The sequence below is a fragment of the Coregonus lavaretus genome (assembly GCF_964263955.1).
Source record: "Coregonus lavaretus genome assembly, chromosome: 8".
NCBI lineage: Eukaryota > Metazoa > Chordata > Actinopteri > Salmoniformes > Salmonidae > Coregonus > Coregonus lavaretus.
The window spans coordinates 60,478,739-60,539,821 of NC_139995.1; the positions used below are offsets into that span (position 1 = coordinate 60,478,739).

A 61,083-nucleotide genomic window follows, 5' to 3' on the forward strand; every position below is an offset into this window, starting at 1 on the left:
GCAGCTGTAATTGCTGCAAAAGGTGGCTCTACAAAGTATTGACTTGGGGGGGGTAGTTACGCACGCTCAAGTTTTCAGTTTTTTTGTCTTATTTCTTGTTTGTTTCACAATATAATATATTTTGCATCTTCAAAGTGGTAGGCATGTCGTGTAAATCAAATTATACAAACCCCCCCAAAAATCCATTTTAATTCCAGGTTGTAAGGCAACAAAATAGGAAAAATGCCAAGGGGGGTGAATACTTTCGCAAGCCACTGTAGCGCAGAATCATCCTTGCTTCTAATTGACAGAGAGACCTAAGGTTAACTACAAAGGCCAGGGTAATAAAAACAATTTGAGGCATAAAAAAATGTTTTATCAGCTAGGTAATTTGAAAAATGCTAAACAAGAATACACACGAGAAATACACAATATCAATTATTTAAACGAGAAACTAAAAAGGCTATAATATCTATTCGCTAGGTTACTTGCTACTTGTCGAGTTTGCATGGAAAAAGTTGTTGGTTTTTCCCACCCTGGGCCTTGAGTGATCCATCAAAGCTTGCGACAGAATGTGTAGTTCTGTATGATAACCACATTTTTGGGGTGAATATATTGATAAAAGTTACGTTGTCCGAGAGAGATTTGCGCAGTTATCAAAATGTCATGCCAGTGTAAGCCTACACGAAACAAAGACCTTATATGAAGTAGTTCTAAAATCTCCTATGGAAAAATGAATGGTGGAAAAATGATTGGAACCATTTCCGGGTTTTACCACTAGGTTTTATTGGTATTATGACTCATTGCCGTGTTCACAACAACTGGGAACTCGGAAATCTCTGAAATCATACTTTAGTCCATTCAAGACAACCGGGAACTCAGGAAAAAAACAACATTGTTTTGAAAGGTAAGACCACTATTCAAGATTCTGTTTTAGGACCACTATTGTTTTCACTATATATTCTACCTCTTGGTGATGTCATTCAGAAACACAATGTCAACTTTCACTGCTATGCGGACGACACACAGCTGGACATTTAGATGAAACTTGGTGAAGCCCCAAAATTGCCCTGGAAGCCTGTGTTTCAGACATAAGGAAGAGGAGGGCGGCAAATGTTTGACTTTTAAACACGGACAAAACAGAGATGCTAGTTCTATGTCCCAAGAAACAAAGAGATCTGCTGTTTGACCTGACCATTAATCTTGATGGTTGTACAATCGTCTCAAATAAAACTGTGAAGGACCTCGGCGTTACTCTGGACCCTGATCTCTCTTTTGACGAACATATCAAGAATATTTCAAGGGCAGCTTTTTTCCCGTCTTCGTAACATTGCAAAAATCTGAAACTATTTGTCCCAAAATTAAGCAGAAAGCTAATCCATGCTTTTGTCACTTTTAGATTAGACTACTGCAATGCACTACTCTCCGGCTACCCTGATAAAGCACTAAATAAAATTCAGTTAGTGCTAAACACGGCTTCTAGAATCTGGACTAGAACCCCCCAAAATTGATAATATTACTCCACGCTTCCTGTTAAGGGTAGGGCTGATTTCAAGGTTTTACTGCTAACCTACAAAGCAGTACATGGACTTGCTCCTACCTATCTCTACGATTTGGTCCTGCCGTACATACCTACACGTACGCTACGGTCACAAGACGCAGGCCTCCTTATTGTCCCTGGAATTTCTAAGCAAACAGTTGGAGGCAGGGCTTTCTCCTATAGAGCTCAATTTTTATGGAATGGTCTGCCTATCCATGTGAGAGACGCAGACTCCGTCTCAACCTTTAAGTCTTTACTAAAGACTCCTCTCTTCAGTAGGTCCTACGATTGAGTGTAGTCTGGCCGAGGGGTGCGAAGGTGTTGAATGTCAGGGCACTGGAGTGATGAACCGCCCTTGCTGTCTCTGCCTGGCCAGCTCCCCTCTCTCCACTGGGATTCTCTGTCTCTGACCCTATTACGGGAGCTGAGTCACTGGCTTACTAGTGCTCTTCCAGGCCGTCCCCTAGGAAAGGTACATCACGTCGTGCCAGGCTTTTTCCGCTATACCCGACTTGAGTGGGTCACTGATCTTCCTGTCCGGTTTGTCGCCCCCTCGGGCTCGTGCGGTGGAGGAGATCTTCATGGGCTATACTCAGCCTTGTCCCAGGGTAGTAGGTTGGTGGTCTGTTGATATCCCTCTAGTGGTGTGGAGGCTGTGCTTTGGCAAAGTGGGTGGGGTTATATCCTGCCTGGTTGGCCCTGTCCGGGGGTATCGTCGGACGGGGCCACAGTGTCCCCAACCCACCCTGTCTCAGCCTCCAGTATCTATGCTGCAATAGTCTATGTGCCGGAGGGCTAGGGTCAGTCTGTCCTATCTGGTGAAATTCTTCTGTCTTATCTGGTGTCCTTTGTGAACTTAAGTATGCTCCCTCTAATTCTCTCTCTCTCTCTGTCTCTGTCTCTGTCTCTGTCTCTCTCTCTGTCTCTGTCTCTCCCTGTCTCTCTGTCTCTGTCTCACACTCTCTGTCTCTGTCTCTCTTAGAGGACCTGAGCCCTAGGACCATGTCTCAGGACTACCTGGCCTGATGACTCCTTGCTGTCCCCAGTCCACCTGGTCGTGCTGCTGCTCCAGTTTCAACTCTCCTGCCTGTGGCTATGGAACCCTGACCTGTTCACTGGACATGCTACCTTATCCCAGACCTGCTGTTTTCGACTCTCTCTCTCTCTACCGCACCTGCTGTCTCGACCTCTGAATGCTCGGCAATGAAAAGCCAACTGACATTTACCCCTGAGGTGCTGGCCTGTTGCACCCTCTACAACCACTGCAATTATTATTTGACCCTGCTGGTCATGTATGAACGTTTGAACATCTTCAAGAACGATCTGTCCTTAATGGCCATGTACTGTTATAATCTCCACCCAGTACAGCCAGAAGAGGACTGGCCACCCCTCAGAGCCTGGTTCCTCTCCACCCCTGCACAGCCAGAAGAGGACTGGCCACCCCTCAGAGCCTGGTTCCTCTCCACCCCTGCACAGCCAGAAGAGGACTGGCCACCCCTCAGAGCCTGGTTCCTCTCCACCCCTGCACAGCCAGAAGAGGACTGGCCACCCCTCAGAACCTGGTTCCTCTCCACCCCTGCACAGCCAGAAGAGGACTGGCCACTCCTCAGAGCCTGGTTCCTCTCCACCCAGCACAGCCAGAAGAGGACTGGCCACCCCTCAGAGCCTGGTTCCTCTCCACCCAGCACAGCCAGAAGAGGACTGGCCACCCCTCAGAGCCTGGTTCCTCTCTAGGTTACTTCCTAGGATCCTGCCATTCTAGGGCCGTAAGAGCGTTCATGCAAAACCCCATGCAATACAAGAAGTGTAAAACGTTTAGCCATGTGTCAAGTGTTTGCAGATGGAAGGAATATGTTATTGAAGAGTCTGTGAATGTAAAATGTTGCAACTGTGGTGGGGATCATATTTCCCAATTCCCTGAGTGCCCTGTCAGGGTGAAAGAGGTTGAGGTGTTAAGGATCAGGGCTGAGCAGCGGATCTCCAATGTGGAGGCGGTGAAGAGAGACGAAGGGGCAAGAAGCTACTGTTCTGAAGATGATATGGCGGTGGATGCACCACAACCAGTTGCCAACGTTATACGTCAATCAAGTGATCTGGATACACTTAGTGTGAAGAAGCCCTCCTGTAGCTCAGTTGGTAGAGCATGGCGCTTTCAACTCCAGGGTTGTGGGTTCGATTCCCATGGGGGGCCAGTATGAAAAATGTATGCACTCACTAACTGTAAGTCGCTCTGGATAAGAGCGTCTGCGAAATGACTCAAATGTAAGGTGGATTCTTTTGTTGTTGTTGCATTTGTTCCTTTTTGGATCGTTATTATCCACCTGTACAGTAGGTGGCAGAATGCACATATAATTGTTCCGAACGCCATTATACCAAAGAAGAAGAAGAGGATGATAAGCGCGTCTGCGAAATGACTCAAATGTAAATGTAAGGTGGATTTTTTTTGGTTATTGCATTTTTTCCTTTTTGGATCGTTATTATCCACCTGTACAGTAGGTGGCGGAATGCACATAGAATTGTTCCGAACGCCATTATACCAAAGAAGAAGAGGAGGGAACTATTCAGTGGCGGCTGGCCGATAGAGGGCGCTAGGGCGCCGCCCCCTTAAATAAAATTATTTAAAAAAATAAAACAAAAAATAAATAAAAATAATAATAATAATAATAAAAACATCAGTATGTCAATATTTGTGTGTTTGAAATATGGAATGCACACAGTAATATGTGTAAGATATGATAGAAAATCATATTCGCAACCTTTCCTCTGCCTGTCAAACGCCTCGTCAGCTCTGGGCGATACAGAAAGTGCCCCGAGGAGGCGGGTCTACGTAGCAGTTAAGCCAATTGCTAATTTAAGATATGAATGTATGACATAAAATGTAGCCAATCAGCGATCTTAAATCGAATCCAAGGAGGGCGATTATTTTATCGCCCCAAGCTCGCCCCTGATAAAATAAGGACCGGGCTCCAGTGGCGCCATTTTTACTAGACGACAATGGCGAGCGCAAACGTTACTCCTCCAAGACCCAACCCTAACTCGGTGAAATCTCTCCTCCAAGATCCGTTTGAGAGGAGAACTTTGTCAGAGAAAGTTCGGGTGAAAGAGCTGGGCCCAGATCAACCTGACCTCTCAATCAGACAGCAGGCTAGCGAGAAAGGGAAGCAGTATATGCGCGGCTTCTCCCGTAGCTGGTACACCAGGAAGGCTTGGCTAGCTGGGTGCACTGATGCTAATGCTTTATTTTGCTTTCCGTGCTTGCTTTTTAAAACGACGGGGTCAGATTCAGCATGGACAGGTACCGGAGTGAGGGATATGAAGCACCTGTCAGAGAAGGTAAAGAAACATGAGAACACCAGGGCACACATGGACAACTCTGTAAAGCTAGCTGTATTAGGAAGGGTGAACATTGCTACGCAGCTGGATGACGGCCACAGGATTGCGGTGAGGAAACACAATGAGGAGGTGGATAAAAACAGGCACATTCTATCCAAAATTATCGATTGTGTGAAGTTCTGTGGGGCTTTTGAGTTGGCCTTGCGTGGGCACGAGGAGACTGACTCCTCGGACAACCCCGGCATTTTCCGGGGCTTAGTGGATTTTGTTGCCTCCCTCGACAGTGTGCTGGAGGAGCACCTGAAGACAGCTACCGTTTTTAAGGGCACGTCAAAGACGATACAGAACGAGCTGTTGGACTGTATGCTGTCAGTGCTTAAGGATTACATCCTGGAGGAAGTAAAGAGTGCTGATTTTATCGCCATTCAAGCTGACGAGACGACTGACGTTTCCACCCACTGCCAGTTGGTGCTTGTGATACGCTACATCGATGCTAAAAGTAACGTCCAAGAGCGTTTTTTCGAGTTCATTTTGATCGAGAACGCAACCGCCGACACCATCGCTACAGCGCTGCTGGAGAGGCTCAGCACCATACTCTCACATGGACAAAAGGCCAAACTTATTGCCCAGGCTTACGACGGAGCAAGTGTGATGAGGGGAGCCACCGGCGGAGTGCAGCGTAAAATAGTGGATGTGTACGAAAATGCGCACTACGTCCACTGCTATGCACATCAGCTGAACCTCATCATGCAGCAGGCTACTTCACGCATCCCCAGGATCGGCACTTTCTTTTCCGACCTTGCAGGATTTTCTGCTTTCTTCTCCAGGTCTCCCAAGCGAACCACCGTGCTTGACGAAGTGGTTGCGCATAGACTCCCCAGAGCCTCTACAACACGGTGGAACTTCCACAGTCGCGCTGTAAACACTGTGTACGAGTACAGGGATGACCTCCTAACGTGTTTCCAGACCATCAGAGACTCTGGGAACTTTGATGCCCCGACTGTCAGAGAGGCGGGGGGCTTTGTGAGGATGCTCGAAGACGAGGCTTTCTGTTTTTTCCTGGCACTGTTCCACAAGATCATGCCAAATGTGGACATGCTTTTCAGCCAGCTGCAGAAGAGGAACATCGACCCTGTCTTCATTAAAGCACTTGTCCAGAGGTTCACAGACAGCATGCTAACAATCAGGTAAATAACTATATTTACTATTGGCTGATAAAGATGTTGTTAGAAAGATGAATAGTTCACTTACAACAGTTTAAAAGCCTAAATGTGTCTGGTCATCAAAGTGAGTGATTATCATAGAGCCGTCACAATTATATTTGTTTTAGTATTTTAAAAGGAAAGAGAAGACACAATCAGACGTTGATAATAATGCAGGAAAGTACTACACAGTTTGTAATAATTATTCAGGTGTCCACCAGGTCAATTTCTAGAAGAGGCCTAGTTGTTATTGAAGATTAACTTTATTGCTAAGTGCACAGCAGAACAAAATGATGTTGCATCCCTCTCACAAATGTAATAGAAAAAGGCTTTAAAACGTAATAACATCAGTTAATTATGTACATCACAGGTTAAAAGCAGTTACTAGACATAGTTTGTGTGTATATACACACTATCTGTCTGTCTGTCTGTCTGTCTGTCTGTCTATATATATATATATATATATATATATATATATATATATATATATATATATATAAAAGTCACTGGTTGTGTGTTGAGGGGGAATTACAGTGAGTTAAGAAGTCTGATTGCAAGTTATCAAATTAAACTTTATTTTTTGGACCCAGGGCCTCAATTCCCTCTTTGTGTGGGGACAGCGCATCTGACGAGCAGCAACAGCCCATCAAGCGACGGAGGATGCTGGGACCAGGAGAACAACAGAGGTTGGCTATAGAGGTAAGTTGTGATGTAATTGTCAGTGTTTCCCCCTAGAACTTTTTTCAGGCCTGGTAGTATGTAGCCAAAACCCTGAACAATCAGCACCTTGGTAATCATATACTTGAGTTGGACATAGGCATGTGTCAGTCAGGATCACTTGCATCAAAATAGCTTAATTGCAAATTAAAGCTGATGATGTATCTTTTACAGGTATGTGATACCATCCTGAGTCATGCCAAAGAGAGGTTCTCCTTCACCCAGCACCTCATCAGCGCAACACTATTGCACGGAGAGTTGTTCCCACAACACAGTGTGAAGTTCCCCGATACAGCGCTTGAAACAACCGTGGAGGCGTACCCCATGTTGAACAAGGCCAAGCTCAAAACCGAACTGTCCCTCATCTATGAGAACAGTGAGTTCAAGGCTTGTAGTGGTGCAGTGCCCCTGTACCAGTTCTTCATGGAGAACAACCTTCAGAGCACTTTCACAGAGACTGCCAGCCTCCTCAAGATCCTCATCACCACACCCATGACAACTGCTGAGTCAGAAAGGTGCTTCTCTACACTGAAAAGGATCAAGACCTTCCTGAGAAACAGCATGACACAGGATCGCCTGAACGCTCTGGCCATGCTCTCCATGGAGAAGAAACTTGTCAGGGACATTCCTGACTTTAATCAAAGGGTCATTGAGAGGTTTGCCACTCAGAAGGACAGACGGGCAAAATTCCTGTACAAATAAGATGACAGACACACACACACAGAGCAGCTCTGGCCGCATGTTTCTTTGTATATAGTTGACCTTAGCATAAAAAATCCAGTTATATATGGTACTCTAGAAAGTCTTAATAGTGTCTTTGCTAATATTACTGTATATATGTTGTTTTGTATCAATTAATTGTTGCAGTTCTGGAGCACATTAACAATTAGTCACATTTAGTATGATCATAAAATACTGTATGCTATTCTTCCAGTCAAAGGTTTGAGTTCATCCACTTGATATCCATTTCTATATTATACATCCTTTTATACAGTGTAAGATTTCCTATAAACTTTATAATAATTTCATGTTATTGTCCACTTTCCACTCTGTTCTGACAGCATGCCTGTTGCGTTGCCTGTTTACTACCAATGGTGAAAAGTTCACTTTAAATGCAAATGAAAGGCTTGGGTTTGTGTAATATGTTTTTGTGTAAGAATGCCTCAACTTTTTTATATTGGCATTAAATAATTACTGAATGTTTCACTGAGCACTGCTGTCCTGCAGTTTGTGTTAAAATATATCGCGATGGTTACAGGAAAAAAAAAGTATGGCACAGCCCCACCGAGAATATTTTTCACCAGCCGCCACTGGAACTATTGAACATTCAGGGTCCTGAGTGTACGAGTAGAATCCAGTTGAAGGCACACTATTTTGAAAATGGTTTTATGTGAAAGCACACATTCTGCATTGTTGTTCTAATAATTAGTTTTTGAAGAATAGTCAAACAGGGTAGGAAGGTATAAAATTCGAACCTGGTATTCCAACTGATTATGGACTATTAAAGCCACAGTTTCCCGCTGCGCCACGGACTTTTTATGAAAATTATGGGAGGAAACATGAATCTTACAAGCTCGTATTGCTGACCAGGAGATGTCACTAATACGCATTGTGAACCGCTAATGAAGGTCCGAGTAATGAACCGTTATCCGGCACAATTTGGTGAAAGCTCCGAAGCCTTCAGAAAGCCTCGGATTCCCATCACTACGTACACGCATCGTTATCCGTCTTCTTGTTTGATGTAGCCAGGATATCTGTTGGCCACGACATGTGGGCACCACTGGATCGGAACAACAATGGACCGTTGGGAAACACCCTGTCACTTTGAGCCAAGATGGCGCTGCTTTAACCCCGCCTGTTTTATGACGCTACGGCGAAGACGCCCTTAGAAACAAAACCAGACAATCACATCGAAATAGGACCTCCTGCAGCTGGCAAGACGGGTTAAAAACATTCTCGTTTTTTAACGGCTCTAACGCACTGAGGACCTATAATATCCTCCCGAAAGAGATGCCAGCGCCTTTGAATTCTGCGCGAACGGGGCTTTGCCCAGAGTTGAGGTAGCTAGCTAGCTAACCGACGATAACCCAGAGTTGAGGTAGCTAGCTAACCGACGATAACCCAGAGTTGAGGTAGCTAGCTAGCTAACCGACGATAACCCAGAGTTGAGGTAGCTAGCTAACCGACGGTAACCCAGAGTTGAGGTAGCTAGCTAACCGACGGTAACCCAGAGTTGAGGTAGCTAGCTAACCGACGGTAACCCAGAGTTGAGGTAGCTAGCTAGCTAACTAGCCGACGATAACCCAGAGTTGAGGTAGCTAGCTGGCTAACCGACGATAACCCCTCTCAAGCGAAAACAGCTTCCCAAGCATTCCGGAAGGAGGACGAATCGTGGGCTGATCGAAGCAGAAGCTCACTAGTCCACATTAGCCAACTAGTCAGTCCACCTCAAGTACACTCGAGTTTTATTCCTTTGGGGATGGTTCTCTGGGTGGATATAATAATCAACCGACAGAGAGAGGCGAGGGCCACACGGGTCATACAGCCAAGCTGTAATTTTGGGACTCGAACTATTTTGTGACAGCGGGAGTAATTTAGCGGACGTGTGTTTTTGTGGCTGTGCTAACGTTAGCTGACGGAAACGAGAAACGACCCCCATCGCTGGAACTTTTCCAGACTGCAGGGCAAAGCCATGGTTTTAGGACGAGAGCAGGGTCAGATTGTGTAGGTAGGTAGAGAGTCCTAGCTAGAATATTAAGTTGAGAAAGTGAGGAAAGCTATATTAAACCAACTTATGTAGCTAAATTTCATCCAACGAAGTTGGCTAGCAGGGGATATCTTGGATCCCTTTAGCTAGCTACACGAGCACGAATTGCAAATGTTACAAGCTGCCCTCTTGTACAGTATTTTATTATAACTAGCCTTGGCTAGTTTCTTTTTTACATTTGGAGTTGTTTTTACTAAAGCTTTTTTACTTCCACCTCGGATGCTGGCATCAACTTTAAACTGCAATCATGATGATATTACAGAGAAAACCAGAAGGTCCCATAACAGCAGGTAATTAACTGATTATAACTGGCTTCGTACTATATTGTACTATACTATATTGTACTATATTCTAATATACTTACTGTAACGTTACATTAATGACCTCAAAGCAAATTGTATTTGTCACATGCGCCGATTACAACTGGTGTAGACTTTACCGTGAAATGCTCGCTTACCAGCCCTTCCCAACGATGCAGAGTTTACAAATAAAAATAAAATAGTAATACAATAACATACACAAGAATGGAGCTATATACTGGCAGTACCAGATCAATGTGCAGAGGTACGAGGTATTTGAGGTAGATATGTACATGAATCCAGGGTAAAGTGACTAGGCATCAGGATAGATAATAATAAGGTATTTGAGGTAGATATATACATGAATCCAGGGTAAAGTGACTAGGAATCAGGATAGATAATAACTAACTCTGCTGATGTGATTTCGCACAGTGGCATAATTTGTTAGCTAGCCATTTTGTTGAATGCAAATGTATCATTTGTCCCTGAATTATTTGGTTTCTATGGTTCGAGACGACAGTTGATCATCTCAAATAGCCTGGGAGTCAAGGACTGTTGCTTACTTGAAAATACACTACATGACCAAAAGTATGTGGACACCTGCTCAACGAACATCTCATTCTAAAATCATGGTCATTAATATGGAGTTGGTCCCCCCTTTGCTGCTATAACAGCCTCCACTCTTCTGAGAAGGATTTCCACTAGAGGTTGGAACATTGCTGCGGGGACTTGCTTCCATTAAGCCACAAGAGCATTAGTGAGATCGGGTAATGATGTTGGGCGATTAGGCCTGGCTCGCAGTCGGCGTTCCAATTCATCCCAAAGGTGTTTGATGGGGTTGAGGTCAGAGCTATGTGCAGCCCAGTCAAGTTCTTCCACACCAATCTCGACAAACCAGTTCTGTATGGACCTCGCTTTGTGCTGAAAAAGGAAACGGCCTTCCCTAAACTGTTGCCACAAAGTTGGGAGCACAGAATCGTCTAGAATGTCATTGTATGCTGTAGCATTAAGATTTCCCTTCACTGGAACTAAAGGGCGTAGCCCGAACCATGAAAAACAGCCCCAGACCATTATTCCTCCTCTACCAAACTTTACAGTTGGCACTATGCATTGGGGCAGGTAGTGTTCTCTTGGCATCCGCCAAACCCAGATTCGTCCGTCGGACTGCCAGACGGTGAAGCTTGATTCATTACTCCAGAGAACGCGTTTCCACTGCTCCAGAGTCCAATGGCGGCGAGCTTTACACCACTCCAGCCGACGCTTGGCATTGCGCATGGTGATCTTAGGCTTGTGTGCGCCTGCGCGGCCATGGAAACCCATTTCATGAAGCTCCCGACGAACAGTTCTTGTGCTGACGTTGCTTCCAGAGGCAGTTTGGAACTCCGTAGTAAGTGTTGCAACCGAGGACAGAAGATTTTTACGCACTTCTGCACTCGGCGGTCCCGTTCTGTGAGCTTGTGTGGCCTACCACTTCACGGCTGAGCCGTTGTTGCTCCTAGACGTTTCCACTTCACAATAACAGCACTTACAGTTGACTGGGACAGCTCTAGCAGGGCAGACATTTGACGAACTGACTTGTTGGAAAGGTGGCATCCTATGACGGTGCCACGCTGAAAGTCACTGAACTCTTTAGTAAGGCCATTGTACTGCCAATGTTTGTCTATGGAGATTGCATTGCTGTGTGCTCAATTGTATACACCTGCCAGCAACAGGTGTGACTGAAATAGCCTAAACTACTAGGTGTCCACATACCTTTGTGTATATAGTGTATCCCCCCCCCCCATCACTCACAGGCAGACAGACGGGTAGCCTGAAGACCCAACAGTTTAATTATTTAGTCTAAGACGTTGGGCGAGGGAGGTTCTAAGCTGACATATTACATTGTTTTAAGATGGTCATATTATGGTTCATTTGGCTATTTTAATTTTAGGACCCCTTTAGGTATCCCCCAAAAATATAAAACAATTATTTGATAAATATTGATGTTTGCCTTTACTACTAAAGCCTGTAGAAACACATTGAATAACATTCAGAAATGGCAAAAAGGAAAGTCAAAAAATGAATCATTAGAAACAAGGTTTTGAAGTGTCTGCCCTAACTCTAGGAGATATAAAAACAACTCAGAAAATATATATACAGTGCATTCGGAAAGTATTCAGACACCCTGACATTTTCCACATTTTGTTACAGCCTTATTCTAAAATTGATTTATTAAATGTTTTCCCTCATCAATCTACACACAATACCCCATAATGACAAAGCAAAACAGGTTTTTAGAAATGTTTGCAAATTTATTAAAAATAATAATAAATGAAATCACATTTACATAAGTATTCAAACCCTTTACTCAGTACTTTGTTGAAGCACCTTTAGCAGCGATTACAGCCTCGAGTCTTCTTGAGTATGACGCTACAAGCTTGGCACACCTGTATTTGGGGAGTTTCTCCCATTCCTCTCTGCAGATCCTCTCAAGCTCTATTAGGTTGGATGGGGAGCGTCGCTGCACAGCTATTTTCAGGTCTCTCCAGAGATGTTTGATCGGGTTCAAGTCCGGGCTCTGGCTGGGCCACTCAAGGACATTCAGAGACTTGTCCCTGACTAGTCTCCCAGTCCCTGCCGCTGAAAAACATCCCCACAGCATGATGCTGCCACCACCATGCTTCACCGTAGGGATTGTGCTAGGTTTCCTCGAGACGTGACGTTTTGCATTCAGGCCGAAGAGTTCAATCTTGGTTTCATCAGGCCAGAGAATCTTATTTATCATGGTCTGAGAGTCCTTTAGGTGCCTTTTGTCAAACTCAAAGGTGGCTGTCATATGCCTTTTACTGAGGAGTGGCTTCCGTCTGGCCACTCTACCATAAAAGCCTGATTGGTGGAGTGCTGCAGAGATGGTTATCCTTCTGGAAGTTTCTCCCAGCTCCATAGAGGAACTCTGGAGCTCTGCCAGAGTGACCATCGGGTTCTTGGTCACCTCCCTGACCAAGGTCCTTCTCCCCCGATTGCTCAGTTTGGCCGGGCGGCCAGCTCTAGGAAGAGTCTTGGTGGTTCCAAACTTCCATTTAAGAATGATGGGGCCACTGTGTTCTTTGAGACTTTCAATGCTGCAGACATTTTTTGGTACCTTTCCCCAGATCTGTGCCTCGACACAATCCTGTCTCAGAGCTCTACGGACAATTCCTTCGACCTCATGGATTGGTTTTTGCTCTGACATGCACTGTCAACTGTGGGACCTTATATAGACAGGTGTGTGCTTTTCCAAATCATGTCAAATCAATTGAATTTATCAAGTTGTAGGAACATCTGAAGGATGATCAATGGAAACAGGATGCACCTGAGCTCAATTTCGAGTCTCCTAGCAAAGGGTCTGAATACTTATATAAATACATGTTTTAATACATTTGCAAACATTTCTAAAAACCTGTTTTCACTGTCATTATGGGGTATTGTGGGTAGACTTATAAAAAAAATAAAAAAAATATTTTCATTAATTTTAGAATAAGGCCGTAACGTAACAAAATGTGGAAAAAGTCAAGGGGTCTGAATACTGTCTGAATACACTGTATATTCTTATTTGTATTTTATTTTTCCAATTTCCCCTTTTCCCATTTTATTGTATCACAAAGTGTAATGGATTTCTACTATGGTTCAGTTGGGAGCGGTAATGCAACATATTGGATGCCCACCGCCGTTAAACTCCACCGAAGAGGAATGGGATAGAATTCTTCGTCAGGCAGAAATTAGTGTTTGGATCAGGAAAGTTAATAATTTGATTAACATTCTGTCTTTAGAGCTTGTGAGATGAAATTTTCCAAACAAATGTAAGGCATTAATCTTAGACTGTGAATCAGAGGTATCGCAGTCTTATTGCCAGGCAGACCAGGGCTCGAAGGTGACCTTTTTTCTCTAGGGGCACTGGTGCTCCCAAATTACAATTTTAGGTAGCACAGCAAAAATATTTAGGAGCATATGCCCTCAAATGGTAGCACTGTAGAGCCCTTCAGACTATGATGTCATAATAGATTTGATCAGTTCCATTCAGTCGAGGGTAAACAAGTTGTTTTCTGACAGCTGCAACTTTTGTGTCCATCGATCAGACAGACACGAGACTCCCGCCTGTCTGTAAGTACACTACTCCAGAGCCCGTCAACACTGGAACAAGTGCTGAACTTATGTTTGTTTGCAGGTCTTCGCATAGTATATTTTTAATTGGATTTTATTTTTATTTGCCATTTTTATTTAGCTAACTAGGCCAGTCAATAGTATCTCAGTAGTTCTGTAGGAACAGACAGGCAGTCTAGCCAGTTCTAGTTTAGATACCCGAGATGTATTACTGTGGAGTTGAGTCAGCTACAGTCTAGCCAGCTGTTAGTCGGGGTTATAACACATGATCTGACACGTTTGTAGAGTGTTTCCCTTCCCTCTACACTCTCTGTGGCGTGTCCCTCCTGGACCACCACCTCCTTACACAGACACGGGGTGTGTGTTTGCTAACTAGCTAGGTTTTTCCATAACAGTGCCATTCACGTGAAATTGACGTCAACCCTGTTGGTTTGAGTGGTGTTATGGGGTGGTTTCAGTAGTAATGTTTGGGGCCAGAGTGAATGTGAATACTGTGGGTAAAGTGCTGAACCCAAAGATTTTAACTCCGCTCTCATGCAGGCTGTGTGTGTGTGTACTTTACCCCCCCCCCCACCCCCCACCCCCCACCCAGAGCCCGTCTGTTGACACTGCAAGACAGAGGACAGGAGCCTGGCGACACAGCTCTGTGGGCTAACGCTAACTAACCCTACAGCTCTCTATGGGCTAACACTAGCTAACATAGATCTCTGTGGGCTAACGCTAACTAACCCTACAGCTCTCTATGGGCTAACACTAGCTAACATAGATCTCTGTGGGCTAACGCTAACTAACCCTACAGCTCTCTATGGGCTAACACTAGCTAACATAGATCTCTGTGGGCTAACGCTAACTAACCCTACAGCTCTCTATGGGCTAACACTAGCTAACATAGATCTCTTAGGGCTAACGCTAACTAAACTGATAGCAACACACTGATGTCCGTTTCACTAACGCTAACTTAGCGACACAGCTATCTATGGAGCTAACGCTAACTAGATACACAGCTCTCTATGAGGCTGATGCTAGCTAGATACACAGCTCTCTATGGGGCTGATGCTAGCTAGCTGCACAGCTCTCTATGGGGCTGATGCTAGCTAGATACACAGCTCTCTATGGGGCTGACGCTAGCTAGATACACAGCTCTCTATGGAGCTGACGCTAGCTAACACAGCTTTCTATGGGGCTGACGCTAGCTAGATACACAGCTCTCTATGGGGCTGATGCTAATTAAGATTGCTCTCTTAGGGCTAACACTAACTAACCTGTTCAAACCAAATTCAATTTTATTTTTATTGGTTTGGGATTTTTATAATTTTACTCTCAATATTACAATTATTCAGAGGAAACAACGAAAAGGGATGTTCTGATGTCAAGACTTAAATCACCTCAGAACGTTTTTTGACTTCTGGGAGAGAGAAAAACAAATATTTTAGATTTTTTAGTGTAGTTCCCCTTTAATTGTGCATCTAGGAAGAGAGGAACGTGTCGGTCTAGTGACCTTTCTGCTGTTAGGCCTACTGCTGCAGCACATGTCATGGCAAGAGTTTGCAAAACAATGGCCACCCAATTGAAACAAATAATCATGATATAGTTCTGTCAGGTAAGCCTACTTTGCAGTTAACATTTAATTGAGAAGGTTTTCGGGGAAAATCATTAGCATCGCTAACTGGCTACATACGGAGTGATAGGCAAACACGTGCACCATACAGACAGACAGGCAATATTGCTAAAAATTAATTGAAAGATATTGTGTTATGTTAGTGGGATAATGTCAATGTGGCTTTGATTGGAAAATAGCCGGGATCTTTGAAACAGCTTGTGATGGAAAAATGCATGTACTTTCAGAATTGATTGGCGAGCTACTTCTAGGTGGGCTGCGGACTACTGGTAGCTGGGGATCTACCTGTTGGAGACCCCTGGTCTATGGGTTAATGCTAGCAGGAGAATTCCTCATCTCTCTATTAGCTAATGCTAACTAGCCCCATAGCTCTCTATGGGCTAATGCTAACTCCACAGCTCCCTATGGGCAAATGCTAACTTGCCCTACATCTCTATGGGTTGGTGATAGCAGGCTAAATCTAGCAGGCTAACCCCACAGCTCTCTATGGGTTAACGCGATTACTAGCATGAACCGGCTAACCCCATTCACAGCCCAGACTGGCTTAGCCAGGTGCTTAAGGTTGCCAGAGAGCCAGTGTTGCTGAAAGTGGTAGGCCTATTATTGGCTTATTAATGGGGCTAGCAGATGCTACTATGACGGCAGCATCTTTCCGCTTGTCTGTCTGTCCACCATTTTGTTCTGTCCATCCATGTCGAAGTGTTTCGTTCTGACACAGGTGTGAATAGAAATAGAATCATTAATACGGAAGGGATCTGATAACCGGAAAGGGTCTGATTTATGATATGCCACAGTGTGTGACCTTAGACCTGTACACAGAGGAGGTGCTATTGGAGGGGGAGCTACAGGCCTGGAATTTCGTGATTTTAGGAGTAAAGGCCATTTGGCCTTTAACCCTTAGCCTACAATTTCTGCAGCCCCCGGGGGAAATCTAATTAACGTAAGAAAAAAAATCCCCATCAAATACTGTCTGTTTAAGCTGGAGATATCTGTTGTTTTGCATGGGGCTGCGTCTCAATCCTCCGATGAGGCCCTTTTAGCATCTGTGGTGAAAGGTGACAGAGCTAGAGCGGTGTTTGTCAGACCATGAGACATCCTGAAAATGGGTCTTCTCGCGAAAACGTCTGTAGCCTCCGAACGGTTTGGCCTACGAACTGCCACTCTATGGAAAGATGAGACTCACGAACACAATGGTGTTCTCCGTTTTGCTCTACGACCCCCACAAGCGTCACAGGACTCATCTGAAGTTGGTACAGCCGATCTGCCAGCTTCTGTCTGTAGCGTCCGAACAGTTTGGGCTACACACTAATATGACCCCTCTGTGGAAAGGTGAGGCTTGTTTTGCTCTAGGACGCCCACAGGCCTCACAAAACTGAAGTCTGAAAGTCCCCGGTACCAGTAAAGAGGTGCCCGATCTGCCAGGCCCCCAAGGCCATCTGCCGGGCCCCCAAGGCCATCTGCCGGGCCCCCAAGGCCATCTGCCAGGCCCCCAAGGCCATCTGCCAGGGGGACAAGAGAAACATAAGTGTATGTAAATGTACATAAATAATGATGCTACTTATCGAAGTGCAGGTGATAGCCTAGGTGTATTGGCTACAGCCTGTCATGGTCCAGACTGATCCTGACAGGAGAGAGGCGCCTGAAAATCTAACAAAACTTTAAAGCAACTTTTAATTAATCAATGTTTGACAAATATAATGTAGGACCATTATTACTATCTAGAGGCTTGATTCTGTCGACATACTCGAGGCACTGTTCCTTCCGATAGGAGAGAAATGCCAGTGCCTGCAACATCGCCCACCTTGCAATCTGAACGGACGCAGTTAACATTTTGAAACTGTTTAACCATAAACATAATTGTTAAAACCTAAAATGTTTTTTTTGTGTCATTTTACGAGGCATGTCTTACCGTGTTCCTACCATAGGAATGTTAATGGGATTCTTTTATTAACACTTCCTCATATGTCATTGAAACCAGTATTTCTCTCAGGATCTCAGGTTCGTTCTCCAGCAGCCAAAGACACAATCCATATTAATATCCATATCATATTAATAACCCAAGCTAGGTCCTGTTGGGTTGATGTGTGTTTATCTTGAGGTGGTTAGTAGTGAAACTGGAGCTAGGGCCTGTTAGGTTGATGTGTGTTTGTCTTGAGGTGGTTAGTAGTGAAACTGGAGCTAGGGCCTGTTAGGTTGATGTGTGTTTGTCTTGAGGTGGTTAGTAGTGAAACTGGAGCTAGGGCCTGTTAGGTTGATGTGTGTTTGTCTTGAGGTGGTTAGTAGTGAAACTGGTCTGCTGTGAGGTAGAGCTTTGTGTTTATCATTCAGGATGTCAGTCAGTGTGTCAGTTAATGTCCTGATCTTCTCTCTTCCACCTAGCTGTTACTTAGGTCTTCTATTCATTAGCCTACCAGGATTGTTCAGGTCTTACCAGGATTGTTCAGGTCTTACCAGGATTGTTCTGGTCTAGGTCTTACCAGGATTGTTCTGGTCTTACCAGGACTGTTCAGGCCTTACCAGGATTGTTCTGGTCTAGGCCTTACCAGGATTGTTCTGGTCTAGGCCTTACCAGGATTGTTCTGGTCTAGGCCTTACCAGGATTGTTCTGGTCTAGGTCTTACCAGGATTGTTCTGGTCTAGGTCTTACCAGGATTGTTCTGGTCTAGGTCTTACCAGGATTGTTCTGGTCTAGGCCTTACCAGGATTGTTCTGGTCTAGGCCTTACCAGGATTGTTCTGGTCTAGGCCTACACTGAGTGTACAAACAGTAAGGACACCTGCTCTTTCTATGACAGACTGACCAGGTGAAAGCTATGATCCCTTATTGATGTCACTTGTTAAATCCACTTAAATCAGTCTAAATGAAGGGGAGGAGACGGGTTAAATAAGTATTTTTAAGCATTGAGACATGGATTGTGTATGTGTGCCATTCAGAGGGTGGATGGGCAAGACAAAAGGTTGAAGTGCCTTTGAACGGGGTATGGTAGTAGGTGCCAGGTGCACTTTTCTTTGTCAAGAACTGCAACGCTGATGGGTTTTTCAAGCTCAACAGTTTCCCGTGTGTATTAAGAATGGTCCACCACCCAAAAGACATCCAGCCAACTTGACACGACTATGGGAAGCATTGGAGTCAACATGGGCCAGCATCCCTTTGGACAGGGCTCAAAATTAAGGGCGTCCCAGGGACAATACAATAAAAAAAAATTGTTTCATCTGTGATATTTTGGTTAAAAGATTAAATTAAACAATACAATACCAAATTAGTTCTTACTAGTAATACATTTATTGTTTTAGGAACATTACAAAGCATGCTCAACTGTTTTTTTGTGTTTTGTTGGTGTAATTTTAACAACAACAAAAATATTTGGGCTGGTAAAAAAAATCTGAGTGGCTGGTAGATTTTTAAATATACCTGCCACAGTGGCTGGTGGACCAAAAAAAAAAGTAAATTTTAGGCCCTGGCTGTTAGCAAGTGGGGACTGAAGAGGGAAGGGGAAGCAGAGAAAGTGAAGGCTGGGGCACACACACAAAATGGTATATTGTTGTTTAGTGGGGCAGCTGGTGGTGGAATGGAATGTCTCTAACTGAAGTGTATTCAGTAACCAGTTCACAAAATCAAATTAAATTTGTCACGTAAACATGTTTAGCAGATGTTATTGTGGGTGTAGCGAAATGCTTGTGTCCCTAGCTCCAACAGTGCAGTATATCTAACAATTCACAACAATACACAACCTAAAAGTAAAAGAATGGAATTAAGGAATATATAAATATTATAAATATTAGGATGAGCAATGTCGGAGGTGCATAAACTAAAATACAGTAGAATACAGTATTGACGTGACTTACTTTAATGTATGACTGTTATTTATCAAATCACCTAACTATGTTTAATTGTCACTCGATTAAATTAATCATGTAACAATTAACTCATACACAAAAAATGTATGCACACATGACTGTAAGTCGCTTTGGATAAAAGCGTCTGCTAAATGGCATATTATTATTATAACTCATTAGGAATTTGGGGCACCACGGAAGAAGTTGTTTAACGAGTTACCATCTCCTGAATTAAACTCTTAGAAGATATATATATATATATATATATATATACACTACCGTTCAAAAGTTTGGGGTCACTTAGAAATGTCCTTGTTTTCGAAATAAAAATCTTCAGTTTCTTGGCAATTTCTCGCATGGCCCGATTTCTCAGAACAAGAAGAGACTGACGAGTTTCAGAACAAAGTTCTTTGTTTCTGGCCATTTTGATCCTGTAATCGAACCCACAATTGCTGATACTCCAGATACCCAACAAGTCTCATAAAGGCCAGTTTTATTGCTTCTTTAATCAGCACATTTTTCAGCTGTGCTAACATAATTGCAAAAAGGGTTTCTAATGATCAATTAGCCTTTTAAAATGATAAACTTGGATTAGCAAACACAATGTGCCATTGGAACACAGGACTGATCGTTGCTGATAATGGGCCTCTGTACGCATATGTAGATATTCAATTAAAAATCAGCCGTTTCCAGCTACAATAGCCATTTACAACAATTAACAATGTCTACACTGCATTTCTGATAAATTTGATGTTATTTTAATGGACAAAAAAATTGCTTTTCTTTAGAAAACAAGGATATTTCTAAGTGTCCTCAAGCTTTTGAACGGTAGTGTGTGTGTGTGTGTGTGTTATATACCGATAAGTCACTTATTAAATAATTACCTCTTATCAGTCTCATTCTGAACGTCACATAATCTTTGAACCTGCAAGAAACGTAACCTTATTGATGAATCAGCAATACACAAATTGGCTTAATTATTGATTTACTAACTAAATAATAACACAATACAAACACACAGGTTATTCATTACTAACGTAATAAAATGAAAACAGGTCCCCAGTGGACTGGACTAACAATAGCATGAATGCTTGGGTAGAAGGAGGGTCAGAGTGGAAGGGGGAGACAGAGATTCAAACTATCGTGGTTACTTAGGAAACTACGTTCACGGAAATACAAATGCTTAAAACCCTAATAATAATCGCTCATTCGGATTAGAAATGCAACATGTATTTACGTGTAGCTGTCCTTGATAGTTGAGTTGATGATGTAGGACTCTGGTTTACTCACCAGAGATCCCAATGTCCTTGGTAGAGTTTCTGGTCATAGTTGTGGTTAGAATTGATACTTCACATGTACCAGCGGTTGTCCTTCCCAACTCGTGTCTTTAGTGAAAGTTCTCTAGACGACTTTACATGCCAGCTGCAGACTGAGATGATGAGGTCTAGTGCATTGTCTCCTTCTTCACCTCGTGTAGAGGTTGAGAGTTTCAGAGTTTCTCCATTTGAAACGTGTGGACTAACGTCTCACGTTTTCTGGTCTTTCTGATCGAACCATTTTGTAACGTGTAGCTTCAGCTTCACGCTTCTTGGTCTTGTAGAAATTCAACCATTTGCAACGTTTAGCTCACGCTTCACGTCTGCTGGTCTTGTAGAGTGTCAACCATTTTAAGCCGTGGGCTTCCTGGTCTGAGGTGAATTTGTTTTTCAAGGCTTTTTATGCACTCCGGGTAAAAGGGGCGTTCCATCATGTTTGTGCTCATCTGGGCGTGGCCGCTGACTGAGAACAAATCAATATGGAAAACAATCATCTAATCTAAAATGCTAAAATCACATTTGTTTTTTTTCACAAAAGTATTATTATACTTAATCATTATTTTATACAACATTTAGATGCAAACCTCATAACTGGGAAGTGTACACCCCCAGAGATACAGTTATGTTGTTCCACCGTCTTTAATGACATCACAACTTAGTAATGAATTCGACATGATTGTTCTTTATGTCCCAACCACATTCTTTTAAGTAGGAATATTGTTTCATTATCCACTTTTGGATGTTGGCGTCTTGGCGGGAAGACTTCCTTTGCCTCACAGGGAAATTCCCTCTCCCAATACTGCATTGCACGGAAAAGAAAGTTTCTGCTAGGAATTTACAACCGGTCATAAAGCTGACCCCCCCCCAGGAAAGGGGGTGTTCAAACCTTTGCCTAGCCGGCATATTTGATCCTCAGCCCATGAGGGCAAGTCATGACAGTATATACATATGAGATGAGTAAAGCAAAAATATGTAAACATTATTAGAGTGACTAGTATTCCATTATTAAAGTGACCGGTGATTTCAAGTCTATGTATATGGGGCAGCAGCCTCTAAGGTGCAGGGTTACGTAACCGGGTGGAAGCCACCTAGCGATGGCTATTTAACAGTCTGATGGCCTTGAGATTGAAGCTGTTTTTCAGTCTCTCGGTCCCAGCTTTGATGCACCTGTACTGACCTCGCCTTCTGGATGATAGCGGGGTGAACAGGCAGTGGCTCGGGTGGTTGTTGTCCTTGATTATCTTTTTGGCCTTCCTGTGACATCGGGTGCTGTAGGTGTCCTAGAGGGCAGGTAGTTTGCCCCCGGTGATGCTTTGGGCGGACCGCACCACCCTCTGGAGAGCCCTGCGGTTGTGGGCGGTGCAGTTGCCGTACCAGGAAGTGATGCAGCCCGACAGGATGCTCTCAATTGTGCGTCTGTAAAAGTTTGTGAGGGTTTTAGGTGCCAAACCAAATTTCTTCAGCCTCCTGAGGTTAGAGGCGCTGTTGCGCCTTCTTCACCACACTGTCTGTGTGGGTGGGCCATTTCAGATCGTCAGTGATGTGTACGCCGAGGAACTTGAAGCTTTCCACCTGCTCCACTGCGGTCCCTTCGATGTGGATAGGGGCGTGCTCCCTCTGCTGTTTCCTGAAGTCCACGACATTGAGGGAGAGGTTATTTTCCTGGCACCACACTCCCAGGGCCCTCACCTCCTCTCTGTAGGCGGTCTTGTCATTGTTGGTAATCAGTGCTACTACTGTTGTGTCGTCTACAAACTTGATGATTTGAGTTGGAGGTGTGCTTGGCCACGCAGTCATGGGTGAACAGGGATTACAGGAGGGGGCTGAGCACACACCCTTGTACGGCCCCTATGTTGATCAGTGTAGTGGAGGTGTTGTTTCCTACCTTCACCACCTGGGGGCGGTCCGTCAGGAAGTCCAGGACCCAGTTGCACAGGGTGGGGTTCAGACCCAGGGCCCCGAGCTTAATGATGAGCTTGGAGGGTACTATGGTGTTGAATGCTGAGCTATAGTCAATGAACAGCATTCTTACAAAGGTATTCCTCTTGTCCAGATGGGATAGGGCAGTGTGAAGTGCGATGGCGATTGCATCGTCTGTGGATCTATTTGAGTGGTAAGCAAATTGAAGTGGGTCTAGGGTGTCAGGTAAGGTAGAGGTGATATGATCCTTAACTAGCCTCTCAAAGCACTTCATGATGACAGAAGTGAGTGCTACGGGGTGATAGTCATTTAGTTCAGTTACCTTTGCTTTCTTGGGTACAGGAACAATGGTGGACATATTTAAGCAAGTGGGGACAGCAGACTGGGATAGGGAGAGATTGAATATGTCCGTAAACACTCCAGCCAGCTGATCTGCACATGCTCTGAGGATGCAGCTAGGGATGCCGTCTGGGCCGGCAGCCTTGCGAGGGTTAACACGCTTAAATGTCTTACTCACGTCGGCCACGGAGAAGGAGAGGCAACAGTCCTTGGTAGCGGGCAGCGTCGGTGGCACTGTGTTATCCTCAAAGCGGGCGAAGAAGGTGTTTTAGCTTTTCCAGAAGCAGGACGTCGGTGTGCGTGACGTGGCTGGTTTTCCCTTTGTAGTCCGTGATTTGTCTGTAGACCCTGCCACATACGTCTCGTGTCAGAGCCGTTGAATTGCGACTCCACTTTGTCTCTGCACTGACGTTTTGCCTGTTTGATTGCCTTACGGAGGGAATAACTACACTGTTTGTATTCTGCCATATTCCCAGTCACCTTGCCATAGTTAAATGCGGTGGTTCGTGCTTTAAGTTTTGCGCGAATGCTGCCATCTATCCACGGTTTCTGGTTAGGGTAGGTTTTTAATAGTCACAGTGGGTACAACATTTCCTATACGCTTCCAAATAAACTCAGTCACCATATCCGTGTATTCGTAGATGTTATTCTCGGAGGCTACCCGGAACAAAACAAACTTGAAGCGTGGATTCCGATTGGTCAAGCCAGTGTTGAATAGTCCTTAGCATGGGTACTTCCTGTTTGAATTTCTGCCTATAGGAAGGGAGGAGCAAAATGGAGTCGTGATCAGATTTGCAGACGGGATGGCGGGGGAGGGCCTTGTAGGCATCCCGGAAGTTGGAGTAGCAACGGTCGAGTGTTTTAGCAGCGCGAGTACTACAGTCAGTGTTGATAGAACTTCGGTAGTGTTTTCCTCAAATTTGCTTTGTTAAAATCCCCAGCAACAATAAATGCAGCCTAAGGATATGTGGTTTCCAGTTTGTTCTCTCAGATATATTGTGTATATATGTGGTTAGCATGTTCAATTAATACATTATACTTACTAATAATGTTATGGACGTTTGTTTTCATTAAGATGCAAAAAGGTTTTATCTTAAATTACAGAAATACACCAATTAAAAGCGCTGCAAATGATCTAGACCCATGTTGGTATATCAACACGTTAAAAAAACATGTATTTTAATTTTGGGGCGGTTCAAGTTCAGTTTGGGACAGTTGAAATTGAACTTTGGGATGGTGAGGAAAAAATGTGACGCGAGTTCTGCCTGTGGAACGCTTTCGACACCTTGTAGAGTCCATGCCCCAACGATTTGAGGCTGTTCTGAGGGAAAAGGTGTACTCTGTGTATCTGTTACTGTTTCAATATGAGAGCTCTTGTAAGACCAATTTATTTATTACAAATGTGTCTGATATGTTGTCAATGAAGTTGTTCCAGAGCGTGACCTCTGACCTGTGTTTCCCCCAGCGCGTCATGGCGACGGCCTCTATGACTCCTACATGAGAGCTGACCACCCACTGAAGGAAGAAGCAGACACACACAGTCCCGCTGGCCTGCCACCGATACCCAAACACACTGTGAGTACACACACACAGACACAGACACACACACAGACACACACACACACAGACACACACACACACAGACACACACACACAGACACACACACACAGACACACACACAGACTAGTATTTGGAAATGACCGTGGGATGGTTTTTCAATACCGTTGAAATTAGTTATTTGAAGTTTTTTTAATACAATTTTTTATATTTGGAGCTACTTTTTAAGTAAATACCTGCAGTCAACGTCACGTGTGCAATACGTTAGGTGATAAAGCAGATTGCGTTCTTAATTTCACCTGTCACATAATTTGTTCATGATGAAGCTTACCGGTAGTCCACAGTCACGTGTTGTTTTGTTTACAAGCACACGATGAAGCATTTCACTGTTAGTCTCCACCTGTTGTTGGGAAGGACCCGTCAGGAAGCATTTCACTGTTAGTCTCCACCTGTTGTTGGGAAGGACCCGTCAGGAAGCATTTCACTGTTAGTCTCCACCTGTTGTTGGGAAGGACCCGTCAGGAAGCATTTCACTGTTAGTCTCCACCTGTTGTTATGAAGGACCCGTCAGGAAGCATTTCACTGTTAGTCTCCACCTGTTGTTATGAAGGACCCGTCAGTAATCATTTCACTGTTAGTCTACACCTGTTGTTATGAAGGACCCGTCAGTAATCATTTCACTGTTAGTCTACACCTGTTGTTATGAAGGACCCGTCAGTAAGCATTTCACTGTTAGTCTACACCTGTTGTTGGGAAGGACCCGTCAGGAAGCATTTCACTGTTAGTCTCCACCTGTTGTTGGGAAGGACCCGTCAGGAAGCATTTCACTGTTAGTCTCCACCTGTTGTTGGGAAGGACCCGTCAGGAAGCATTTCACTGTTAGTCTCCACCTGTTGTTATGAAGGACCCGTCAGGAAGCATTTCACTGTTAGTCTACACCTGTTGTTATGAAGGACCCGTCAGTAAGCATTTCACTGTTAGTCTACACCTGTTGTTGGGAAGGACCCGTCAGGAAGCATTTCACTGTTAGTCTCCACCTGTTGTTGGGAAGGACCCGTCAGGAAGCATTTCACTGTTAGTCTCCACCTGTTGTTGGGAAGGACCCGTCAGGAAGCATTTCACTGTTAGTCTCCACCTGTTGTTATGAAGGACCCGTCAGGAAGCATTTCACTGTTAGTCTCCACCTGTTGTTATGAAGGACCCGTCAGGAAGCATTTCACTGTTAGTCTCCACCTGTTGTTGGGAAGGACCCGTCAGGAAGCATTTCACTGTTAGTCTACACCTGTTGTTGGGAAGGACCCGTCAGTAATCATTTCACTGTTAGTCTCCACCTGTTGTTGGGAAGGACCCGTCAGGAAGCATTTCACTGTTAGTCTCCACCTGTTGTTATGAAGGACCCGTCAGGAAGCATTTCACTGTTAGTCTACACCTGTTGTTATGAAGGACCCGTCAGGAAGCATTTCGCTGTTAGTCTCCACCTGTTGTTGGGAAGGACCCGTCAGGAAGCATTTCGCTGTTAGTCTCCACCTGTTGTTGGGAAGGACCCGTCAGGAAGCATTTCACTGTTACTCTACAGCTGTTGTTGGGAAGGACCCGTCAGGAAGCATTTACAGTGAGCTCCAAAAGTATTGGGACAGTGACACATTTTTTGATGTTTTGGCTCTGTACTCCAGCACTTTGGATTTGAAATGACACAATGACTATGAGGTTAAAGTGCAGACTGTCAGCTTTAATTTGAGGGTACTTTCATCCATATCGGGTGAACCGTTGACCTCGTGTTACAGCAATTTTTGTATGTCGTCCTGTAAGAGTCTGCTGACTTCCACAGGCTTCAAGCTTCCTCATAAGATTTATGTTCAGCTACCTGCAATATGGGCATGACTGAAGAACGAAGCAGGTGTCAAACAATGGCTTTGATTACATCAGTAGGCCTATATCAATACAATTTGTTTTCTTTTATCATATTTTGGACCAGAGTGAGGCTTTCTCTCCTCCAGCCTACCTATTGTTCCTGCTGCGAGGAGGATTCTCCATCTTCATCTAATGTTTTCATAATTTATCTGCAGATCATCTCAGAAAAGCCTACCAGTATGCAAATTAGGGAGCCAAATGAACGTCTCTCTTACCGATGCGGTAGGCTACTGACGCAACGTCACTGACTGGGAAGTCCTGAGAGAGCGAGGAGAGAGAAACAGAGAGAGAAACAGAGAGAGTTGAGAGAGAAACAGAGAGAGTTGAGAGAGAAACAGAGAGATGAGAGGTGAGAGGGAAACAGAGAGAGGTGAGAGGGAAACAGAGAGAGGTGAGAGAGAAACAGAGAGTTGAGAGAGAAACAGAGAGAGTTGAGAGAGAAACAGAGAGAGTTGAGAGAGAAACAGAGAGAGTTGAGAGAGAAACAGAGAGAGTTGAGAGAGAAACAGAGAGAGTTGAGAGAGTGCAGAGAGAGTGCAGAGAGAAACAGAGAGAGTTGAGAGAGAAACAGAGAGAGTTGAGAGAGAAACCGAGAGAGGTGAGAGAGAAACCGAGAGAGTTGAGAGAGAAACCGAGAGAGTTGAGAGAGAAACCGAGAGAGTTGAGAGAGAAACCGAGAGAGTTGAGAGAGAAACAGAGAGAGTTGAGAGAGAAACAGAGAGAGTTGAGAGAGAAACAGAGAGAGTTGAGAGAGAAACAGAGAGAGTTGAGAGAGAAACAGAGAGAGTTGAGAGAGAAACAGAGAGAGTTGAGAGAGAAACTGAGAGAGAAACAGAGAGAGTTGAGAGAGAAACCGAGAGAGTTGAGAGAGAAACCGAGAGAGTTGAGAGCGAAACAGAGAGAGGTGAGAGCGAAACAGAGAGAGGTGAGAGCGAAACAGAGAGAGGTGAGAGCGAAACAGAGAGAGGTGAGAGCGAAACAGAGAGAGGTGAGAGCGAAACAGAGAGAGGAGAGAGCGAAACAGAGAGAGGAGAGAGCGAAACAGAGAGTTGAGAGCGAAACAGAGAGTTGAGAGCGAAACAGAGAGAGAAACTGAGAGAGGTGAGCGAAACAGAGAGCGAGAGGACATCCAATGATCAATCCCAGTCAGTCAATAAACAATCACAGCAGTGTGGAGCAGGAAAACACACACAGGGGTTAGCTCTCTGTCTGCCTGTCTCTGTACTATACTATACTATACTATACTCTGGAAAACACACACAGGGGTTAGCTCTCTGTCTGCCTGTCTCTGTACTATACTATACTATACTATACTCTGGAAAACACACACAGGGGTTAGCTCTCTGTCTGCCTGTCTCTGTACTATACTATACTATACTCTGGAAAAAACACACACAGGGGGTAGCTCTCTGTCTGCCTGTCTCTGTACTATACTATACTATACTATACTCTGGAAAACACACACAGGGGTTAGCTCTCTGTCTGCCTGTCTCTGTACTATACTATACTATACTCTGGAAAAAACACACACAGGGGGTAGCTCTCTGTGTCTGTCTCTGTGTCTGTCTCTGTGTCTGTCTCTGTCTCTGTGTCTGTCTCTGTACTATACTATACTCTGGAAAACACACACAGGGGGTAGCTCTGTGTCTGTCTCTGTGTCTGTCTCTGTCTCTGTCTCTGTCTCTGTCTCTGTCTCTGTCTCTCTCTCTGTCTCTCTGGCTCTGGCTCTGTCTGTCTGTGTGTGTTCAGACAGCTGATGTAGGAGGAAGGCTGCTCTGCTCCCACTGGAATGGAATGCCTTCTGCTGCACACCCATAGCTATTCAGGGCTCACGCCTGCCACACTCACTCACTCTCAGCTGGGGGGAAGGATTGCATACTTCAGGAGTGTGTTTCCATCTCATAACCATAGTTCCCTCTAAGCTGTGCTTCGTGCACGGCCCACACCTCCTCCGGGACTGCCTCTCAGAAAACATGCCAGGCCACGCAGACACGCAAGAGATTGAACTTCACTGAGTTTGCTTCATTAGTTTGCGCTATATAGATCAATGTTTTTTCTGTGATCTATTCAACATTATATCAGCCCCTTTTCAATGCAACAAAACAAATCTAACTTTGCAAGATTGAGTCTGATTTTGTTGTAGGCAGAGCCGGAGCGCCACGGAGTATCATTCTATTGGCTGGGGTAGCCCGCGAGCGGTCTCTCAATCACCCAGGAGCACTTTTCAGATCAGTTCAGGGCCGTGCGTGTGCACATTTGTTGATATCCTTTGCTTGTTAGTGGGCTATTAGCCCAGTTATAGAGAAGTATAGGTCAGCAATGGGGAGTTACGGCTACATTTCAACAGCCAGTCAGTTAAAAAGCTTATGTCTTAATTAAAGGGGCTAATTATGTGTATTGTAATAATAACTAATTGTATTTTGTAAAGTTATTTCTTACGTCATACAACACAATGACATTTACAGTCACCTATTTGGCCCCTGGTGTTACAGACCAAGTAAAAAATCCTGAATTAATGTCAAGCCCTTCATAATGTAAAAACGTTTATTAAAAGTCTTGTGCAATGTAGGCCAGAATTGAACACCACATATAAGCTACTGAAGGCTATATTATAGATATCAAAAGCTATTTCCATGTGAAAATTGTATGGGATTTGCTCCATTGGTTTTGTTGGTAGGCCTACATTATGCTCAGATAGCCACAATAACCTGTTGGCTACTGTCTAAAACTGTAAGAGTACAGCTTCAGTGTTCACTGTAAAGCAGTGCTCTAGTCTCCCTGTGCTCTGGTCTCCCTGGTGCTCTGGTCTCCCTGTGCTTTGGTCTCCCTGGTGCTTTGGTCTCCCTGGTGCTTTGGTCTCCCTGGTGCTCTGGTCTCCCTGGTGCTTTGGTCTCCCTGGTGCTTTGGTCTCCCTGGTGCTCTGGTCTCCCTGGTGCTCTGGTCTCCCTGGTGCTTTGGTCTCCCTGGTGCTTTGGTCTCCCTGGTGCTCTGGTCTCCCTGGTGCTTTAGTCTCCCTGGTGCTTTAGTCTCCCTGGTGCTCTGGTCTCCCTGGTGCTTTAGTCTCCCTGGTGCTCTGGTCTCCCTGGTGCTCTAGTCTTCCCTGTGCTCTGGTCTCCCTGGTGCTCTAGTCTTCCTAGCAACCACAGGACAGGTCTATCAGCTCTGGTCAAAAGTAGTACACTATATAGGGAATAGGGTGCCATTTTAGACGTCCATAGTGTCTAAACTAACGGATGGCACTGTGATAGACTACATCCAATTTGCTGAGTAGAGTGTTGGAGGCAATTTTGTAATTGGTAGGATAGTCAGTTTTACGAGGGCATGTTTGGCAGCATGAGTGAAGGAGGCTTTGTTGCGAAAAAAGAAGCAGATTCTAGATTTAACTTTGGATTGGAGATGCTTAATGTGAGTCTGGAAGGAGAGTTTACAGTCTAACCAGACACCTAGGTATTTGTAGTTGTCCACATATTCTAAGTCAGACCCGCCGAGAGTAGTGATTCTAGTCGGGTGGGCGGGTGCTAGCAGCGTTCGATTGAAGAGCATGCATTTAGTTTTACTAGTGTTTAAGAGCAATTGGAGGCTACGGAAGGAGTGTTGTATGGCATTGAAGCTCGTTTGGAGGTTTGTTAACACAGTGTCCAATGAAGGGCCAGATGTATACAAAATGGTGTCGTCTGCGTAGAGGTGGATCTGAGAGTCACCAGCAGCAAGAGCGACATCATTGATATACACAGAGAATAGAGTCGGCCCGAGAATTGAACCTTGTGGCACCCCCATAGACTGCCAGAGGTCCAGACAACAGGCCCTCCGATTTGACACATTGAACTCTATCTGAGAAGTAGTTGGTGAACCAGGCGAGGCAGTCATTTGAGAAACCAAGGCTATTTAGTCTGCCAATAAGAATGCGGTGATTGACAGAGTCGAAAGCCTTGGCCAGGTCAATGAAGACGGCTGCACAGTACTGTCTTTTTATCGATCGCGTTTATAATATCGTTTAGGACCTTGAGCGTGGCTGAGGTGCACCCATGGCAAAACCAGATTGCATAGCGGAGAAGGTACGTGGGATTCGATATGGTCGGTGATCTGTTTGTTAACTTGGCTTTCAAATACTTTCGAAAGGCAGGGCAGGATGGATATAGGTCTGTAACAGTTTGGATCTAGAGTGTCACCCCCTTTGAAGAGGGGGATGACCGCGGCAGCTTTCCAATCTCTGGGGATCTCAGACGATACGAAAGAGAGGTTGAACAGGCTAGTAATAGGGGTTGCGACAATTTCAGCGGCTAATTTTAGAAAGAAAGGGTCCAGATTGTCTAGCCCAGCTGATTTGTAGGGGTCCAGATTTTGCAGGTCTTTCAGAACATCAGCTATCTGAATTTGGGTGAAGGAGAAGCGGGGGGGGGTATGGGCAAGTTGCAGCGGAGGGTGCAGAGTTGGTGTCCGGGGTAGTGGTAGCCAGGTGGAAAGCATGGCCAGCTGTAGCAAAATGCTTGTTGAAATTCTCGATTATTGTAGATTTATCGGTGGTGATAGTGTTTCCTAGCCTCAGTGCAGTGGGCAGTTGGGAGGAGGTGCTGTTATTCTCCATGGACTTTACAGTGTCACAAAACATTTTGGAGTTAGTGCTACAGGATGCACATTTCTGTTTGAAAAAGCTAGCCTTTGCTTTCCTAACTGCTTGTGTATATTGTTTCCTGACTTCCCTGAAAAGTTGCATATCGCGGGGGCTGTTCGATGCTAATGCAGTACGCCGCAGGATGTTTTTGTGCTGGTCAAGGGCAGTCAAGTCTGGGGTGAACCAGGGGCTATATCTGTTCTTAGTTCTGAATTTTTTGAATGGTGCATGCTTATTTAAGATGGAGAAGAAAGCACTTTTAAAGAACAACCAGGCATCCTCTACTGACGGAATGAGGTCAATATCCATCCAGGATACCCGGGCCAGGTCGATTAAAAAGGACTGCTCGCTGAAGTGTTTTAGGCAGTGATGAGGGGTGGTCGTTTGACCGCGAACCCATTACGGACGCAGGCAATGAGGCAGTGATCGCTGAGATCCTGGTTGAAGATAGCGGAGGTGTATTTAGAAGGTAAATTAGTCAGGATGATATCTATGAGGGTGCCCATGTTTTAGGATTTAGGGTTGTACCTGGTAGGTTCCTTGATAATTTGTGTGAGATTGAGGGCATCTAGTTTAGATTGTAGGACGGCCGGGGTGTTAAGCATATCCCAGTTTAGGTCACCAAGCAGTACAAACTCTGAGGATAAATGGGGGGCAATCAATTCACATATGGTGTCCAGGGCACAGCTGGGGGCTGAGGGGGGCCTGTAGCAAGCGGCAACAGTGAGAGACTTATTTCTGGAACGGTAGTAGAAGCTCAAACTGTTTGGTTACAGACCTGGATAGTATGATAGAGCTCTGCAGGCTATCTCTACAGTAGATTGCAACTCCGCCCCCTTTGGCAGTTCTATCTAGACGGAAAATGTTGTAGTTGGGGATAGACATTTCTGAATATTTGGTGCCCTTCCTAAGCCAGGATTCAGACACTGCTAGAACATCAGGGTTGGCGGAGTGTGCTAACGCAGTGAATAACTCAAACTTAGGGAGGAGGCTTCTGATGTTAACATGCAAGAAACCAAACAAGTGAAGAAGTCAACAAATGATAGTGCTTGGGGAGTAGGAGTGATACTGGGGACTACAGGGCCTGGGTTAACCTCTAGATCCCCAGAGGAACAGAGGAGGACTAGAATAAGGATACAGCTAAAGGCTTTAAGAACTGGTCTTCTAGTGCGTTGGGTACAGAGAATAAAAGGGGCAGATTTCCGGGCGTTGTAGAATAGATTCAGGGCATTATGTACAGACAAGGATATGGAAGGATATGAGTACAGTGGAGGTAAACCTAAGCGTCGGGTAACGATGAAAGAGATCGCATCACTAGAGGCACCGATTGAGCCGGACTCCGCATGTATGGGGGGTGGGACAAAAGGAGCTATCTGAGGCAGGTTGAGCGGGACTCGGGGCTCTACCGTGAAATAGTACAATAAGAACTAACCGAAACAGCAATAGGCAAGGCATATTGACATGGGAGAGAGGCATAAAGCCATCACAGGTGTTATTTGAAACCGCTAAGACAACAGCTGATAATGGCGACGAAAGTTTGGACTGAGGCTAAACAGATAAACCGGATGGGGTACCGTATAAAGGAACAGTCCAGCAGGCATTAGCTGTGTAGCTGAGTGATCGGGGGCCGGGGCTAGCAGATGGATCCTCATGGTCGTCGCAACGGGAAGCCCGTTGAAACCACATCAGACGATTACGTCGGCAGACCAGTCGTGATGGATCGGCGGGGCTCCGTGTCAACACAAGGATGTGCCGTCTGGTTGACAGAGCGGTAGATAGCCGGGAGATGGGCCTGGCTCGAGGCTAGCGCAAGGCTAACTGGTGCTTGCTTCACTTTAAATGTGTAGCTAAAGCAGTTTTAAATTAATTATTCTGTGTTTTCGTGTTTTATGTACTGTCTTTTTAAGCACATGACCAAATGAATTTCCCCCCTGGTGGGATAACAAAGTTGATCTGAAGGTGGAAGAATGAGTATTTGACAGTCTGTCTTATGTGGTGGTCTAAGGAGAGGGTGGAGTCTAGGATGACACCAAGGTTGCGTGCATGGAGGGAGGGAGAAATAGTGGTGGTGTCATCAATGGTGAGGGTGAGGTTGCCAGCTTTGGTGAAGGTTGATTTGGTGCCTGTGTGGAGGAGTTCCGTTTTATCGCTGTTGAGCTTGAGGAAGTTTTGTTGCGTCCATGTTTTTATTGCAGAGATGCAGGATTCAATGTGGGTTGAGGAGGGATTTGGTGAGGAGGTAAATCTGGGTTTGGTGCTGAGGTAGATCTGGGTTTGGTGCTGAGGTAGATCTGGGTTTGGTGCTGAGGTAGATCTGGGTTTGGTGCTGAGGTAGATCTGGGTTTGGTGCGGAGGTAGATCTGGGTTTGGTGCTGAGGTAGATCTGGGTTTGGTGCTGAGGTAGATCTGGGTTTGGTGCTGAGGTAGATCTGGGTTTGGTGCTGAGGTAGATCTGGGTTTGGTGCGGAGGTAGATCTGGGTTTGGTGCTGAGGTAGATCTGGGTTTGGTGCTGAGGTAGATCTGGGTTTGGTGCTGAGGTAGATCTGGATTTGGTGCGGAGGTAGATCTGGGTTTGGTGCTGAGGTAGATCTGGGTGTCATCGGCATAGCAGTGGAAGTCAAGGACTTCTGGTCCCCACAAGGATCGTAAAGCCAAGTGTGAGAGAGAGAGAGAGAGCGAGAGAGAGAGAGCATTTCTTCCCTCTGAGAGTTGAGTCAGTGAAGATGCAGCTCGACTGAGTGACTGTTTGTCCATATTCAGACTCAGGGGACATATTGAAATGTAACTAGGAGATTGAAATGTAACTAGGAGATTGAAATGTAACTAGGAGATTGAAATGTAACTAGGAGATTGAAATGTAACTAGGAGATGGAAATGTAACTAGGAGATGGAAATGTAACTAGGAGATGGAAATGTAACTAGGAGATGGAAATGTAACTAGGAGATGGAAATGTAACTAGGAGATTGAAATGTAACTAGGAGATGGAAATGTAACTAGGAGATGGAAATGTAACTAGGAGATGGAAATGTAACTAGGAGATGGAAATGTAACTTGGTTTCTATGGTCCCTGCATGTGTCTTGTCTAACTGGCTCGGCCCTCCCAGTGTGTTAACAGCTAACACACAGAGTTTGTGTTTGTCCTCGTTTATCTGGATCCCCATTTGAGCTTCCTGGGGTCCACAAGCAGCACAAAACATGACAAGTAAACAAAACACTGATAGGCAAGAACAGACCAATTTTAAAATACAACAATATATAAACAATACAACAAAATAATGTTGGTGTGTTTGTGTGTCCCCTCACGGTCCGTTCCATGAGATGTTGTTGAATCTGTTTTTAAAGGTCATTTTGCTGTTTGCTGAGTAATTGGAGATGGGAGTTCCATGTGATCATGGCTCTGTATAATACTGTGCGTTGCCTTAATGAACTTGGGGACTGTGAAGAGACCCCTGGTGGCATGTCTTGTGGGGTATGTATGGGTGTCTGAGCTGTATGTTATTTGATTATGCAGAACGTCTGGAATTTTCATCACGGTAATATTTCCAATAAAAACTAGAAGAGAAGCAGTTAGTCTCTCGTCAACCCTCAACCAGGAAGACTGGCATGCATGCTGTTAATGTTTAAATTATTTATTAACTTTTATTTATTCAGGGTAGCTCAATTGAGACCAGGGTCTCATTCCCAATGAGTACAAACATTTTCTCACAAACAGGAAGAACAATTTACATTACAAATAAAACGAGTAAAAATAACCTCAACCCCCCAACCCCCCAACCTCAACCCCCCAACCTCAACCCCCCAACCCCAACACCCCAACCTCAACACCCCAACCTCAACACCCCAACCTCAACACCCCAACCCCCCAACCTCAACCCCCCAACCCCAACACCCCAACCTCAACACCACAGTTGCAACAAATAAACCACTACAATGCAGTCCTCAATTAATTAATTAAACACCAGTTCAGTATGTGCAGTTTAAGGGCAAGGTGTGCTGCTCTGTTTTGAGCCAGCTGCAGCTTTGCTAAGTCTTTCTTTTGCTGCACTTGACCATATTACCGGACAACAGCGTCTGGCAGGAACTAGGTCCTGTTCTACTGGTTCTCCCCCCTTTCTCTCTTCCTCTCTCTCTGTCTCTCTAACTCTCAGTCTCTCTCTCCTCCCTCCACCAGGTGAATAAGCCAGGTGTGATGCGGGACCAGATCGGTGTTAGCGGGGGTCAGCTGAAGGTCAAGTACCTGTACGAAGACTCCAACCGCAAGGTCAATACTGTTACCATGACAACGCACAACGGCAACAGCACCGCCGGACAGACCGCCGGTAAACCCGGCCCGGTGACTGGGCTGTCTAAAGAACGCACCGCCGGACAGACCACCGGTAAACCCGTCCCGGTGACTGGGCTGTCTAAAGAACGCAGCGCAGACAGTACGGGCTCCAGTAAGGGGTCGTCAGAGGGCACCGGGCCCTGGGGGAGCAAGCTGCTGGGACCCCTGACTCCTGAACAGGCCCTCAGACAGTACCGCTCACAACTTACGAACCTGGAGCAGACTGAGATACACTCCTACACAGAGGTACACACACTGGCACACGGATGCACACATTCACACCAGGGCTCTACAGTGTGACCATTGTACTCGTATATAAACCTAAATACAGTGCATTCAGGAACCTGGCTATATGTATACAGTATGTACAGTGCATTCAGTAACCTGGCTATATGTATACAGTATATACAGTGCATTCAGTAACCTGGCTATATGTTTACAGTATATACAGTGCATTCAGTAACCTGGCTATATGTATACAGTATATACAGTGCATTCAGTAACCTGGCTATATGTATACAGTATGTACAGTGCATTCAGTAACCTGGCTATATGTATACAGTGCATTCAGTAACCTGGCTATATGTATACAGTATGTACAGTGCATTCAGTAACCTGGCTATATGTATACAGTATATACAGTGCATTCAGTAACCTGGCTATATGTATACAGTATGTACAGTGCATTCAGTAACCTGGCTATATGTATACAGTATATACAGTGCATTCAGTAACCTGGCTATATGTATACAGTATATACAGTGCATTCAGTAACCTGGCTATATGTATACAGTATGTACAGTGCATTCAGTAACCTGGCTATATGTATACAGTATGTACAGTGCATTCAGTAACCTGGCTATATGTATACAGTATGTACAGTGCATTCAGTAACCTGGCTATATGTATACAGTATATACAGTGCATTCAGTAACCTGGCTATATGTATACAGTGCATTCAGTAACCTGGCTATATGTATACAGTATGTACAGTGCATTCAGTAACCTGGCTATATGTATACAGTATATACAGTGCATTCAGTAACCTGGCTATATGTATACAGTATGTACAGTGCATTCAGTAACCTGGCTATATGTATAAAGTATATACAGTGCATTCAGTAACCTGGCTATATGTATACAGTATGTACAGTGCATTCAGTAACCTGGCTATATGTATACAGTATATACAGTGCATTCAGTAACCTGGCTATATGTATACAGTATATACAGTGCATTCAGTAACCTGGCTATATGTATACAGTGCATTCAGTAACCTGGCTATATGTATACAGTGCATTCAGTAACCTGGCTATATGTATACAGTATATATAGTGCATTCAGTAACCTGGCTATATGTATACAGTGCATTCAGTAACCTGGCTATATGTATACAGTGCATTCAGTAACCTGGCTATATGTATACAGTATGTACAGTGCATTCTGAAAGTATTCAGGCCCCTTCCCTTTTTCCACATTTCGTTACATTACAGCCTTATTCTGAAATTGATTAAATAAAACATTTTCCTCATCAATCTATACACAATACCCCATAATGACAAAGTAAAAACAGGTTTTTATAAATATTTGCTAATAATAATAATAATAACATAATTTTAAAAATACCTTATTTACATAAGTATTAACACCCTTTGCTATGAGACTTGAAATTGAGCTCAGGTGCATCCTGTTTCCATTGATTTTCCTTCAGATGTTCCTACAACTTCATTGGAGTCCACCTGTGGTAAATTCAATTGATTGGACATGATTTGAATACAGTAAAAATGTATGCGCACATGACTGTAAGTCGCTTTGGATAAAAGCGTCTGCTAAATGGCTTATTATTATTATCTGGAAAGGCACACCCCTGTCTATATAAGGTCCCACAGTTGATAGTGCATATCAGAGCAAAAACCAAACCTTTACATTTTAGTCATTTAGCAGACGCTCTTATCCAGAGCGACTTACAGTTAGTGAGTGCATACATTTTTCATACTGGCCCCCCGAAGGAATCGAACCCACAACCCTGGCGTTGCAAGCGCCATGCTCTACCAACTGAGCTACAGGGGGCCTATTGAGGCCATTCAAGCCATGAGGTCGAAGGAATTGTCCGTAGAGCTCCGAGACAGGATTGTATTGAGGCACAGATCTGGGGAAGGGTGCCAAAACATTTCTGCAGGATTGAAGGTCCCCAAGAACACAGTGGCCTCCATCATTCTTAAATGGGAGAAGTTTGGAACCACAAACTCTTCCGAGAGCTGGCCACCCGGCCAAACTGAGCAATCGGGGAGAAGGGCCTTGGTCAGGGAGGTGACCAAGAACCTGATGGTCACTCTGACAGAGCTCCAGAGTTCCTCTGTGGAGATGGGAGAACCTTCCAGAAGGACAACCATCTCTGCAGCACTCCACCAATCAGGCTTGTATGGTAGTGGCCAGACGGAAGCCACTCCTCAGTAAAAGGCACATGACAGCCCGCTTGGAGTTTGCCAAAAGGCACCTAAAGTACTCTCAGACCATGAGAAACAAGACTCTCTGATCTGATGAAACCAAGATTGAACTCTTGGGCCTGAATGCTAAGCGTCACGTCTGGAGGAAACCTGGCACTATCCCTACGGTGAAGCATGGTGGTGGCAGCATCATGCTGTGGGGATGTTTTTCAGCGGCAGGGACTGGGAGACTAGTCAGGATCGAGGGGAAAAATGAACGAAGCAAAGTACAGAGAGATCCTTAATGAAAACTTGCTCCAGAGCTCTCAGGACCTCAGACTGGGGTGAAGTTTCCAACAGGACAACGACCCTAAGCACACAGCCAAGACAATGCAGGAGTGGCTTCGGGACAAGTCTCTGAATGTCCTTGAGTGGCCCAGCCAGAGTCCGGACTTGAACCCGATCGAACATCTCTGGAGAGACCTGAAAATAGCTGTGCAGCGACACTCCCCATCCAACCTGACAGAGCTTGAGAGGATCTGCAGAGAAGAATGGAGAAACTCCCCAAATACAGGTTTGCCAAGCTTGTAGCGTCATACCCAAGAAGACTCGAGGCTGTAATCGCTGCCAAAGGTGCTTCAACAAAGTACATTTCAGTTTCTTATTTTTTCATACATTTGCAAACATTTCAAAAAAACGTTGTGCTTAGATTGATGAGGGGAAAAAAACAGTTTTATCAATTTTAGAATAAGGCTGAAGGGTAACAAAATGTGGAAAAAGTCAAGGGGTCTGAATACTTTCTGAATGCACTGTAACCTGTCATCTTTATTTAGGAGCACCTGTGCGCCTAGAAAAAAATTATACCAAATGATAATGTTGCAATGATTACTTCACTTTACCGCAGCCCCTGAGTGCCATGGAGAATATACTGACCGCATATTCATGACCGTCACGAACGTCTTGTTACCTCAAATATTTGTCATTGTGGTCCTAAATTTCGCAACTTAGGCGCATGCGTGCTCCCTGTAAAGAAAGGTCAGCGTAGAGACCTGCGGACACTCAGTGGTTCACTTCAGCTGTTTGTTCACCCGCACGCAATTGCTAACAACCCATATGTGATAAAGTGAAAATCTGAGGCCTGCAACCGACCCTGACCCGCTAATATAGAAATTGTAGGTTTCAGTCAGAGACGGCGGAATGATATTTTCTACGGGGGATGCAGGATATTTTTTTTGCCTGATTTTAGATGTACTACATGGCAAAATGTATGTGGACACCTGCTCGTCAAACATCTCATTCCAAAATCATGGGCATTAATATGGAGTTGGTCCCCACTTTGCTGCTATAACAGCCTCCACTCTTCTGGGAAGGCTTTCCACTAGAGGTTGGAACATTGCTGCGGGGACTTGCTTCCATTAAGCCACAAGAGCATTAGTGAGATCGGGTAATGATGTTGGGGGATTAGGCCTGGCTCACAGTCGCCGTTCCAATTCATCCCAAAGGTGTTCGATGGGGTTGAGGTCCGGGCTCTGTGCAGGACAGTCAAGTTCTTCCACACCGATCTCGACAAACCATTTCTGTATGGACCTCGCTTTGTGCACGGGGGCATTGTCATGCTGAAACAGGAAAGGGCCTTCCCCAAACTGTTGCCACCAAGTTGGAAGCACAGAATCGTCTAACATGTCATTGTATGCTGTAGCATTAAGATTTCCCTTCATTGGAACTAAGGGGCCTAGCCCCAGCCATGAAAAACAGCCATTATTCCTCCTCCACCAAACTTTATAGTTGGTACTATGCATTGGGGCAGATAGCATCCGCCAAACCCAGATTCGTCCGTCGCACTGCCAGATGGTCGAGCGTGATTCATCACTCCAGAGAACGCGTTTCCACTGCTCCAGAGTCCAATGGCGGCGAGCTTTACACCACTCCAGCCGACGCTTGGCATTGCGCATTGTGATTTTAGGCTCGTGTGCGGCTGCTCAGCCATAGAAACCCATTTCCTGAAGCTCCAGACGAACAGTTCTTGTCCTGACGTTGCTTCCAGAGGCAGTTTGGAACTCGGTAGTGAGTGTTGCAACTGAGGACAGATGATTTTTACGCGCTTCAGCACTCAGCGGTCCCGTTCTGTGAGCTTGTGTGGCCTACCACTTCGCGGCTGAGCCGTTGTTGCTCCTAGACGTTTCCACTTCACAATAACAGCACTTACAGTTGACCGGGGCAGCTCTAGCAGGGCAGACATTTGACGAACTGACTTGTTGGATCCTATGACGGTGCCACGTTGAAAGTCACTGAGCTCTTCAATACGGGGCTATTCAATACGGCCAATGTTTGTCTAAGGAGATTTCATGGCTGTGTGCTCAATTTTATACACCTGTCAGTGTATAAAAGCCATTCAGTGTGGCTGAAATAGCCGAATCCACTAATATGAAGGGGTGTCCACATACTGCTGTATATATAGTGTACAGTGGGAAGAACAAGTATTTGATACACTGCTGATTTTGCAGGTTTTCCTACTTACAAAGCATGTAGAGGTCTGTAATTTATCATAGGTACACTTCAACTGTGAGAGACGGAATCGAAAACAAAAATCCAGAAAATCACATTGTATGATCTTTAAGTAATTAATTTGCATTTTATTGCATGACGTAAGTATTTGATACATCAGAAAAGCAGAACTTAATATTTGGTACAGAAACCTTTGTTTGCAATTACAGAGATCATACATTTCCTGTAGGTCTTGACCATGTTTGCACACACTGCAGCAGGGACTTTGGCCCACTCCTCCATACAGACCTTCTCCAGATCCTTCAGGTTTCGGTGCTGTCGCTGGGCAATACGGACTTTCAGCTCCCTCCAAATATTTTCTATTGGGTTCAGGTCTGGAGACTGGCTAGGCCACTCCAGGACCTTGAGATGCTTCTTACGGAGCCACTCCTTAGTTGCCCTGGCTGTGTGTTTCGGGAGAAGGTCATGTGGTCTGATGAGACAAATATATTGCTTTTTGGTCTAAACTCCACTCGCCGTGTTTGGAGGAAGAAGAAGGATGAGTACAACCCCAAGAACACCTTCCCAACCGTGAAGCATGGAGGTGGAAACATCATTCTTTGGGGATGCTTTTCTGCAAAGGGGATAGGACGACTGCACCGTACTGAGGGAAGGAGGTTGTTGGCCAAGATCTCGCGATACATGGCCCCATCCATCCTCCCCTCAATACGGTGCAGTCGTCCTATCCCCTTTGTAATCTCTGCTTCTTAGGGACCGGGGAGAAAATGCAATAACTAAAATAAAAACGGACAAGATTTTCTGTGCGGAATTTTGTTTGACCGGTTGTAAGGAAATAGAAACCTGTGAAAACTGATAAGATTTCAGTTATGCTTGGATGCATATTTCTGTAGCCATCTAACTGCGCATTCACATTCTCTCAAGATGCAGAAATAAATAAATAATATTTCTCCACTCAGAGTCAAAATGTAGCCTCCATTTGGTGTATAAGTTTACTGCAATAAATTATTAATTCTGCATGAGTTAAAATTAAGACTGTGGAGGTTATAGACCTGCAGTCAGTGTCCAGATTTCAGTTTCCATTTTACCCATCTGAACAGTAACTACGCCAACACTGAAACTGAGAAAAATGGCTTGAAGGTGTTTGTAGCCCCCAGATACAGTGAGGGGAAAAAAGTATTTGATCCCCTGCTGATTTTGTACGTTTGCCCACTGACAAAGACATGATCAGTCTATAATTTTAATGGTAGGTTTATTTGAACAGTGAGAGACAGAATAACAACAACAAAATCCAGAAAAAAACATGTCAAAATGTTATAAATTGATTTGCATTTTAATGAGGGAAATAAGTATTTGACCCCCTCTCAATCAGAAAGATTTCTGGCTCCCAGGTGTCTTTTTATACAGGTAACGAGCTGAGATTGGGAGCACATTCTTAAATGGAGTGCTCCTAATCTCAGCTTGTTACCTGTATAAAAGACACCTGTCCACAGAAGCAATCAATCAATCAGATTCCAAACTCTCCACCATGGCCAAGACCAAAGAGCTCTCCAAGGATGTCAGGGACAAGATTGTAGACCTACACAAGGCTGGAATGGGCTACAAGACCATCGCCAAGCAGCTTGGTGAGAAGGTGACAACAGTTGGTGCGATTATTCGCAATTGGAAGAAACAAAATAACTGTCAATCTCTCTCGGCCTGGGGCTCCATGCAAGATCTCACCTCGTGGAGTTGCAATGATCATGAGAACGGTGAGGAATCAGCCCAGAACTACACGGGAGGATCTTGTCAATGATCTCAAGGAGGCTGGGACCATAGTCACCAAGAAAACAATTGGTAACACACTACGCCGTGAAGGACTGAAATCCTGCAGCGCCCGCAAGGTCCCCCTGCTCAAGAAAGCACATATACAGGGCCGTCTGAAGTTTGCCAATGAACATCTGAATGATTCAGAGGAGAACTGGGTGAAAGTGTTGTGGTCAGATGAGACCAAAATCGAGCTCTTTGGCATCAACTCAACTCGCCGTGTTTGGAGGAGGAGGAATGCTGCCTATGACCTCAAGAACACCATCCCCACCGTCAAACATGGAGGTGGAAACATTATGCTTTGGGGGTGTTTTTCTGCTAACGGGACAGGACAACTTCACCGCATCAAAGGGACGATGGACGGGGCCATATACCGTCAAATCTTGGGTGAGAACCTCCTTCCCTCAGCCAGGGCATTGAACATGGGTCGTGGATGGGTATTCCAGCATGACAATGACCCAAAACACAAGGCCAAGGCAACAAAGGAGTGGCTCAAGAAGAAGCACATTAAGGTCCTGGAGTGGCCTAGCCAGTCTCCAGACCTTAATCCCATAGAAAATCTGTGGAGGGAGCTGAAGGTTCGAGTTGCCAAACGTCAGCCTCGAAACCTTAATGACTTGGAGAAGATCTGCAAAGAGGAGTGGAACAAAATCCCTCCTGAGATGTGTGCAAACCTGGTGGCCAACTACAAGAAACATCTGACCTCTGTGATTGCCAACAAGGGTTTTGCCACCAAGTACTAAGTCATGTTTTGCAGAGGGATCTAATAATTATTTCCCTCATTAAAATGCAAATCAATTTATAACATTTTTGACATGCGTTTTTCTGGATTTTTTTGTTGTTATTCTGTCTCTCACTGTTCAAATAAACCTACAATTAAAATGATAGACTGATCATGTCTTTGTCAGTGGGCAAACGTACAAAATCAGCAGGGGATCAAATACTTTTTTCTCCTCACTGTATGTTATAGGGAGATAAGTGATAATGCTCGGAGCAATCATGTTATTATCAAGTCAATTTGATGCAGATCAACCATGTCCACAGATTTTGACCTATGACCCCTCAAATGCTGATACTGCACTCTGCCTTTTGTATGACCTTAAACAACTATCTGGGTAATGCAAAGGCAAAGTGCAGTATCAGCATTTGAGGGGTCATAGGTCAAAGTGCAGTATCTACAATCTAAATGTGTTTATCCAGTTTTCTTGTTGTTTTTCTGTTTGACTTTTTATGTTGTTGTTTTTTTTTTTTTGTCAAATCAGTGGTCATGGTTTATGCATAAGAAATGACTTCATAATTAGATGATACATCAGAGCATTATCACTTATCTACCTACAACATAGTTGGCTGGACAGCAAATCAACTTTTCTCAGTTTCATTGTTTGCGTAGTTACTGCTCTTGGCCTTTATGGCAGAGAGGGTAACACGGAACAAAGCCAAAGTGCAGTAAGGCCTTTTTCTCTGAAATTGAAAATAATTGAAACAGGATACTTTGTCACAAGATAAAACAGACACTACGAAGCCTGATTTCAGTCTTAACTCAATTTTGGCCAAATGTGTAGTAATTATTTAATTTTTGCTTTTGTACGGCAGAGTAGGCTACAGTTCCCTTGACGTGCCATAGGCCTATTTGGAGTCCCCATCTTGTGACTGTCGGAGTTGTATAGCGCCTCACAATCATCACACATAACATAAAAAATCACCCTGATTTAATTATTTAGTCGTATCCCAGTTGACCTATCTGCTTATAGCCCTGCCTACACCTAGTGACTTGTTTTTGAAATTACAGTGCCTTGCAAAAGTATTCAGCCCCCTTGGCGTTTTTCCTATTTTGTTGCATTACAACCTGTAATTTTAAATTGATTTTTATTCGGATTTCATGTAATGGACATACACAAAATAGTCAAATTGGTGAAGTGAAATGAATTTTTTTTAAACAAAAATTCAAAAAAATAAATAACGGAAAAGTGGTGCGTGCATATGTATTCACCCCCTTTGCTATGAAGTCCCTAAATAAGATCTGGTGCAACCAATTACCTTCAGAAGTTACATAATTAGTTAAATAAAGTCCACCTTCACAATAAAAAATATTTTGCATCTTCAAAGTGGCATGTTGTGTAAATGAAATGATACAAACTCCCCAAAAATCCATTTTAATTCCAGGTTGTAAGGCAACAAAATTGTAAAAATGCCAAGGGGGGTGAATACTTTCGCAAGCCACTGTATATGAGCAAAACATTCTACATTTTATTTGGAACGGCAAGCCAGACAAAATTAAACGGGCCTATTTATATAATGAATATTAATTCGGAGGGCAGAAATGATTAAATATTAAAGCATTAGACCTCGCACTAAAGGTTTAAATCATACAAAAGCCATACTGAAATCCGAACTGGTTCTCTAGCAAATTAGTAAGAATGGCTCACCCCGTGTTCCAGAATGGCCTTTTCCCCTTTATTCAGATTACAACCTCTCGCTTACGGTTATTTTAAAATGATATAATCTCCAAAATATCACTATTTTTAAAACAAGCCATAGAAAGTTGGTTGTAATTTCTGTTTAATCCACCAGAAAAGACAGAACAAATATTATGGTTACACTCAAATATACTAATTGATAAAAAATACTTTTTAATTTTATATTTTTTAAACTGTATAATCTTTGTAAATGAGATCATAAATAGGACTGGTGGAGTTATGTCACACATGCAGCTAACAAAAATATATGGAAATGTCTGCTCTATCCAAAATTACAACCAACTAATTGCAGCATTACCACAAAAATGGAAGAGGCAAGTGGAAGGGGGAGAAAGTAAGGAACTTGTCTGTCGGCCTTGCATTAAAGACCAAAATTGTTTAAGGAAAATTGTGATAAATAAAAAAGTATACCAGTTTCATTTAAGGACCAAAACATTTACAGCTGTGCTGTACAGATTGCAAAATAGTTGGGAAGAGATTTTCGATGTACCGATTCCATGGCAACAGGGTTTATGAACTGATACACAAAACGACGCTGGATTTACAACTTAGTTTTTCAATTTAAATTATTATACAAAATTCTTGCAACCAATAGAATGTTATTTAAATGGGGGATACAATCTTCCCAGCTCTGCAGATTTTGCTGCGAAGAGACAGAATCCTTAGATCATTTTGTTTTGGTACTGTCCATATGTAGCTTGTTTTTGGTCGCAGGTTCAGGGATGGCTGAAGATTTGCAACATTTACCTGCAGCTAACTCTGCAAATAGCACTGCTGGGTGATTTGAAAAGTCAGTCAATCGATCAATAATATAATAATACTCTTAGCAAAAATGTTTATCTTTAATTTACAGTCTGTAGAAACCATGAGATGGAAAGGTTCAGAACTTTTGTGAAACATCACAGTTGAAAAATATATGGCAAATAGAAATCAAAACTGGATGGTCTTCAGAGATAGATGGGAGGGGTTGAATGGAGCTGAAGGGTGGGACTAAAAAGAAACAAAATACCTATTGTAAAGTACACTGTGTCCGTAAAATGTATATAGTATGTATAAGCTGGAAGTAGAAGCCTAAGTATTGTTGTCCATTAGTTTACTCCAATTAGGGGAGGGGTGGTAGGGTTAGGGGAAATATATTTAAAAAAATATATATATATATATTTTTTTTAAATATGGGGTATTGGAAATGATGCAGACAATTACATTGATAGAAGCCACAATCTATCTGCAATATTGAAGCTGATCTACCCCCTAAAAAACACACACACACTGACACACATTGAGACGCGCATGCACACACAGACAGACACGCACGCACGCATGCGCACACACACATTGACAAACACACTGAGACACACACACACACACACACACACACACACACACACACAAAGGTGTTTTGTTAAAAGTGTTACGTTATGACATTCTGTGATTCATTTGTTAATAATATTATCATTCCACCAGGTGTATTTCCTGGGTCCCAACGCTAAGAAGCGTCCTGCAGTTGTTGGGGGAAACAACAATGGGGGTTTTGATGACGAGCAGGGGGGGTACATCCACGTACCCCACGATCACCTGGCCTTCAGATACGAGTTCCTCAAAGTCATCGGCAAGGGCAGCTTCGGACAGGTAACACTTTAACCTCTGACCCTGTACCCGGTTATTTTCTCTTATAGTTTCCTTCCAGAAGGATCGTCTCTGCTAAGTGATAATAGTTAGTTCCACAAAACATTTTAAGGCAAATTTCTCCCTGAAATTAAGTGAAACGTTTTTGTTTTTTTATTATTTGACCTTTATTTAACTAGGCAAGTCAGTTAAGAACAAATTGTTATTTACAATGACGGCCTACCAAGAGGCAAAAGGCCCATGAAGTCCCTTAACTGCTTCATTCAGTATGGATATCAATGTAAACTGGCTAGTTAGCTATAGCTACTCTGTAAGCTAGCTGGCTAGTTAGCTATAGCTACTCTGTAAGCTAGCTGGCTAGTTAGCTATAGCTACTCTGTAAGCTAGCTGGCTAGTTAGCTATAGCTACTCTGTAAGCTTGCTGGCTAGTTAGCTATAGCTACTCTGTAAGCTAGCTGGCTAGTTAGCTATAGCTACTCTGTAAGTTAGCTGGCTAGTTAGCTATAGCTACTCTGTAAGCTAGCTGGCTAGTTAGCTATAGCTACTCTGTAAGCTAGCTGGCTAGTTAGCTATAGCTACTCTGTAAGCTAGCTGGCTAGTTAGCTATAGCTACTCTGTAAGTTAGCTGGCTAGTTAGCTATAGCTACTCTGTAAGTTAGCTGGCTAGTTAGCTATAGCTACTATGTAAGCTAGCTGGCTAGTTAGCTATAGCTACTCTGTAAGCTAGCTGGCTAGTTAGCTATAGCTACTCTGTAAGTTAGCTGGCTAGTTAGCTATAGCTACTCTGTAAGCTAGCTGGCTAGTTAGCTATAGCTACTCTGTAAGCTAGCTGGCTAGTTAGCTGGCTAGTTAGCTATAGCTACTCTGTAAGCTAGCTGGCTAGTTAGCTATAGCTACTCTGTAAGTTAGCTTGACGTACTAGAAACGAGTTGAGAAGAAAGTAACTACAAGAGAAGTGTTTTATCTCTGAATCAATTTGTTTCTCCTGTCTTGAATGTAGAAGTTCTATTTTGCGATCTCCCAAAATAAAGGCAATTTCTTTGAGGAGACTTTGTCAGGGAACCAGGTCGTCTCCATGGTAACCAGATACTCTTTCTGCCCTACTTGCCTTCAAACTACCATAAAACCTTTAAATGATGCCCTTACATAGGGAAATGTTTGCAACACCCTTAAACAATTCCCTTAGGTAAGGAGAAATTATTCCTTAAAGTAGGGGTGTCAAACTCATTCATGGAGGACCTAGTGTCTGTTGGTTTTAGTTTTTTCCTTTCAATTAAGACCTGGACAACCAGGTGAGGGGAGTTCCTTACTAAAACCTAGACAACCAGGTGAGGGGAGTTCCTTACTAAGACCTAGACAACCAGGTGAGGGGAGTTCCTTACTAAGACCTAGACAACCAGGTGAGGGGAGTTCCTTACTAAGACCTAGACAACCAGGTGAGGGGAGTTCCTTACTAAGACCTAGACAACCAGGTGAAGGGAGTTCCTTACTAAGACCTAGACAACCAGGTGAGGGGAGTTCCTTACTAAGACCTAGACAACCAGGTGAGGGGAGTTCCTTACTAAGACCTAGACAACCAGGTGAGGGGAGTTCCTTACTAAGACCTAGACAACCAGGTGAGGGGAGTTCCTTACTAAGACCTGGACAACCAGGTGACGGGAGTTCCTTACTAAGACCTAGACAACCAGGTGAGGAGAGTTCCTTACTAAGACCTAGACAACCAGGTGAGGGGAGTTCCTTACTAAGACCTGGACAACCAGGTGACGGGAGTTCCTTACTAAGACCTAGACAACCAGGTGAGGGGAGTTCCTTACTAAGACCTAGACAACCAGGTGAAGGGAGTTCCTTACTAAGACCTAGACAACCAGGTGAGGGGAGTTCCTTACTAAGACCTAGACAACCAGGTGAGGGGAGTTCCTTACTAAGACCTAGACAACCAGGTGAGGGGAGTTCCTTACTAAGACCTGGACAACCAGGTGACGGGAGTTCCTTACTAAGACCTAGACAACCAGGTGAGGAGAGTTCCTTACTAAGACCTAGACAACCAGGTGAGGGGAGTTCCTTACTAAGACCTAGACAACCAGGTGAAGGGAGTTCCTTACTAAGACCTAGACAACCAGGTGAGGGGAGTTCCTTACTAAGACCTAGACAACCAGGTGAGGGGAGTTCCTTACTAAGACCTAGACAACCAGGTGAGGGGAGTTCCTTACTAAGACCTGGACAACCAGGTGTGGGGAGTTCCTTACTAAGACCTGGACAACCAGGTGTGGGGAGTTCCTTACTAAGACCTAGACAACCAGGTGTGGGGAGTTCCTTACTAAGACCTAGACAACCAGGTGTGGGGAGTTCCTTACTAAGACCTGGACAACCAGGTGTGGGGAGTTCCTTACTAAGACCTGGACAACCAGGTGTGGGGAGTTCCTTACTAAGACCTGGACAACCAGGTGAGGGGAGTTCCTTATTAAGACCTGGACAACCAGGTGTGGGGAGTTCCTTACTAAGACCTGGACAACCAGGTGAGGGGAGTTCCTTACTAAGACCTGGACAACCAGGTGACGGGAGTTCCTTACTGATCAGTGATCTCCCTGGAATGAGTTTGACACATGTGCCTTAAGTGAAACACTTATGTTTTATGCAACCTGACCCTTAACCTTAACTCATGACCCCTCACCTTAACTCATGACCCGTAACCCTTCCCCTGACCCTAACCCTAACCATAGTCCCCTCAAGGTGCTACAATAGTAGTACAATAACCTATTGGTTGGTTTTTGATTGATTAACTGATTGATGTATTGATGGGATAACTGACATATTGACCAAAAATATTGATCTGATGACCAGGTGGCGAAGGTGTACGACCACAAGCTGCAGCAGCACCTGGCGCTGAAGATGGTCCGTAATGAGAAGCGCTTCCACCGCCAGGCCCAGGAAGAGATACGTATCCTGGAACACCTCCGCAAGCAGGACCGCTCCGGAACCATGAACGCCGTCCACATGCTGGAACACTTCACCTTCAGGAACCACATCTGCATGACCTTTGAACTGCTCAGCATGAACCTCTATGAGCTGATCAAGAGGAATAAGTTCCAGGGCTTCAGTCTACCGCTGGTCAGGAAGTTTGCCCACAGCATCCTGCAGTGTCTGGAGGCATTGAACCGACACCGGATCATCCACTGTGACCTGAAGCCGGAGAACATACTGCTGAAACAGCAGGGACGTAGTGGCATCAAGGTGATGCAGCAGGAGTACACACACACACACACAGGAACACACACACACACACAGGAACACACACACACACACAGGAACACACACACACAGGAACACACACACACAGGAACACACACACACACACACACACAGGAACACACACACACACACAGGGACACACACACAGGGACAGACACACAGGAACACACACACACACACACACACAGGAACACACACACACAGGGACACACACACAGGGACAGACACACAGGAACACACACACAGGAACACACACACAGGAACACACACACACAGGGACACACACACACAGGGACACACACACAGGGACAGACACACACACACACACAGGAACACACACACAGGAACACACACAGGGACACACACACAGGATTCGCTCTCTCTCTCTCTCTCTCTCTCTCTCCGTCTCTCTCTCCCTCTGTCTCTCTCTCTCTCTCCCTCTCTCTCTCTCCCTCTGTCTCTCTCCTTCCCTCTGTCTCGCTCGCTCCCCCTGTCTCGCTCGCTCCCTCTCTCTGTCTCGCTCCCTCCCTCTGTCTCGCTCGCTCCCTCTGTCTCGCTCGCTCCCTCTGTCTCGCTCGCTCCCTCTGTCTCGCTCGCTCCCTCTGTCTCGCTCGCTCCCTCTGTCTCGCTCGCTCCCTCTGTCTCGCTCGCTCCCTCTGTCTCTCTCTGTCTCGCTCCCTCCCTCTCTCTCTGTCTCGCTCCCTCCCTCTGTCTCGCTCCCTCCCTCTGTCTCGCTCCCTCCCTCTCTCTCTCTCCCTCTCTCTGTCTCTCGCTCTCTCGCGGCCTCTCTCTCCATCCAGGTGATAGACTTTGGTTTGTCATGTTTCCATCACCAGATCCCTAACACCCTCTCTCTCTCTCTCTCTCTCTATCCAGGTGATAGACTTTGGTTCGTCATGTTTCCATCACCAGCGTGTCTACACTTACATCCAGTCCCGTTTCTACCGTGCCCCTGAGGTCATCCTGGGGTCACGCTACGGTCTCCCCATTGACATGTGGTCATTTGGCTGCATCCTGGCGGAGCTGCTGACAGGGTACCCCCTGTTCCCGGGGGAGGACGAGGGGGATCAGCTGGCCTGTGTCATGGAGCTGCTGGGAATGCCTCCCACCAAGCTGCTGGAGCAGGCCAAGAGGGCCAAGAACTTTATCTCCTCCAAGGGCCACCCACGCTACTGCGGGGCCAACACCTTGCCCAGTGGGGCCACGGTGTTCACAGGCTCCCGCTCACGCAGGGGGAAGCTCCGGGGTCCCCCGGCCAGTAAGGAGTGGAGCGCTGCCCTGAAGGGATGTGAAGACCTCACCTTTACAGACTTTATTAAGAGGTGTTTAGACTGGGACCCTTCCAGCAGACTGACCCCCAGCCAGGCCCTCAGACACCCCTGGCTGTACCGACGCCTGCCCAAGCCCCTGGCCCCCGCCGCAGGGGAGAAGAGAGGAGCGACAGAACACCACTCTACCTCCTTCCCATCCATCCTGCCGGCTAAAGGAGGGAGCGGCAACAAACTGAGAGGCATGATGGGAGACTCCGCAGGGTCTGTACCCCTCCGCACTGTGCTGCCCAAACTAGTCTCCTAGACAGACGGGAGACCGACAGAACAACAGGAGGTTTTAAATTAGTTGGGTTGTTGTTTTCCCTTTTTGGTTTCTTGTTTTTTAAATAATTTTTAATGTGTGGACACTCCAGCTGATATCTGAAGGTGAATGGGAGACATAGGATGTAAAGGTTTTTCTACAGCAGGTTGCTGACTGAGTGATTAGACACCCTCCGAGGTCCAGAGTTTAGTCGCAGGGTCCTACAGCAGGTTGCTGACTGAGTGATTAGACACCCTCCGAGGTCCAGAGTTTAGTCGCAGGGCCCTAGACATCGTGCTATTCTATCCTAACAACATTTCTGCACACACGGCCAGGATCAGCTGTTTTTAATTCTCCAGTGTCTTACGCTGTACTGCAGGTTTCCCAAACTCAGTCCCGCCCCCCCCCCCCGCCCCCCTTGGGTGCACCTTTTGGTTTTTGCCCTAGCACTACACAGCTCATTCAAATAATCAAAGCTTGATGATGAGTTGGTTATTTGAATCAGCTGTGTGATGCTAGGACAACAACCAAAACACACACACATCCCCACACACACACACCCACACACACCCACACACACACACCCACACACACACACACACACACACACACATATACACGGTATACACACACACACATATACACGGTATACACACCCACACCCACCCACACATATTCACGGTATACACACACACACACACACACACACACAGATACACGGTATACACACAGACACACACACACACACACACACACACACACACACACACACATGGGTCTGCCCTTGTTTGGGTGGTGTAGTAGACACACACGGGTCTGCCCCTGTTTGGGTGGTGTAGTAGACCCCCATGGGTCTGCCCTGTTTGGGTGGTGTAGTAGGTATGTGTGTATTTAGTCTGCCCCTGTTTGGGTGGTGTAGTAGACCCCCACGGGTCTGCCCTGTTTGGGTGGTGTAGTAGGTATGTGTGTATTTAAGGGCTAAAGGAGGTCTGTTCGATCATGTGACCACAACCAGCTTTTATAAAATCAATGAATCCTGCTGATGTTACAGGGCCCCTGGGAAGAGACACACAGATCACCTCTGCACAGATAAATAGTTTTTTTTTATCACAGATCACCTCTGCACAGATAGTTTTTTTAAATCACAGATCACCTCATTAGATCATTGGGCTGAGCCAGAGACTGAGCCAGAGACTGAGCCAGAGACTGAGCCATCTGTCAAGATAAATCACAATGTTTGTTGATTTAAATCGGTGTTTATCTCTCTCTCTTTATCGATCCCTAATCCGTGTGTGTTGTCAGTGAGGGAGGAAGAGGGCGAGAGAGGGAGGGATGGAGAGAGAGAGGGAGGGAGGGAGAGGGGGAGGGAGAGGGGGAGAGAAAGAGGGGGAGGGAGGGATGGAGAGAAAGAGGGGGAGGGGGGGAGGGAGAGAGAAAGAGGGAGAGGGGGAGGGAGGGAGGGAGAAAGAGCGGGAGGGAGAGAGAGAAAGAGGGGGAGGGAGGGATGGAGAGAAAGAGGGGGAGGGGGGGAGGGAGAGAGAAAGAGGGAGAGGGGGAGGGAGGGAGGGAGAAAGAGCGGGAGGGAGAGGGGGAGAGAAAGAGGGGGAGGGAGGGATGGAGAGAAAGAGGGGGAGGGGGGGAGGGAGAGAGAAAGAGGGAGAGGGGGAGGGAGGGAGGGAGAAAGAGCGGGAGGGAGAGAGAGAAAGAGGGGGAGGGAGGGTGAGTGAGTGTTTGGAATGTTACATGTTGGAAGGCGAGAGGAAAGAAGTAGCATATGCCACACCTCCCTGTCACTCAGCGGTCGCTATGGAGACTGCCATGGTTGCCATGGTGTTGTCAAGGAGGGGCAGTAGGAGAGGTTGAAGGGGACAGAAGAAGAGTGACGACATACTCTCTGTCAGCTCCAGGGCTTTAGTATCGAGGTGAAGCATTCAGAACGTTGCAGATAGAAATGGAATAACTAGAGCTGGAACGATTCCCTGTTCTACATGACAGACCTTCATGTTTGTTCTACACAATACATTTCTAGATCCTGACATGGTGGAGGCTGATAATAGACTGAATTGTTCTCTCTCTCTCTCTCTCTCTCTCTCTCTCTCTCTCTCTCTCTCTCTCTCTCTCTCTGTCTCTCTGTCTCTCTGTCTCTCTGTCTCTCTGTCTCTCTCTCTCTCTCTGTCTCTCTCCCTCTCCTCTGTCTCTCCTCTCTCGCCTCCCTTGCGCTCTCATCTCCTTCCTCTCTCTCAATTCAAGGGGCTTTATTGGCATGGGAACAGTGTACATTGCCAAAGCAAGTGAGAAACAAACGAAACATCAACAGTAAACTATTAGAATTTAACAGTAAACATTGCACGCAAAAAGGTTTAAAAAAAAGAAATATTTCAAGTGTTATATTATCAGCTGTGTAGAAATAGTCAATGTTTGATTTGTTTTCAAATTCTTTGTGGGTCTGTGTGAAATATGTATCTCTAATGTGGTCCTACATTTGGCAGGAGGTAAAGTGCAGCTCAGTCTCTCTCTCACTCTCAGGGCTCTGGCAGACGGAGATCACTAACACTGCTGATTCTCTTAAACACACACGCCGTGTTAATGGTGCTGTCACTATACACAGGGGACGTGTATGTAGCAGATGCATGTTGAATGGACCAGAGGTTATAGTTCAGGGTTCAACCTCCTTCTTTTTCCCCTTCACCCAAGGACACTGTCAGGGTTTTACTCTTCCTGTATTTCTTCCTTTATAGAAATGGGTTTTTATAGCTTTTTGCTACACAAGACGAGAGGTTTTAAGGCGTAAGTGACAGTGACGATGTGTATAACGGTGGCGACGTGTATAACGTAATGGTGGTGACGTGTGTTGTAGGGGGCTGTTTGTTTCAGCATGACGGAATCACATGGAACTGTTTCAACACTGAGATGAAGACAAACTGTTAAACCAACGAGCTGCAATAATAAAAATATTAACTGAACGGTCATGTTCTTCACATTTCTTTCCTTGTGTTTTCAGACACCACATTCCCTCTCCCTAGCAGTGTGTGTGTGTGTGTGTGTGTGTGTGTGTGTGTGTGTGTGTGGTGTGTGTGGTATGGTGAGTTGGGTGGGCAACTGACCCTCACAGCCCCTCCTTTCTAGAGCAGCTGCTCTGCCCATGTGGGCCGGACTCAGCTGTGTGTCTTGACATCCTGTTGAGTCTCCATATGGTCGGTAGGATAAAGCTTATTGGACTTATTGAACACGGACATGTCTTACTAACAACCAGCTTGTAGAACATTAGTCTTAACTACCAACCAGCTTGTAGAACATTAGTCTTAACTACCAACCAGCTTGTAGAACATTAGTCTTAACTACCAACCAGCTTGTAGAACATTAGTCTTAACTACCAACCAGCTTGTAGAACATTAGTCTTAACTACCAACCAGCTTGTAGAACATTAGTCTTAACTACCAACCAGCTTGTAGAACATTAGTCTTAACTACCAACCAGCTTGTAGAACATTAGTCTTAACTACCAACCAGCTTGTAGAACATTAGTCTTAACTACCAACCAGCTTGTAGAACATTAGTCTTAACTACCAACCAGCTTGTAGAACATCAGTCTTAACTACCAACCAGCTTGTAAAACATTAGTCTTAACTACCAACCAGCTTGTAGAACATCAGTCTTAACTAACAACCAGCTTGTAGAACATTAGTCTTAACTACCAACCAGCTTGTAGAACATTAGTCTTAACTACCAACCAGCTTGTAGAACATTAGTCTTAACTACCAACCAGCTTGTAGAACATTAGTCTTAACTACCAACCAGCTTGTAGAACATCAGTCTTAACTACCAACCAGCTTGTAGAACATTAGTCTTAACTACCAACCAGCTTGTAGAACATCAGTCTTAACTACCAACCAGCTTGTAGAACATCAGTCTTAACTACCAACCACTTTGTAGAATATTAGTCTTAACTACCAACCAGCTTGTAGAACATTAGTCTTAACTACCAACCAGCTTGTAGAACATTAGTCTTAACTACCAACCAGCTTGTAGAACATCAGTCTTAACTACCAACCAGCTTGTAGAACATTAGTCTTAACTACCAACCAGCTTGTAGAACATCAGTCTTAACTACCAACCAGCTTGTAGAACATTAGTCTTAACTACCAACCAGCTTGTAGAACATCAGTCTTAACTACCAACCACTTTGTAGAACATCAGTCTTAACTACCAACCAGCTTGTAGAACATTAGTCTTAACTACCAACCAGCTTGTAGAACATCAGTCTTAACTACCAACCACTTTGTAGAATATTAGTCTTAACTACCATCCAGCTTGTAGAATATTAGTCTTAACTACCAACCAGCTTGTAGAACATCAGTCTTAACTACCAACCACTTTGTAGAACATCAGTCTTAACTACCAAACAGCTTGTAGAACATTAGTCTTAACTACCAACCACTTTGTAGAACATCACAGTGGTCAGAGTTGGGCTGTTATGGTGACCGTATTACCGCCACACCGGCGGTCACAAGTCATGACCGCAGTCAAATTCCACGTGACCGTTTAGTCACGGTAACTAGGCTTCTCCAAGCTCTGATGCTGCTGATGGTCATTAGTAGCCTACCAAACCTGCTAACTGCCTGGTACTCAGCACTCTATTGTCCCTCTAATCACTCTGACATCAATGCAAATGTAATGGAAAATCTAATCAAACACTTCATCAGAGCTCATGTTGCGCAACATTTCTATAGGCTATGAAATTGCGCGAGAAAACATAGTGATGGCCTCTATTAAAAAGAGGAGGATCCCATCAGCTTTCTATAGGCTAGGCCTACTATATTTATTTCTCAACTTTCCTAATATTAAGCACATGGCTTCTCTTTACAACAGGAGTATAGCCTACCTGGCTGGCATGAAAATGAACCACGGGGAAAAGCGTCCTCCATTCGCTATTTAAGTGCATAGATTACATGTATTTTTTCCCGCTGCCCCTGTTTCGAGACAGGTGCGTGATAATGGTCCATTCTAAATCAAAACAAATTTCACATATATTATTTAGTATATGTAAAGACAAGATTAAATCAAGAATAGTCTGCGGGTGACAATATTAGCATATCACTTGTGAACAATGTTCACTCTAAACTGAGTAGCCCTGAGACTACAGCGCAGCTCCCAAATATCCGCCCACAGAGAGAAGCACAAGACTGAACTTCATTCAACTTTCTAGAGCAGTGGTCACCAACCGGTCGATTCCTAGTCGATCGCCAAACATTTCTGTAAAAAAACCTGAAGATAAAGTAGCCTTGTGCGCCGGGTAGGCGAATTGTTGCCATTTTTGAACCATTTCATGTGTGTGAAGGTACAAACTCTGACTTCCTGGCGGTGCCCAAAGAGCAAATCAAGTGCACTATAGGCCTACCGCTGGCCAATCGGATGGCTCAGATTACCGTGTCCGCAGTAACGTAGCAGGCGTAAAAGAAAGCTACAGCGAAGTTGATACTGTGAGATTTCAAAACGTTTAAAACCGTGACTAGAGAGAGAGACTGTCAACGAATACAGCATAGGGCTGCTGTTTTTATGAGTGAGTTCATGTTTCAGTTCGTACTCAGCACCGTCAACACTTTGTATTCAACACTTTTATAAGCCATGAAATGCGCGTTCTTCCTATTTCCTCTCAGCGCTACAACAAGCACTGCAGCAGTAATGAATGAGTAGGAAAGTGGATCTATAGGCTTGTTGTTGTTATTAGTAGTGGCTTGGGTCTTTTTTAATATCAAGGAATATTTCACTTTCTCTGTTCATAGGAGTAACAGAGACTACAAATAGACTACATTTTCTTCATATCATGCTTCTTTAGACCTGTCTAAAATAAATAATGGATGTATTGTGATGGTGTAGGCTATATCACATGGATTTATTAGACTTTTTAACATGTAGATGTTCCAAAGGTCTGCATCAGTGGCTTCTAGGCTATGCGTGGAAGCCAGGAGATGCTAAATGCGTGTATGTTAATTAATGGTAAATTACCGCGAGACCGGCAGTTATTTGCTTGACAATCACCAGCTGACAAAATTGAATGACCGCCACAGCCCTAATCAGAACCCCAGTCAGAGGCCCAGTCATTGGCTCAGCCTGTTGAGGGCTGAGTCAATGAACAGCATTCTTACATAGATATTCCTTTTGTCCAGATGGGATAGGGAAGTGTGCAGTGCAATGGTGGTGCAATTTTGTGTGGCCTACCACTTCGCGGCTGAGCCGTTGTTGCTGAGCCGTTGTTTCCTCTTCACAATAACAGCACTTACAGTTGACCCGGGGCAGCTCTAGCAGGGCAGAAATATGATGAAATGACTTGTTGGAAAAGTGGCATCCTTTGACGGTGCCACGTTGAAAGTCACTGAGCTCTTCAGTACGTGCAATTCTACTGCCAATGTTTGTCTATGGAGATTGCCTGGCGGTGTGCTCGATTTTATACAATTAGTAGGCCTGCGTCTTGTGACCGTATGTGTACGGCACGACCAAGTCGGGGAGATATGTAAGAGCAAGTCAATTTAATGCTTTGTAGGTTAGCACTAAAACCTTGAAATCAGCCCTAGCCTTAACAGGAAGCCCTAGCCTTAACAGGAAGCCTTAACAGGAAGCCCTAGCCTTAACAGGGCGGCAGGTAGCTTAGTGGGTAAGAGCGTTGTGCCAGTAACCGAAAGGTCGCTGGTTCTAATCCCCGAGCCGACTAGGTGAAAAATCTGTCGATGTGCCCTTAAGCAAGGCACTTAACCCTAATTGCTCATGTAAGTCGCTCTGGATAAGAGCGTCTGCTAAATGACTAAAATGTAAAATGTAAATGTAAACAGGAAGCCAGTCTCATGGTCTGGCACTGGAGTAATATATCATTTTTTTGTTCTAGTCAAGATTCTAGAAGCCGTGTTTAGAACTAACTGATGTTTATTTAGTGCTTTATCCGGGCAGCCGGAGAGTAGAGCATTGCAGTAGTCTCATCTTGAAGAGATAAAATCATGGATTAGTTTTTCTGCATCATTTTTTGACCTTTTTTGTATGTTCGTCAAAAGAGAGATCAGGGTCCAGAGTAACGCAGAGGTCCTTCACAGTTTTATTTGAGACGACTGTACAACCATCAAGATTAATTGTCAGGTCAAACAGCAGATCTCTTTGTTTCTTGGGACCTAGAACTAGCATCACTGTTTTGTCCGAGGTTTAAAAGTAAAACATTTGCCGCCCTCCTCGTCCTTATGTCTGAAACACAGTCTTCCAGGTAGGCAATTTTGGGGCTTCACCATGTTTCATCAAAATGAAACAGCAGTGAAAGTTGACATTGTGTTTCTGAATGAGATAGAATATATAGTGAAAACAATAGTGGTCCTAAAACGAAACCTTGAGGAACACCGAAACTTACCATAGATTTTTCAGAGGACAAACCATCCACAGAGACGAACTGATATCTTTCCGACAGATAAGATCTAAACCAGGCAAGAACTTGTCCGTGTAGACCAATTTAGGGTTTCCAATCTCTTCAGAAGAATGTGGTGATCGATGGTGTCAAAAGCGACACTAAGGTGTAGGGGGCACGAGAACAGACGCAGGACCCTTGGTCTGACGCCATTAAAAGGTCATTTACCACCTTCACGAGTGCAGTCTCAGTACTATGATGGGGTCTAAAACCAGACGGGAGCAGTGAGTTACCGAGTAACAGCCTTTTCTACAATTTTTGAGAGGAATGGGAGATTGGATATATAGGCGGATATATTTTTGTACATTTTCCTGGTCAAGGTTTGGCTTTTTCAAGAGAGGCTTTATTACTGCCACTTTCAGTGAGTTTGGTTCACATCCAGAGGATAGGGAGCCATTTATTATGTTCAACAGAGGGCCAAGCACAGGAAGTAGCTCTTTCAGTAGTTTAGTTGGAATAGGGTCCAGTATGCAGATGGAAGGTTTAGAGGTCATGACTATTAGCGTGAATGTGTCGAGAGATACAGGATTAAAAAAACTTGAGTGTCTTCATTGATCCGAGGTCCTGGCAGTTCTGTGCAGGGAAATATGCATATTCAAAAAGGAGTCTGTAATTTGCTTTCTAATGATCATGATTTTTTTCTTCGATAAATTCATGAATTCATCGCTGCTGAATTGAAAGCCATAATCACTTGGGGAATGTTGCTTTTTAGTTTTGTATTTGTATTTATTATGGATCCCCATTAGCTGCTGCCCACTGAGTTGATGATGGCTCCGAAAGCCTTTTGGAGTGGGTCTGTGGACTTTTCCATGTGAATATTGAAGTCACCCAAAATTATAGTATTATCTGCCATGACTACAAGGTCCGATAGGAATTCAGGGAACTCCGTGAGGAACGCTGTATACGTCCCAGGAGGCCTGTAAACAGTAGCTATAAAAATACACCTCTCTGTTGATATCAAGTACATTATCAAGCATTTCACACATATTATCCAGATACTGACTGTTAGCACTTGGGAGTCTAGACGAATTTTAGGTGAGGCAGGTGAACCTGTAGCCTGATTATTTAAACAGCATTTGACATGAGATACTCTCTAAACTTTACAGGAATGTAAACAGCAAAACATCCACCATTGGCATTCCTGTCTCTTCTGTAGATGTTATAACCATGTATTGCTACCACTGTATCATCAAAGGAATTATCTAATTGAGTTTCAGAGATAGACACGGAACACAGTTAAAATAGGTACTGAACACAGTTAAGTATTCATACCCCTTGACTTATTCAACATTATGGAATAGGTACGGAACACAATTACAGCTTGAATTCAAAATGGATTACATTTATTTATTTTCTCACCCATCTACACACAATACCCCATAATGACAAAGTGAAAACATGTTTTTAGAAATGTGTGCAAATGTATTGAAAATGAAATACAGAAATATCTAATTCATATAAGTATTCACACCCCTAAGTCAATACATGTTAGAATCACCTTTGGCAGCGATTACAGCTGTGAGTCTTTCTCGGTAAGTCTCTAAGAGCTTTTCACACCTGGATTGTAGAGTATTTGCACAATATTCTTTAAATAATTCTTGAAGCTCTGTCAAGTTGCTTGTTTATCATTGCTAGACACCCATTTTCAATTCTTGCCATAGATTTCCAAGCCGATTTAAGTCAAAACTGTAACTAGGCCACACCGGAACATTCAATGTCGTCTTGGTAAGAAAATCCAGTGCATATTTCACCTTGTGACTTAGGTTATTGTCCTGCTGAAAGGATAATTTGTCTCCCAGTGTCTGTTGGAAAGCAGAAACAGGTTTTCCTTTAAGATGTTGCCTGTGATTAGCTCTATTCCATTTATTTGTATCATAAAAACGTCCTAGTCCTTGCTGATGACAAGCATACCCATGCTTGAAAATATGTCCAGGGAGTTTGCCGGACCTAATGTTTTTTATTCAGGACATACATTTTTTGGGGGGCTAAAAGCAATCATGTTATTATTGTATTTGTTTGATACTTCAAGGGGTCTTAAAATTCAAAATCAAGTATCAAATTATCTTTGGTATGACCCCCCCCTCCCCCCCCCGGCATAGACAGGGCTTAGACTCTTATGGGTGAAGATAGGTACGGAATACAGTTAAGAGAGGTACGGAACACAGTTAAGAGAGGTACGGAACACAGACATAGAGAGGTACTGAACACAGTTAAGAGAGGTACGGAACACAGTTAAGAGAGGTACGGAACACAGTTAAGAGAGGTACGGAACACAGTTAAGAGAGGTACGGAACACAGTTAAGAGAGGTACGGAACACAGACATAGAGAGGTACTGAACACAGTTAAGAGAGGTACGGAACACAGTTAAGAGAGGTACGGAACACAGTTAAGAGAGGTACGGAACACAGTTAAGAGAGGTACGGAACACAGTTAAGAGAGGTACGGAACACAGACATAGAGAGGTACTGAACACAGTTAAGAGAGGTACGGAACACAGTTAAGAGAGGTACGGAACACAGTTAAGATAGGTACGGAACACAGTTAAGAGAGGTACGGAACACAGTTTAGAGAGGTACGGAACACAGTTAAGAT

General features: G+C 44.5%; 1 protein-coding gene across 2 annotated transcripts; it reads left to right on the forward strand.

Moving 5' to 3' along the window:
* Positions 1–8,678: 8,678 nt before the first annotated feature.
* On the forward strand, positions 8,679–52,374 carry dyrk3 (dual specificity tyrosine phosphorylation regulated kinase 3). 2 transcript variants are annotated; one of them, XR_014613578.1, is made up of 7 exons: positions 8,679–9,828; positions 24,451–24,560; positions 35,240–35,638; positions 46,068–46,232; positions 49,071–49,460; positions 50,355–51,216; positions 51,281–52,374. XR_014613578.1 is itself a non-coding variant. In XM_084166829.1 (6 exons), exons 1-6 carry the CDS (start codon positions 9,786–9,788, stop codon positions 51,051–51,053), a joined length of 1,806 nt encoding a protein of 601 aa, XP_084022955.1. In that variant the 5' UTR covers positions 8,679–9,785; the 3' UTR covers positions 51,054–52,374. The 2 variants fall into 2 exon arrangements, 1 of the variants encoding a protein (XP_084022955.1); XM_084166829.1 differs by having other exon boundaries at positions 50,355–52,374.
* The last annotated feature ends 8,709 nt before the right edge of the window (positions 52,375–61,083 follow it).

Excerpts from the sequence above, each read along its gene's own strand:
- dyrk3 (XM_084166829.1), top strand. The coding sequence starts at position 9,786 with ATGATGATATTACAGAGAAAACCAGAAGGTCCCATAACAGCAG. Across the intron at positions 35,639-46,067 it reads AGATACACTCCTACACAGAG|GTGTATTTCCTGGGTCCCAA; the intron begins GTACACACACTG and ends TCATTCCACCAG. Across the intron at positions 49,461-50,354 it reads AGGGACGTAGTGGCATCAAG|GTGATAGACTTTGGTTCGTC; the intron begins GTGATGCAGCAG and ends CTCTCTATCCAG.